Source organism: Sparus aurata, chromosome 12 (assembly GCF_900880675.1).
Source record: "Sparus aurata chromosome 12, fSpaAur1.1, whole genome shotgun sequence".
Taxonomy (NCBI): Eukaryota; Metazoa; Chordata; class Actinopteri; order Spariformes; family Sparidae; genus Sparus; species Sparus aurata.
In genome coordinates this window covers 9,289,538-9,355,915 of record NC_044198.1, presented here as the reverse complement: position 1 = coordinate 9,355,915, position 66,378 = coordinate 9,289,538, and the positions used below count along the sequence as shown (strand labels likewise).

The 66,378-nt window shown below is 42.2% G+C and overlaps 2 protein-coding genes across 14 annotated transcripts in view; one reads left to right on the top strand and one right to left on the bottom strand.

The window, feature by feature from the left end:
• Positions 1-1,388, top strand: part of LOC115592315 (phospholipase A2, minor isoenzyme) — a 1,549-nt gene extending 161 nt beyond the window's left edge. Inside the window, exons 2-4 of the mRNA XM_030434921.1 lie at positions 78-225; positions 318-451; positions 1,029-1,388. Coding sequence (XP_030290781.1) covers positions 78-225; positions 318-451; positions 1,029-1,144 — 398 coding nt within the window. The 3' untranslated portion in view covers positions 1,145-1,388. The remainder of the gene's footprint in view (positions 1-77; positions 226-317; positions 452-1,028) is intronic.
• Positions 1,389-7,401: 6,013 nt separating this feature from the next.
• ppp1r3c2a (protein phosphatase 1 regulatory subunit 3C2, duplicate a) lies at positions 7,402-58,630 on the bottom strand. 13 transcript variants are annotated; one of them, XM_030434959.1, is made up of 6 exons: positions 58,592-58,630; positions 54,348-54,518; positions 39,439-39,547; positions 36,381-36,496; positions 8,761-8,844; positions 7,402-8,648 (listed from the first exon to the last, which is right to left on the bottom strand). In XM_030434959.1, the coding sequence occupies exons 5-6, from the start codon at positions 8,772-8,774 to the stop codon at positions 7,613-7,615; spliced, it is 1,050 nt and encodes a 349-aa protein (XP_030290819.1). In that variant the 5' UTR covers positions 8,775-8,844; positions 36,381-36,496; positions 39,439-39,547; positions 54,348-54,518; positions 58,592-58,630; the 3' UTR covers positions 7,402-7,612. The 13 variants fall into 13 exon arrangements, 12 of the variants coding, with proteins under 12 accessions (XP_030290819.1, XP_030290816.1, XP_030290817.1 ...); XM_030434956.1 differs by having other exon boundaries at positions 54,352-54,518; XM_030434957.1 differs by lacking the exon at positions 58,592-58,630 and adding an exon at positions 58,456-58,474 and having other exon boundaries at positions 54,352-54,518.
• Between the last annotated feature and the right edge of the window lie 7,748 nt (positions 58,631-66,378).

Sequence of the window (66,378 nt, the reverse complement as noted above, 5' to 3'; positions counted from 1 at the left end):
GGAAGCCCGTTCATCTGCACTCGCAGAGGTGATGAAAACATTGAATTGTGATTGTGTGTCTGTTTGTTGTGCTTCAGCCCAGTCTTTGGACTACAAGGCACTCAACCAGTTCAGACAGATGATCCTGTGCGTGATGCCTGACAGCAGTCCAATTTTTGACTACGCTGACTACGGCTGCTATTGCGGATATGGAGGCGCGGGGACACCAGTGGATGATCTGGACAGGTCGCGATTCATTCAGCCTCATAGCCCCCCTAAAAATCAAACTTGTCCAGACTCTTTTTAAAATGTGCTTTGCTCGACTTTCTGACCCGCAGGTGCTGCCAAGTGCACGACGCATGTTACAGTGATGCTATGCAGCATTCTGAGTGCTGGCCCATCCTGGACAACCCTTACACCGAGTTCTATGCCTACAGCTGTGACGAGTCGAGCAGCACGGTCACCTGCGGCAGTGAGTACAGCAAAATGACCCGATCCTGCGGGGGGGCTCGTACTTACCATCATATTACTCGGCTTGCTGACTTGCCGAAATGCCTTTTTTTTTTCTTTTTAACAACACATTTACTCAGTGCCGGCCCAAGCCTTTTGGGGGCCCTAAGCAGAATTTAATTTGGGGCCCCCCTCCCACCACCGCGGAGTCACCTGCGCTTGACATTTATTGACACAAATGTCACACTATAATGTTACATTATTAATTGTATGAATACAGTGACAGATTATGAGCTACTGTCAGGGGGCACAGATGCATAAGGACTGGCAGACACAGCAGTTGTAGGCAGGTATATTGATCATGAAATCAGAATCATCTTGTCTTGAATTATTCATTAATTCATGATACTTGTTTAATGTCTTTAATATATAAAAAAATATATATATATATTTTTATTTATGTATTTTTTTCCTTCGCGGCCGCTTAGTTCGCTTATGCCTCGGGCCAGCTCTGCATTTACTGATTTGAGACTTCTAAGACAAGATAGAGGAACTGTTACTGTTACCCATCACTCTCCCTCTTCTTCCGTCTCCTCCAGGCAGCAACAATGCATGCGAGATGTTCATCTGCGAGTGCGACAGGAAGGCTGCCGAGTGCTTCGGCAGATCACCCTGGAATCCCGAGCACGAGCACCTGCCCAGCGACAAGTGTTAATAAAGACTGGACGACCGCCTCAAATCAGGAATCAATGTTTCAAATCAAATATCCGTTTTTCTTTAGTTTTCAGAAGTGACACCTTGCTCAGGATCCGTGGCATATTAAAAAAATATTCACGAAGACCTGACGAATTGTCATTTTGGTGACATATAGCCATCCGTCATTCCCTACTAGAGCTAGTTCCACTTGGTGTGTTTGTAATTGTGACGTAATCCTGACAATAAACACAGACGTGAACACACAGATCTGCATCTCTCATTTTACCTGACATGCTGTTCACTGACGGCTGCTTATTTAATAAAGGTGTGATCTTCACTGGAGCCGCCACAGAGGGCACCGTGGTCCCCCTTTTGCTTTTCCTAGTTTGCAGGATGAAGTCAGTAGTATGATATAAAGTAGACTCTCCCAATAGATACTTTGTCCGTGTCAGCTGCCTCAGTGTGCTTCGTATACATGTATAATATGTAATATTTGCCCATGAAATAATGAAAAAAATGTACATATATAGTAATAAAAAAACAACATGTTTTGGATGATCGGCTTTTGTTTCACTGCTGTTTTATTTTTTACCGCCTATTCATTTGGATTTTATGGTGTTTAACGCTGTTTAATGAACTTCTATTAAATTTTTTTTTTAACATATAATCCACATGGAGTCACCAAACATGGTGCAATCCCCCAACAAAGTGACGTCCTCAGCAGTGGTTGAAAGAGCGCTGAAAATATGTGCTCGAGCAAGAGCACAGTTACAGTACTAAGTATTCCTTTCAAATGAGTATTAGTTACTTTCTAACCGCTGATGTTTAATGCATTATCAATATCTCCTGTTCTGTTCTGCTCAGCGGTCAGAGTTTTGTGTCTTTTGTCCGTATGTCAGGGTTCTCAATGACCGTTTGTGATCGGACAATCTTATCGGCGACAAGGATTAGATATAACTTAAAATCGTACTCAGTATTCAATCATTATTTTAAAGTAATCAAGTCGAATACATGGCGTAATGCATTTACTTACAGTAATTCACACATACATTCATACACTGACGGTGGTGGCTGCCATGCAAAGTGCCGACCAGCACATCGGGAGCAGTTTGGGGTTCAGTATCTTGCCCAAGGACACTAGGACATGCAGACAAGGGGAATTGAACCAGCGACCTTCCAATAACGAGACGCTGGACATACCCCTGTAATTTGAGTGGCTGTAATCAGTTACTTCCACCCCTGGTTCTTAGTTTGTAGTATCACAGTTTATAATATTACTATTAATGTAATCTATTATAATAACTTGTATATAGAAGCTGGCATGTAGTTGACTTTTAATTCATTTTCTATGTCTATGTCACATATAGTGTGTAGTGTACAGATATACTTTTGTATATATATTTGTTTACAATATGCAAGAAAATGGTCACTTTTTAATGCGGTTTTATTTTTTCAAATTAAAATACTTTTTAAGTATGCAGGATGCCTAATTCAGCTCAACTCAAAGGTGCAACACACAAACATTCTGTACAACATCTAGCAGCTTCACCATCTGCAAAACAAATTCATACTATCATGAACAGCTTATTCGCCATCATACCCTGTAAAGTTATGCGCCCATCAGTCTAATAGCACGTCAAGAAGAGGAGAAACCAGCTCATTGCCAAGTCGGAGCGTTTTAGCAGCTTCCAAACAAAGAAGACTTGGATGACAACACGTTACTGTATATGGGAAGTGTTGCTTCATCCGCTGGTCAGGATGCTTCATCGCTACACACAGCTCTCAGGGCACCAGATGGTTGGAAGCCAAAGTTTGGTTGCTTTCGGGACTATTTGGCACCAGAAGAAAACAAACCCGGTGACAGCAGCCTGGTGTATTGGCTCCGGCTAACCACCACTGTTAGCACCCGTCAGCTCACTCTGTGTGATCACAGCTGTGGCTGCAGCCCACTGGATCAGTCTTCGGGCTATTGTTCAGACAACACTAAACATCAGCACTGCAAGCACCAGCAGCTGGAAGCTGGCTGCATGCCATCAGCCAGCTGTGGCTGCTGCTGGCTCAGAGATAAAATGAGGGAAACAGTAAATCAAGGAAACAAAATATTATGCGGATACTGACCACAAAAAAAAAAAGCCTTTCTCTGTTCTTCTCTTGCTGTTGTTAGGGCTGCTGAAAGGGGCTGGTGCACCTGGTTGTGCCCCACATCAACCAGGAGTTGTATTGTCTGATGAACATAAATAACAACTTGGTATAGAGGAGGATTACTAATATCACTGTGTAACACATTACAAGATGCCAGGAGTGATCCGAAGAAATATATCGAAGTCAATGTCTTCCTACAGTAAATGACTTACATGAGACTCATATTCTGATCTGGCTATGACTGCTTTGAGTGACTGAGCTCTTGATTGTATGATGATGTATACAGCTAGATGTAACTTTGGTAACAATATATAATAGAGAACACAAGTTTGCATGCATATTATCAGCATACTGGCTCATTATTAGTCATTATAAAATGTATTAATGATTTATTCCGTGGGACCATATTTCACAACTACATGGTTGGTATAGCCAGCACCAAACTACGAGTGAATTAGTTATTGCGTGGCCTGATCAAAAAGAGTCATTTTGACACAATTAACACTTGTTACATCAGAACAGACCATATTAATGAAGTGTTATTAAGGGAGATCACTTTTCTTGTCAACTAAAACTCACTGTGACATTGTTTTTTTTTTTTTTTAATGGAGCCAATAGTGACCATATCTGGATGAAGGCATGGAGCTTGAGTGGCTATCTTGATTGGATTGGACCGAGAGCCGGAGGGGCACGCCGTGGTAGCAACTTGTAAATCACAGGGTCGGCCAAACTGGCAACCGCCATTCAAGTCTGTGGGGACTTTACCAGCAACCAAAACTGGCAGCTGATATCAAGTTGCAAAACTTTTCTAAGAATCATTTTGGAACCTTAATATTATTCTCAGTTTTATGATTCTGTTTGCGCTCATCACTCATAGAATGGGAAAGATCCAACACCTGACAACCACAGAATATTGATAACAGTCGTTAATAAGGAAGTTACAGCTTTTGGCAACAAGGCGTGTAAACCGCTGCACGTGCACACGGCTCACGTGCGCACGGCTCACATGCGCACGGCTCACGTGCAACATTCCAGATGGTATATATGAGGTTTCCCTTACACTAACCGGGCCATAAGCACAGCGTTATGAAGAGAGACAAATGGAAAATTGTACCTAAACAGACATAACGTTGCCAAATGGTCGACCACAGTTTGAGTCCGTTGGTTTATTTTCCAGCAACTAAAACTGGCGGCTGATATCAAGTTGCGAAACATTTCTAAGAATAATTTTGGAGTAGTGCCTCTCTATGTTATTCTGTTTACGTTCATCCCTCATAGGATGTCAGAAGGGAGACTGGGCTTACCGTACAGCCCAGTCACAGGATACAATATCTTTTTAGCAGTTAACATGTCTTCCAAATCACAGATATGGCCGAGGTTGACATTTGTACCAGACATGCTAATCTTGGTTCTCCATTTTATGCCATGGAGGTGGAGGGGAAGGAGGTGGCATTACTACAGGCTACAAGGCTGCAAAACAGACAACCGCCATTTCAGTCTGTGGGGATGATGCCAGCAACCAAAACTGGCAGTTGATATCAAGTTGCGAAACATTTCTAAGGATCATTTTGGAACCTTAATATTATTCTCAGTTTTATGATTTTGTTCATGCTCATCACTCATAGGATGGGAGAGATCCAACACCTGACAACCACCGATCATGGATAACAGTCTTTAATAAGAAAGTTACAGCTTTTGGCAACAAGGTGCTGCATGTGCAGAGGGCTCATGTGCGACTCTCCGGGTGGTATATGAGGGTTCCATTACCCTAACCAGATCACAAGCACAGCGTTATAAATAGAGACAAATGGAAAATTGTACCTAAACAGATGTAACGTCGCCAACCAGGCGACCACAGTTCGAGTCCGTTGGGATATTTTCCAGCAACCAAAACTGGCGGCCCATATCAAGTTGTGAAAAATTTCGAAGAATCATTTTGGAACCTCACACTACTCTCAGTGCCTCTTTATTTGTTAAGGCTCATTACTCATAGGACGTCAGGAAGGGAGAGATCCAGTATCTGACAACATGAGAACATGGGTCACGCTCATTATTAAGCACGTTACAGCTTTGGGCAACAAGGTGTGTAAGCCCGAAGCACGTGCGGACGGCTCATGTGCGACATTTCGGATATGAGGTTTCCCTTACCCTAACCAGAGCTCGAGCACGGCGTTATGAAGAGAATTGTACCTAAACAGACTTAACGTTGCGGCGCAGGGAAGCGTTTTTAACCTCTCTGTTGTTTTGAAGCAGCGTACTTAGCTATTACTACATGCTACGAGACAGCCAAACAGGTGACCGCAGTTCGAGCGTCTGGAGACACTGACCGCAACCAAAAACTGGCAGCTGATAACAAGTTGCGAAACATAACCAGCTGCACGTGACGGACGGCTCACGGGTGACATTTCGGATGGTATATATGAGGCTGAAACCCTAAAACCTGATCGTAAGCACGGCGTTGTGAGGTGAGATAAATGGAGAATTGAACCTGAACACATTGCAGTTGCAGCACAAGGAAGCGTTTTGAACTTCTCTGTGGTTTTGCAGCAACGTCCTCAGATAACATTTATCCTGCCGATTGGCTTGTATTGTAACTTATTGCAGGTCTCTGTTCGGATCTTGTCCCAATAAAAAGCTGGTGATAAATAAAGTTTACCTAACACTGGAATAACAGGCCTTTAAACGTGTGAATGGCAACATTTTTATACTTCAGATTATGCACTCTGTTACCTCTGTTGGTAAAGCATTGGTTACAGCTTGGCTGGCAGCTGATATAAAGTTGCAAAATATATCCATAAAGAGTGTCTCTGTGTTGCTTTATGGTTCTGTTCACGCACGTCACTCACAGGACGTCAGGAGGGGGAGACATCCAATACCTGACAATCACAGAGTACTGATGACGCCCGTTAACAGGTAAGTTACAGTTTTTGCCATCAAGGTGTGTAAACCTGCTACATGTGGGGACGGCTCACATGCTACATTCCGGATGCTATCACTCAGCGCTGGCAACTCTCAGAGGCGGTGGTCCTGGCAGGAGGCCAGCCTGCGAGAAAAGGCAGAAACGAGTCGAACAGAGAGGTGACTAAGAAGGCGGGGAACAAGAGCAGAGGAGGGAGAGACTCTCTTGTTGTGGAGGGTGACTCCACCCTGATGCTGCCATGGTTACCACTGCTATTTGCCATACCAATCACATACAACACAAGGCGCGATAGTTCCCAGAGTGCTGTTCCACTTTTCACTGCAGGTAGGGGAGTGTCTAGAACAGGCAGTCACACGCAAACCATGTACGGCAGTTTGCCCGGAAGATCTTTTACTTTGTTGACTCCTTCTTTCTTGTGTGCGTGACATACCACATGAAAAGACACACCAGAAATCTGAGCCCAAGCCAAGAGTAATAAAAACAAAAGTAACGGACACAGGTCATTAATTTGTTCTTTCCAGTGCTTGGAGAAAATGGGTTAGTGGCTCAACATTACAAGTTCAGATGATTCTTGGAATAAAAGGGTGTCTTGTCTCTTTGTGTCCTGATACTTTCTCTCAGACAAACACAGGTTTCAAGTTTTCACTTTCCCTCCAGGGACCCTGTATCAGGGCTTATATGTCATGCTAGGACACACAAGGACACATTGTAGTGCAGTAAACTTTAAAGGTGCAACATGTAGTCCTAGAGAAGGACAAAGGACAAAACTATTTTAATACTTTTTTGCTTTGTTTTCGTTAAAAAAAACTAAAGGTTAAAGGTGCATTATGTAGTTTTGGGGAAGACATTTTAATGATTTCATGCCTAAACAACTGAATAAACAAACCGTCTTCACTTTAATTACTAGATAAACCAAATAAACAACCTGTCCTTAAAGGACAACATAGTTAGTACTGTTGTATGTGGCAGAACCTGCCATCGTTCTAGCTTCAAACAGTGTTCTGGGAACCTTATTCCCCTCAAGGACAGCTTGATCATTTAGAAATTTAAAAATAACTATCTCTGAGATTTTATTATTATCTTATTAATGTTGTCTATATTAGCTTTCTGAGGAATTTCTATTACTCTTCTGTATGGTGCACCTTTAAGATGTATTTGTAAAATCACCTCTACAGAAAGAACAGAAAAAGAAGGACACAGAAAAGTTTTTTTTTTTTTTCTTAAAAAACAGATTTAATCAGAGCATAAATGCAGTATGTTTCATTCACATTGCAGCTGGGTAGTTGTGTTCAGACAGGTTAGCTGGACATTAGTCCATAGTCCATAATCCCTGAAAGCACATCATATCAAATAAATACTGGACAGTTAAGAATCTCACATTATTTCTATTCACATATAGCTCTGGTAAGCAGTCTTGGGTTGAATTCACTGTTCTGTACACAGTGCTTTCCACTCTGCTGTCACTCTGCTTGACAAACTCCTCTGAAGATACTGAAGCTCAGCAGAGTTCTGCACATTGAGGGACACATGTGAAGGCCAAGACGTTGAAGGCCATGATGGTGGCCGATTTTGTGAAAGTTTTTGGTAAGAATAGTGAGCATCACCTTGGTTAGCATTCAGTCCATCTTTTTCAATGCACACCCTGTAATTCAACCCCCTGTTGTCGTCCCAGTGTGGCGTTATGCCAGGTCCGGGCTTGAGGTACACACAAAACTCAACTCTCTCCTTTGGATCAATTTTCTTCAGTAGGCTAAGTTCAAAGGCAAACACATCCATATCAGAACCTCCAAAGCGCTGCTGCTGCAGGAATGTGCAAGGAATGTCATGATAGCTCCGCCAAGAGTTGAAGGTCACCCTGATGTTCACAGCCTTTTCAACCGAGGCATGGGAGACACAAACTTTGCCACGCAATGTGTGCTCTAAAATGCTGCAGCTTTCCAGCTGTACACGTGTCTCTCGCAGACGAGCAAGGAAGGCTTTCAAGTCAAGAGTCGGCTGAGGGAAACCCAGCCGCAACTTGTAGCGCTGCTGTTTGTTCGAGATCGGCTGTTGGCCTTGCAGTTTGGCTGGCGGGGGTTTCATCAGCAGTGTAGAAACAGAGGATGGCTCAGGGATAAACAGATGCACAGCAGTGAGCGCCAATCCCTTGGCATCCGCGAACACCACTCGCTTCTTGTTCGGACTTGTGCTGTCTTTGCGGAAGCAGCTCCGAGGCCCTGAGGGCGCAGTGGAGGACGGCAGTGATGAGGATGTAGGGTAGGGGGAAGAGACTGAGTGATGGGGAGAGCGATGGCTGGTCCTCTGTGGACAGTCGGTCTGCTGATAATGGTGCTGCTTGGGTTTCAGGGGAGCCATGGACAGCAGTTGATAAAGAGGCTGACGCTGGCTGAGGCTCAGACACATGGCCAGGTCAACTGGCATCACCGCTGGCTGGTGGTGACTACCCAAAGCTTGGAGAACTCTGGGGAGCAAGACATGATGAGTTAAGATCTATCATTACACGGGATCTCTGTTTTACCAAACTTCTGCTTTGTCACGTAATGACAGATTTCATTGAAAGTATTGAATCTTACCTTGTACAATTCATTTTCCAGCTGTAGATGTTACACTGTCACTTTGTTGTCTTTGCCAGAGGGCTGCACCAGATTCAGTGTTATCTATAAGCAGAAAAACGTTTTAATTAAACATCAATCAATCCAGAAATAAGCCATCTACATGACCGAAAAACAGCTCTAAAATTACAAATCAAAAATGTAGTCTTAAAATTATACTTACAGATTGAAATTCACCATGGGGTTGAGCAAGTTATTGCCAGATGTGAAGAATAAAAAAGGATTGCGAGTCTGTGGTGCCTCCGCACTCTCCGGAGCTTATGTATTGAGTTTAGAAATGAGGCTGTACCCTCTGCGTGTGGGTGGAGTTTAGCCAAAGAAGGGAAGTACTTTTGTTTACATCCGGCCCCTTGAAAGAACTGTCACACACAGACGAACTAATGTTGTCGTTATGCAGGTCTGACTCACATAAACAGTTTATGGTAGAAGAAGAAGATGAAGAATAAGGCTAAGCATACAGACACATGGACTTTACACATGTGCTGTTGGCACAAGCCTCTTGGGAAAAAATAAACACATAAATGGGTAGCCTTTTAAAATGACAGGCTACTACTTTAAGTAGTTTCAGATGAAGAGAGGCTGAAAGCGTAACATCCAATTAAAAACCATAATTCAAAAATTACAATATACTTTTTTTTTTCCATTATATGTGTGTAATTGCGGTGTTGAAATCAAACTGTGGGGCGTGCAACCTTTTAAATTCTGTCTTCTTACACATTTTAATTCGGCACAGAGCTGCCATCCCGGGATCAGGAGAGGCATGTACCTCCAGAGAATACTGATATGCATAAAAAGCAATGACCCAACATTTAGCTTTGATGTTGCTGAAGAAAAGAAAGACATTGCCATTCATGGTGAAGTTAAATACAGAAGAATTTTAGTTTAAAGCATTAAAAAATGAACTGACGTCATCAACAGTGTGTGAAGAAACAACAGTCTCAAATCTCATAGATGCCTATCTACTGTGTTGCAGGTTTATTTACTGAAGTTAGCATGGTAACGGGCTAGCTCCTTGCCACTTTGAACCTCAAGAGGACAGTCAACACCAGCACCCCCATAATTGGACAGGGGCGGCTGTAGCTCAGGGGGTAGAGCAGGTCGGATAGTGATTGGAAGGTCGCTGGTGCAAATCCCGGCTCCGGGCTGCGCTGAGCTGCATGTAGAGGTGTCCTTGAGCAAAATATTGAGCCCCAAATTGCTCCATATGTGCGGTCGGCACCTTGCGTCGCAGCCTCTGCCATCAGTAAGGGCCTTGCTATGAGCTTGTGACTTGTCCCGGGTGTACCCTGCCCTCGCCCAGAGACAGCTGGGATTGGCTCCAGCAAAAAAAAAGTGCAACCCCATAAAAGGGATAAAGCGGTTATAGACAATGGATGGATGGATGGATTAATTGGACAGGTTGCCAATCCTTATACTGCATCTTCAAAATTAAAATATTGATATTCAAAAATAGTCCATCTAGTAAAATGCTGTGTATGAACTGGAAATTTCACAATCACACTGTTAAGTTTACAGTATTATTTACATTATTTTAGCACAAGAAATTCAACTGCAGTATTGTGTGTATAACAACCTTGAATGCAGAATAGTATAGTTTGGCAATTTGGGAAATACACTTTCTTGCTTTCTTGTTAAGAGTTAATAATAGTGCTATGCTTGTATGCTAAATAGGAAGCTACTGCAGAGGCCAGTTGGCTGAGCTCATCTTATCCAAATGAATGAACGCCATAATGTCCATGTAGCATAAGAAACGGACATCTGCATTCAGTGCCTTGTAGAAAAGTAGACGGACGCAAAGACAGTGAGATTATGATTTGCACATAATATGAAAAGAAGACTATACAGTATGATTACTGCTACAGAACAATATATAGTTGTTGCTCAAGGAAAAAGTATAACATGTCTTGATCAAATTTATCAAAACGCGCATTTCCTAAACAGCAAGTAGTCTAAACAATTACATAACATGTGTAAAATAACACTGGAGCCAAGAGCTGGCAAGGCTGTGTTTGAGGGTGGGGCGCTCAATAGAATTTGAACATTCCAGCCTATAGTTCATGAACCAGTTTGTGTAACCAACTCTTGGCCATGCCAAGAAACTCTGTGTTCTGTAACAGTTTCTTGGGGCAGGACTATGAAAAGACTGGTAAGCCTGAACTTGCATTAAGCAATTGAAGTCATGTCAATTTAATTTAAATGGTATTCAAACACAAAAGATATTATCTCATAAGTTACTGAGAGCAGGTCCAGACTGACACCGCTGCCTCTGTGGGTTTCTTCATGGAATTATGTTGGATCTATGTAGGCCAGCTCTAAATAAAGAGTTAGATAACTTCTGTTGTGATTTGGCGCTTGAATTGATGAAAACCAGCCAAGACCAGTCCACGTGTTTTCACAATGATGCCTCATGTAACAATGACACAGTGTCCCCTTTGATTGAACACTGGAGGAAGACCATCATCCAACTGACACAAAAACTCCAGGCACTGCCCGGTTTGATTACATAAACTGTTGAATTTGTGACAGGTGAATAGAAAAGCCACTGACTGACATTACTTAAGGCTGCAGACAGTCAACGGACAGGCATCACGGCAGGTCTGTGTATGTCAGGTGCCTGAGTTTGAATGAGCGGGCGGGCGGGTAAAGCAACTTTGGCAACAAATGTTTCAGTCCTTGTATGAGCTCAGTTTCTGTGGCTAGTGAAAAAATCAACTTAACCATAGAAACTTAAACCAACTGAACTCCCACTGAAGGCTGCAAGTGAGGGAGAGGCTGCTTAGCTAGCCAGCTACATTAATACACCACCGTTGACTTATGTGAAATAAGAGCTTATTTATATAAGTATTATGAAAAGAACACTCATAGCATCACTAAACCACTGTAGACAAGCGCTTGCTCATGGAGGTATGTTGCATCTCTGAAGGCCTACTCTAATTAAAAAGTTAGATAACTTCTGTTGTGATTTGGCACTTTTATTGGTGAAAACAGCTTTAGGCCAAGACCATTCCTTCAGTTTTCACAATGCTGCCCTGTGTAACAATGACACAATACCCCATTGTTTTAACACTGGATAAAGTCCACCACCCAACTGACACAGAAACTATTGGCAATGCACAGGTTTGATGACATAAACTGGGGATTTTATGACATGCCTGAAGAATGATGATGTTTTCTTTGAGCCACACATTGAACAATCATGTTGTGGTCTGAGAACTCGTGATGTAATCATAAAGACTTCTTCTAGAATAACTTGTGCAAATCACCAATCCATATACCATAGCTGGTATGTGAAACTGGCGATATACACGTTTTGTGCTCTAACTTATCACTATGAAGTTGATGTCGACTGCACAATACAATGCAAATAGCAATATGACACCATCAACGTTTAGATTTGTTCCCTATAAACCTTGCTTTCACTGTCCCATCTTGTGTGCCATGGGCACAACATAACCCATAGTACTAACGGAGACTAACGGAGAAAGTCAGGGGAAGTGGTATTAAGAGTGACAAGTCTGTATATTGAGGAGGAGGTCTAGACGGATGGTTGGGTTGAACACGCACAGGACTTTTCACCTAGGAGACTGCCGTTCGTGTGAAAGCAAAAGTCAGCAGTGATTGATTTTAACTTACCAACGTAGTTAAGCTACGTAACATTGTAACACCTGTTGCTGGTCTTGGTATTGGCTGTCACTGGCAATCGACCTATTTAAATGAGTCTTTTAGGCCTTTCTAGAAGCCTTAAGTAGAGCAAGTTTATTCACAACTAAGAGTCATGAAGACTGCATACTATGTATGTAGACTGTATTTGCTTGGATGCCGACAATCCAATGTGCCCTGCATGCAGACTTTCACCTGTTGGGTGAGCCCGAATAGTAAAACAATGACATCAATTTATGACATCAATCGTCAGTCAAACTGCCTAGCTAATGGAGAAAGTTCTCAGACAAACGGCTTGAGGACAAGGCGTTTAAACCATGACTAAGGCTTGTCTCTTTAAATAATGGTGAGACATACTTGTCTGTCTGCTCTCTGAGACGTACCGCTCTGTTGTCCAAGGGGTAATCACAAACTAAGACTGTTAAGTTGTGCAAAATTGTGTAATGAATTTAACTTCCTGCATACACCCTGCTTTAACACATTACTTGAAACAGATTGAATATACTTAACATAAACATAGTACACCAAAAAGAAAATCATCCAGCATTTTCCACAGAGTTTAGAATTTCTTTAAGGAATTTCTTATCATGCAACTAATCATAAGACATCATAACCTTGTTTTTTTGTATGGTTTTTGAATAGTGCTACGTGACGTATCACAAATTAACATCACAGACCCTGTGATATATTGCAGTATGTTGTATGCATGTATAGCAAATACTAATATAAAGGTGTTTTCTTCAGGTCCATTGTTAGTTTTACTTTAACAAAGTGAACATTTCTAAAAAGAACTCGGCTCTCGTTCATGAGGGGAATGTCTGGTCCCTGTAGTAGGCTCTCCTCTTAATGGAAAAAAACATTGTTAGATAAATTCTGTCACGATTACGTGAATAAATTATTGCCTTGACCTAAATGGTTAAAAAATGGGTTCAGGCAATGAGCAGTCTTGGAATCTTTACCATGCTACCCCAGGCACCAAGTACAAAACACACGAGTGTTTGCATATTGTATGAAGTTCACCGTCCAACTGACACAGAAGATCTGGGTGCTGGCACAGGTTTGGTTACGTAAACTGGCTCATTCATGACAAGCTCAAACAATCATACGTAATTAAATAACGACTTAGAGGTGTGAGGTTCCACTGTCACACCGGGGCTCTGCCAGTTCTTGGCTTAAGTACTCCATTTTATATGTAATCAGGTTAGCACACCTGCTGTTTAAGGAGGAAATGCTGCTTTAGACATTATCTTTTCTTCTTTCCGTATTATTTGTCCCCTATCGATATACTCTAGCCAAGATGTTAAAATGACAGCTAGAAATGATGATCAAGGTTCTCAGTCATCCAGGTCATAGTTCTATTACTGCTTATCGTAGGCAACTGGACGTGTCTACAATTAGAAATACATATATTTTACGTGCATCTTTTTCCATGTAAGCCTTAAGCAGAGCATGTCTTCTTTATACAGTCTGTACTGGGATGATGACAATCCAATATGCCCTGCATGCAGACTTTCACGTGTGGGGTGAGCCCGAATAGTAAAACAATGAGTAAGGCCGTACACAATCACATATCTTCCCATGCCGTCACCATATCTTTCTTCAGCCTCTGATTATCAGTCTGTCTTAAGCAACTCTAGAGGTAGACCATGCCAACCAGCTTGCGATGATGCATAGATGATGCGAAAATAAATAGCAATAGGCAACAACAGAGGCAGGTTGCTATGTCTGTGATTGTTTGTGAACATGATGGTTTCTCCTTTTTGGCCATTGTTTAGTCTCACTACTCGCTCTCAGGGGGTTTGTATTGTTAATTCATTCCACAGATCTAATGTAAAAATGTAGATTTCTAAGTTTATGGGTTTACCGTATGTTCAAAAAAGATTGTCCTCACTGCAAAGTTGTTAAAGGGAAAAAACATGATGAGATGTAGGCAGTGCTAATTGATCGTACCACACACAAAATATGCTGGAAATGTTAAAGTACAGCATTCATGTCAGTTTATTAAATGTTTTGGGGTCATGTTGTTTCACCCTTTTCACCGCAGTTAAAACTGGTTGACTTAGAGCAATGAGAAACTTGAGCCAAACCACCAACATAAGCTTTGCCTCCACAAAGAGCTTCAACTGCATGGCTCATTTCACTTTGTCAGATCAGATCATATTGGAGCAACACATATTTGAACTGTAACCTCAGCATTGGCTGTGAACAGTTTTTTTTCTACTCCAGCATGATGAAGCCACAAAAGCCTAGAAGGTAAAATGATTAGTTTTCTTGTTTATGTTATGGTTGATAACTGACCAGTTTAATCAGGGTAGGTTTGTGTCACAAGAGCACAAATGGGATTTCTTTTTTGAAACACCTCCTAAATGCAAGTAATACATGCGTGCAAAGCAGCTTGAGAAAATGTATTAAAATGCTGATCGTTTTTAATTAAAAAATGTGTGAAGAATCAATTAGCTTCAGAATGTCTCTGTGGGCGTCAATCTCTCGATCTCCTTAAATTAAATATTTCACACTGTAGCCTTGCATCACATTAAAGCAAGGAATGGTAACTTATACCAGAAGCATTTTTGTTATATTTGTAGAACATGTCAATGGTAAATAACATCCTGAGAGCAATCAATAAATCAAATCCACTGACATATACAATAATACAATGCACTTACTGTGGCTGTTGCAGGCCTCTAATAAACCACAGTAAGGCCTGGTAGCCTTTTCAGAACGAGGTATGATTGTGACGGCTAGTTTACTTGTGGTTACATGATTTTGTCATTTCAGCATTTAAAAGAGTTGTGTAGTACATTCTTTTTTGAATGAAGCAAACTAGCCACTAACACATCTCTTTTTTTTTCTAATCCAACACCAAAGAACAGAGAACCACAGTGCTGGGCACATACTCAGTATTCATTCATCCGTAGTATGCGGGCTTCAAGGCACATGTGACATCTTGTCTTATTTCCTCTTATCTTATCTTCCTTACTGACTGTAGTTTACTCACACATTACTCATCAGTCGGTAAAGCACAAAATAAAATAGCTCCCATCCCCCTTAAAGTCAGCGAGGAAGTGTTGGCAAAAATCACGATGACTGGTGTCTTCAGTGTGCAGATGTTCACTGAGATGGCGTCTGTCCATTTAAGGTCTGTCTGTGTAACCAGCCAATTCTGCTGACATATGTCATTCATGTGGACTCAAATGGATTCAAAGAGATTTCCACCACTGATCAATAGTTCTGTAAGCACAAATACAGTAAAGTACCGTCTCTCTCACTATTTAATACAGCTCCTGTCACTAATTGCCTCCAATGTCTATGTAAGACAGTAGGAGTACATGTTGGCTGAGCTGTTTGTTCTAAAAAGACAGGGAGCCATGTGAGGATAGCTGTTTCTACTTGTGACAAAATCAATTAAGAGACATATTTGCTTGCACTGAAAGACATCAGGGTTATTCCAAGACAAAAAAAAAAAGTTGCTTATACAAAGATTTAAGTGGGGCTAATTAGCTGCACTGGTGGGTACACTACCAGTCAAAAGTTTAGACACACCTCCTCATTCAATGGTTTTTCTTTATTTTCATGACTATTTCCATTGTAGATTCTCACTGAAGGAATCAAAATTTGTCATCAAGCCTTTTAACAGAGTACTGGATTCCCCTAAATCCTCATCTTTGAATACTTTTATTCAAGCATGCTTCTGTGTGTTTGCTTTTCATTTCTCTTTACATGCAGTAACAGGTCATTCATATCTATTTACCAGAGCTGCCACTTTCTTTCTCTTTCCTTCTTTCTTTCTGTTTTTCTTAAGCATACACTACCAGTCAAAAGTTTGGACACACCTTATCATTTAATGTTTTTTCTTTATTTTCATGACTATTTACATTGTAGATTCTTACTGAAGGCATCAAAATGGTGAATGAACACATATGGAATTAAGTAGTAAACAAAAAAGTGTGAAATAACTCTAAATATGTTTCATATTTTAGATTCCTGAAAGTAGCCACCCTTTGCTTTGTTGACAGCGCTGCAAACCCTTGGCCTTCTCTCAATGAGCTTCATGATGTAGTCACCTGAAATGGTTTTCACTTCACAGGTGTATCTTGTCAGGGTTCATTTGTGGAATTTCTTGCCTTCTTGATGGCGTTGGGACCATCAGTTGTGCTGTGCAGAAGTCAGGTTGGTATACAGCTGACAGCCCTATTTGACAGCTGTTAGAATTCATATTACGGCAAGAACCATCAGCTAAGTAAAGAGAAACGACAGACCATCATTACTTTAAGAACTGAAGGTCAGTCAGTCCGGAAAATTGCAAAAACTTTGAATGTGTCCCCAAGTGCAGTCGCAAGACCATCAAGGGCTATGACGAAACTGGCTCGCATGAGGACCGCCCCAGGACAGGAAGACCAAGAGTCACCTCTGCTGCTGAGGATAAGTTCATCCAAGTCACCAGCCTCAGAAATCGCAAGTTAACAGCACCTCAGTTTAAATGAATGCCACACAGAGTTCTAGTAGCAGACACATCTCTACATCAACTGTTTAAAGGAGACCGCGTGAATCAGGCCTTGATGGTCAAATAGCTGCTAAAAAAACACTATTAAGGAAAAGCAACAAGCAGAAGAGGTTTGTTTGGGCCAAGAAACACAAGGGATGGACATTAGACCAGTGGAAATCTGTGCTCTGGTCTGATGAGTCCAAATTTGAGATCTTTGGTTCCACCCGGCATCTTTTTGTGCGACGCAGGAAAGGTGAAAGAATGGTCTCTACATGCATGGTTCCCACTGTGAAGCATGGAGGAGGAGGTATGATGATGTGGGGGTGCTTAGCTGGTGACACTGTTGGGGTTTTATTCAAAACTGAAGGCACACTGAACCAGCATGGCTACCACAGCATCCTGCCGCGACATGTCATCCCATCTGGTTTGTGTTTAGTTGGACTATCATTTATTTTTTCCACAGGACAATGACCACAAACACACCTCCAGGCTGTGTAAGGGCTATTTGACCAAAAAGGACAGTTATGAGTGCTGCGCCTCCACAATCACCTGACCTAAACCCAATGGAGATGGTTTGGGATGAGATGGACCGCAGAGTGAAGGTAAAAGGGCCAACAAGTGCTCAGCATCTCTGGGAACTCCTTCAAGACTGTTGGAAAACCATTTCAGGTGACTACCTCATGAAGCTCATCGAGAGAATGCCGTAAGTGTGCTATATGGGCTCTTTTGAAGAATCTACATTATAAAACATGTTTTGAGTTATTTCACACTTTTTTGCTTACTACATAATTCCATATGTGTTCATTCACCGTTTGATGCCTTCAGTGAGAATCTAGAATGTAAATAGTCATGAAAATAAAGAAAAAACATTAAATGAGAAGGTGTGTCCAAACTTTTGACTGGTAGTGTATGCTTAAGAAAAAAAGAATGAAAGAAGGAAGGAGAAAGAAAGTGGCAGCTCTGGTTATAGATATGAATGACCTGCATGTAAAGAGAAACGAAAAGAAAACACACAGAAGCATGCTTGAATAAAATTATTCAGAGATGAGGATTTAGGGGAATCCAGCACTCTGTTAAGACTTGATGACAAATTTTCCCCGTACCTTCCACTGAGTCCACATCAGTTATCCTTTCGATTGTTGTAGAGGTGCAATATGTGCAAGAATTCTAGCCTAAAACATTCAAAAATAAACCTTAAATTCTCAACAGAATGTGAAGACAGAATAGTGCTGACATTATGTCAAGGACATCTTTGCAACACGGTACAAAGCCATCTACTGAAGTTAGCATGCCAACCAGCTAACCCGTATCCAATTTGTAGCTCAGGAAGTGACAGTCAGATAGTAATCGAAATCAACACACCCTGCTGGTGCCCTGAGCTCCCAGTCTGGGCTGAATCAGTTTGTTTGAACGCTAACTGCTTGATTAACTGAACTCAATAGCTGACAGCAGCTGAAGTCAGAGGCAGTCAGCAGTTACTCTGGTTATATGCTGCCCCGTATTTCTTTGGAGTATGAATTAGACAGCTGGCCAAATCTCAGATATTGCGCCTTTAAATGACATTAAAGAAAACCTTTAGAGACTAACTTCAGCTCCAAAGATCACTTGGCAGTATGTCTCAGCTAAAATGGTGTTTTGTTAATGTCTAATTTGCAACCAGAGTTGAAAGTCTGAAAAAGTGTCTCCTACGAGGTCGACTACGTGTGGGAACCAATACCATAAGCTCTCCTGCGACAATATTTTGAAAATAACTGGACCCGAAATCAAGCTAAGCAAGCGAGCCTGGCTCGTTTTAGCTGGGAACTAGCACTTAGCTCCTCTGTAAGACGGATAGCGAGGCGTTCAGGTGCCATTCACCATCAGTTACTTTGTATAGTATTTCTATAGCAATGAACAACATAGACAACCCCCTCATGAGATTCTGCTGTAGCCCTAAGCTGACTATCATCATTTGCTGTAGCATGTCGTCTTCACTGTCTCAAACAAGTGGCTCAAAGGGGTAATCCTGCCGGTAACACCAGTGAGCTCACTGCAGTTTCACCAACAACAAGGATTCAACACGTCTGACTGTCTGTTTTCGTCATTCCTCGTGTGGTTCACCTTGTCTGCCCCGTGCTAGTTTTGATTGATGACCTGGGACAACCCACTGTGCCTTCCATGTCTTGACATGAATGTGAAAAGCTGATGATGTAATAGCATAATTACAGGTTCATGTGTCAAAACCTCCACATTAATTTGGGCATTCCCGAAATTGTATTATAGAACAGATCATACCGCAAGCAATGAAGGAAAAAAACACTGTTTCCGTATTTGGTAAGTCTGAAATATGACGTTATGTTAATTAGAAACTTGCCAATAAACCATTTGGTGGAGCAGCAGAAAAAGGGTTTCTGGTACATCTCCACCTAAACGGTCAAAACATCAGCAAAACTTGTCGGATAGTCTTGTCTTGTCTTCATTATTAGACGCATTTCCAATGATTTTTCCAATGTATTTTTTTAAAAAATGCATTGCTTTCATTTCAATGCTCAGAGTACATCATTTAACACTATGGGATTTGATAACTATCACCTGAATTTCATGTATTGGTCCCGATCTGTGCATCCTTTCACATAATATCAGTTACCTCACCTCATTCTACAGGGTCTGTAATGTGTTTGCCTGCCCTCAGCCCGATCACATGTTTACATCCATCTTCAGTGTGTGCCAGAGAACAGAAGAAGATGAAGGTTGACATTTGAGGAATGCTGATGGTGTCTTTGACTCTTGTTGCCATGTGGATTCACACTCTGAGAATGTACAGTGACAGATAACAAACCCAACCTGAACATATTTATTTGAAGAAGGTTCAGTCTGGAGGTTCTGGATCAGGAGAGTGGACTGGACCATTTTAGCTGGCGGGTTGACTGAAGATTCCTGGATAAACATCCTGGACTCACAGGATCTACGGGGTTCTCATAACACAGTAAAAAACACTCCATCGTTTGTGCCTGGCTGGCCTGCTTGAGCTCTTCCAGAAGATCTCAAAAAACAAGATATTTACCTTATAGTTGTCTTTCGTCATGTCAGTGAAATGCTCTGATTCTTAAACATGGAAATAAAGTTCAGAAAGTCACCATCAAATCAGTGAGCGGTAGAAAGAGGTGAGTGTGACCCTGCCATAATGCGCCCAAACATTAATGCCTGTGGAATATAATCACATGAATAACATGTGTACATGATCAAAAGTATTAGTGTGAGTTATTTTATTTAAATTACGCTATTCATTTTATTTCACAATTTATTTCACTCATTCATGCATTGCACATGCATGAATCATAACCGGTTACACAGGAGGATTCAAACGGTGGCCCTTTAGGGTCATAGCACTACAGTCAACAACTACAGTCTACAGCAGGTATTTCAAACCAAAACATGATCTTCCCCCTAACCCCTTACCAAGGTTTTTTTGTGCTTTAACCTAACTAGACCAAAAACCCAAGAAAAAACCCAAAAAGTATAACAATGTAAAATTGAAAACTGACCAGAAATATACATAAAATTGAATCATAAAGACATGTAAAGTTTCAACATGTGTGTGGTTTACAGAAATGTACATTGCCAGCATTTATTCTGATGATGAGGTTACTATGCGCTACTGTAGGCGCTGTAAAAGGCTGTGACGCCCCAAAATTTCTTTAGGAAAACAGTTAATAGGTTTACAATAAAGGATTTCAAAAATGTAATATTAAAATGTTCTCCCTTTGGATCCAGTCACTGCAAAAAGACATAGGTCCCTGGTAATGATTAAGTATGTATTAATGTTAATAAAGGGAAGAAAAAAAAAGTATATACAGAGGTTAACAGGTGAGTTGGTTAAGAACAATACAATTGCCTGTAATGCTATTATAAACAATCATAATAAACACATAGGCCAGCGGTCCTCAATAGGCGGCCCCCGGGCCGCATCCGGCCCGCCGGCCTCCTGTTTGTGGCCCCCGAACTGTTATTCCTTCGTCATGTGTTTTGGTTGGGTCAGCACGTGTACACCGGGACTTGTCTCCATGCCAACGATACACATACAGCTGGGTCACTCACCGCTGCGACCGCAACTTTTAACTTTCACTTTCGCTTTCGGAGCAGTTCGCGTATTCACATTTCGCCGGTTGTAAGAGATTGAAATGGCGTTTTCCAAGTATACTGCTATAACAAAGTGGACAATGAGAATCAGCCACTCATAGAAGTGGGAACTTTGCATTCATTCATCCTCCAGCCAGGACAAAACCCATGGATCTGACGGTGCTGCAATAACACACACTTACGTTGTTTAACAGGTATTATATTAGCAAGTCTCATCATGTATTTTCATAAGAATTGTAACGGACGGGGAATTTCTCCCGGCAAACACCCTTTTACTCACGGTGCCAAAATTTTTATCATCCTTGTTAAAACTCAACTCCATTTAATCACAGAACAAATGACGTGAATTAACCCACAACCATCTTACATATCATCTTATTCACCAACACATTCACAAACCATAATTACACCAACACCAACAGAATACCCAAGAGTCATTGCGCCACAGTCCACAAGGGGCGTTACAATATGCCAAGGGAAGCTGTGATGAAGATTTCCAATTTGAAACGGCATTATGAGACGAAGCATAGGAATTTTGAAGAGACATTTCCTCAAAATTCAGAGATGAGCACAACACAAATAAATGCACTGAAATCGTCATATCAAGCTGCAAGCAGGATGCTTGTCACATCTATGTCACAATGAAATAAAATAATGCATGACTGAAGTGATGGACACAATGTTTGAAGGCAAACAAAAAGAGGAAATATTCAACTATGTATTTTAATTTATGTTAAAATGGAAATTACATTTTATTTTAGTTCGTATTTTGTTGTTTAGAATGAAAAGGACATTTTGTTTTGAATATTATAGTATTATTGCATGTGGCCTGATCGACCTCAACACATGGACCTTTGAGTCATTGAAAAAAATCTTTGTGGCCCTTCAAGATTTGTATTTGAGTACCCCTGACATAGGCTATCGTTCCTAATCAGTCTTGTTAACAAGTTATTTATAACTGTTGATAAATGTCTTAAAATCAAATGATTTGATGAATTTATGATGCTATTACGAACACTTTCAAAGCTTCATTAACACATAATGTGAATGAGCATCTTAGGATAAAAGGGACTTATTATCCTTTGACACATATTACTTATTATTAAGTGTTATTAAAAAAGATAGAGAAACAGAAATACATAATAAATACAAGTGGAAATAATCAACTTTGAGACTTCTTATAAAGTCCCTTTCTTTCTTGAGCGTTCCATTAATGAATTACTAGACAGATGATGAAATACTAGAAAGGCACGACTGATCTCTTTGTGGTTTAAATCATTCGATGACCATTTAAATACACCACCAAACAATCTGTCAGAACCGCTGCTTTAAACACTTTTGAAGTGTTTAATTTGAAATGTAAAAATGCCTCAGACACTTCTTAAGACTCAAGTTCATTCTGGGAGAGATGAAAATAAATAAATAAATAAATATAGCTATAATAATAGTATCTTCAAAGCCAAAACTTTATTTCTTTTTTTTTGGGGGGGGGGGGGGGGGGGGGACAACATCTTCAAAGCCAAAACTGTATTTCTGCTGGCAGACCGATTAGGATTCTGCTCTTAAGAAGAATGATGAGAGAGGCTGATGTATGCTTGCAGGGGTAGAGCAGCAAATTGCACAGTGTAACCCCATTACCACCCTTGGCTGACTGAAGATAGCACCCTACAGGACCTCCATCATCATTTGTGCTGACTGCACTGTGAAGCCAGAAGGGACAAGGGAGGAGCACCCTCCAGTGGGAAGAGAAGGGAGGCAGCGCTCGGTGTTGTGTTTATGTAACAGGGTGAGGAAAATGCCTTGATTTAAAGCCTTCCTTGAGATGTCTGTGGGGCAAAAAGGAACGCATAATCGCTATGAGAGGTCCTGTTATATTTGCTTAAATACAATCATTCTCTGATCTCTGTATGAAGTGATGTATATGTGACGTTCATCCAGTTCTTATGTCTATGTTATGTCCGTTTTAAAGTCAGTGTTTCAGTGTCTACTACAAAAAGAACATGTGACAGTAATTCAAATAAAGCTTCAGCTTTCACTGACTGACAAGGGTGAACTTGCTGCAACGTTTTTTAAATGATATTGAGCAGCGTCTAGCCGCTTTTTCCCGATATTTGAATATCTCTACCTTGAATAAATTGAGAGTAAATGGATTATGTCTGGATGTACTCTTTGCTATTCTCACTTTTATAATCCTATCACAAGAGTGGCTCTGTAATTTACTTTGCAATGTGTCCTTATCTGCCAGCTTCGAAACGACTGATATTGCGGGATAGTCTATATCCTGTCTGTGTGCGTCGGCTCTTGCACAGTGATTTTCTAAAGCTCTGAATTTCATAGCATCCGTCTACGCATCAGTGTCTGGCCTCTGATGCCTTGTGTGCTGTGGTCCCATCAGCCACCTGTGCATTTCACACAAATGTAGCCCTATACAGACTGATGGGATTGATTTGTTCTGTTAGTTACACAGGTGACCCAAAAAGTCATACTTGAGTTAAAGTCAAAAATACCTTGTTAAAATAGGACTAAGTATGAGATGCATTATACTATTGGTGATACAGATGATTTTCTGCCCTGGTAACTACCAGATCTGATATCCATGATTTGAGTACCGGAATCAGTTGCAGATTAAATTAGATTAAATAAAAAAAGAAGCTAAAGTAGGCTAACTAGTAATGAAAATTAAAGGTAGTTGAGTAAAAATTACATTTGCCCCCACGTAATGTACTTATGGGTGGAAAATGGAAGTACTCGGGAAACATTCAAGAAGCTCAAAATTGGCTTTAAGGTAAACTCAGATTCTACAGATTAAAGTGTGTTTACAGGTCTTGGGGAGTACTACTGCAGTACCACTGTAGTATAAAGCCTTTTTCGTGGCTCCAGAGGAAGCTGCATGGAATCTGATATATTGCCTCCAGCGATGTCGCTCGGTGGCTGAGTTGCATTGTGGGTAACGTAGGTGCCAGGTTTTGAAAAGCAGTCCACTGGCCTGCATTGCACAAATGAACACGACTGATATTGCAGAACCAGAGATATCGCCTCTACTCCACACATTCTCCCTCCATTTCAAAAACCTACGTTACCCACGATGCAGTTTAGCCACTGAGTATTTTCAGCAGTTTCCATGCAGCTTCCACTGAAACCACAAAAGGCTTTGTACTACTTTTTTTCACAACTGCAACAGTACTCCCCAAGACATGTAAACACACTTTAATGTGTACCCTTTAAGAACACTACTTGAGTAAATGTACTAAGTTGCACTCCATTACTGCACACATCCTTCTCTTTTGTCCAAACGCACTGCTGCCACACTCAGGGAACACAGAACCGGACCTGAATGCAGACAGAGGTAGGTGACAAGTAGATCTCAGTCAAAGGCTTACATGCAGGCAGACTTTTGACAGGCAAGGGTCAGGGTCACAGGTCAGGGTAATTATGGATGAAACAGAAGCTCGACAACAAAAGTGCAAGGCAAGAAGAAAGCAGACAAAGCATCGCAGATGAACTGACAGAGGTACAAAGGATTTGCGCTGGGATATGAATGGATGATTGAGGGTAATGAGGTGCAGGTGTGGAGATGGGTGGGGAAGCACAGGCGCGTTGACAGGGGTGATCTCAGGACAGGTGGGAGTGGCAGGAATAGGAATGGGAGAAGAAAGGGTTTGGGGACACCTGGTGGACAGGTAAGGAGAAACGCTGAAGGAGTCGAGATGTGGTTGAAGACGAGAACACAGAAGCGGCTGTCATCTTACGATAGCGTGTGCTAGCTTTCTTCCTTCAGGCTTTTGGAAATGGGCTTTGTTTCATTTAATTATCTCCTGTTTTCCTCCTGAGCGATGACAGCAAAAAAAATAAAATAATTATGGTTGTTATTATATTTATCTTGTTATGTCTTTCGTTGTTTTTTCTTTCTTTTCTTCTCTTTGGTCTTCCTCCGGAGCGCTTTTTTTTTTCAGTTCTTCATGAACACGATGTACAGTGTTTAATGTAAGCGTGGCACATCAGGTTTTAAAAGGCAATCTCTGTGATTAGTTTCCCCGCGAGCACTTGAACGCAAAAAACAAAGAGAATCTCAGATCATCCCTGAAATGCTCACTGTGATGCATTACACGTCAAGCGAGCGTTGGAGCCTTTGGAGCGATGGTTTCCACATCATACTGACATGAGATGTAATCACTGCCTCCCTGGAGGTGAGGAAATCTAAAAGATCTCGTGTGGTGATTCTATCAAAAAACATGAAGCTCGGTGGCGATCATTAAAATCTGACACATGGTATGTGCCCGGCAGGTTTACACCTATGAAGCGGTGGATGCCAGCACACCATTTTTTAGCTGCGTGAGCTAAGGGGACTCAAGATTACAACTGGGGAGGTGTGCACTGCTGCCTCACCGCAATAGCTGAGTGGCTTGTTCTTAGCTATTAGTGGAATCAAGATCTGGGGGTATTAAACGTGTTTTTGCAGCTGGCGTCACAGGGTTGTGCCTCGCTGCCGTGTTTACCCTCGCAGGCTGCGGTCCAAGGCTTAGGGAAGGAGTGCAGTGGAGATAAGCACAGCTGTGGGTTTAGCTCCCAGCTTTTGCCAGGGGTCCTCAGCATGGGTCGAGGCGGCAGCTGGGACACTCGAGCCTCACTCCGCAGTTAGAGAAGTCGCAGCAGGATGTAATAGCGGGAGCAGAGTGTCAAGCGGCTCGTCCTCCTTAATCTGATGCGGTCGTTTTTTCCCATCTAGCTCTTTGATTATCGCCGGGATGCATGCAGGGACATAGTCAAACCCCGACTGCTGCAGTGGCCCATCTATCACTATAATAACGCCAATGGTCATTCTTTATTGGAGAGGACACTAATAAGGCTTAATCTGCCGCACTGTGTGTCAAACAAGGCAAATACTAGAAATAATATGTTCTGTATCAGACAATTAATAACACAGTTATACCCTAAGTAAAGTAATATGATGTAACGAGACAAATTTTATATCAAGTTAGAGAGATAGTAGAATAAGAGTTAAAAAAAAAAACAGTTAAACCCTAATACATATGTCTAAACCTGTTCTAATTAGAAACTGCATAATATTTCTTAATAGGCTTAAAATATGCTATACTTCATACTAAAATTCTAAATAGAAACCAGATAGATCCTGATGCACTATTCCAAATTGTTTTACAAGATCATGCTTCCTTGATAGTTTTCTTGTAATGTGTCGCTAATCAGCCTCTGAGAAGGCCCAACAGACCCTTTTCACGGCGGATGTTTTTGACCCATCAAAACAGGAAATGCACAGGTTGGAATTTGAAACGTTAACGATGGCTGCATTCCATTCAGGTGTGTAAGTGACAGCGTGACCTTTTCCACGGCAGCCATTTTGACATCAAACAGGAGGGTAAACACAGGCGTGAGCGAGGACACCTGCTAAGATTCTGTTCCATTCAGGTCAGAGTCGAGGGGGCGGCCATTGTGCACATTGGCTCCCTTGAAAGTCTCCGCTCAGTGAATGCAACGGAACCTTCCTTAACTGTCATCAATTAAACCTGCGTTTAAATTCTATTTCATGTCAATAGGGCTGCCGTGAAAAAGGTTTAATCAATGGAACGGAGCCATCGTCAACTTCTTCGGTCACACCTGTGCTTTTGACTGATAGTGAAAAGCGTCTAACGAGTAGGAAATCAACATGTTTTTTTTTCTTTTTGCTTTACTTTGCAGCACAGTTTGATTGATATGTGAAGCAAATTACCATCTATGAAAGTCTACTGAGGTGCTGACAAGGAAGCATGTGGCTATCTACATACTAGTAGCCTACCTACAAACTCCACAGGACTCTGGACTACAACCATGTCATTTGACTTTAGTTTACAGTACAGTTCTGTTGTAATGAGCAACAAATCACCCTGTTATTAACCTTCTGTTTACACTTATTTCTAGGTTTGTCTAGTTTGATATAAATTTGGCTTGTTACATCTTACTCAATGTATGGTATAAGTGTTATTTATTTTCATTATTTCTTTCTTTAGTTTTTTGCCCAATTTGACAAACTTATTTGACTTATTACGTCTCAAATAAAGTGCGACCCAGCACTGTATGCCAAGAGCATGTTGAAACGGACAGGTTTGCAGAAAATTTAAAACACCACACAGAAAAACCCAACACCACCACCGCTTCTGTCTGTGTTTGCCTTGAATCAATTTGTGCAACTCAAACACACAGTGTCTGAAATTTGAAAAAAGAAAAAAGAAGTCCGCCGCTATGCTTGGGCTACCCTCTCACATCATCATCTTATATTGTTTGTGACCTTTCTCGCAGGAAGGGCTCTTTATTTGCACGGAAAAGAGCAAACAGCCCCGTGTTGAAGTATTGGCAGAAATGGGTTTTGAATTAGACTAAAAGCATCGGTCATGCGGCAGTCATGCCAGATATTTTTTGACACAAGTCAGAATGCTGTCACCGCTGAGAGATTCATAGCCATTGAAATGCGATGTGCATATATAAATAAAGGCAGTGGAGCACAAAGGAGGGAAAGCTGATGGATCGTTTGACAGCTGCGTTCTCACTAAAATGCTCTGATGTTTCTCCTTTTGAAACCGATAATGAATTCTAAACTATGAAGACACAGATACTATAGGTAAGGCGCATAATCACGATGTTAGGATATGAAACAAGATATAAGATACATGTAAGACTTGCAGAGGCGCTCATTAAACACTAATGCACCTCAGAAACAGGCTTTCATATGTTAATGAGCTTCCGTGGCGTGTAACCATCGGTGCACTGGTTGCATTCTACGACACATCGACTCCCTGTATACGCTGGTACACAGCGCATAAGTAGAACAGTGCGTGTGTGTGCTGCATGAACTAAAATCCTCATGGGGTTCAACAGTGTACTAACGTGTGATGTATAATGTATAATGTAGCGTTGTAATGTACCCCGAGCAGCATGGGAAACCTCCTTTACCCCAACATACAGAATCACAGTGAGGGGCATGGCTGAATGTGGTACAATCAAACTAATACAGTGCAATACATGAATTCAGTGGCTTTTCAGTATGTTTCTATCTATCTATCTATCTATCTATCTATCTATCTATCTATCTATCTATCTATCTATCTATCGTTCATTTTAAAATATTACTCAAAAGGCAAAGTGAAAGTGACCCTTTCGAAAAGTACTTGAGTAAAATTCTTCAAATATCTGATATGACATATACATATTGAAGTATTACATGTACTTACAGTAAGTTATAATTGTTTTGTATTTTCATTATTATCATTTTAATCAGACTGCAGGTAAATAAATAATTTCAAATGTGTGCTGCTTTGGCTCTGGTGCAGCCTGCAGTCTGCAAAGTAACTAAAGTAATCAAATACACGTGGTAGCATACAACTGAAATACTCAGAGTAAAGCACAAGCACCCTGAAGTTGTAGTTTAAGTACAGTACTCGAGTTAATGTACGCAGTTCCACTCACGTCACATTATGCTTTTTTTCCTGACACGAGCACACGCGCGTGTATCTGGCTTCAGTTGGGGCACGCCGGTTCAAAAGCAGACTTCCTTCTTGACACCGTGACAAAGGTGTCGCCTGAAGCTAAGTCTCAGGATTGGTTAAAAACTTCAGAGACTGACACCTAGAGAAAGAGAAGTGACACCACTGTCATGTTCCAGATAGAGACAATGGTGCATTATTCTACTGTACGTACACAACTGTCACAAAGGGAGTTGGCCTTGAAGGAACGCATACGTTTTATGTAAATGATGCTCCACTGGTAATATAAAAAAAATATGTAAATGTGTTACAAAAAAAAAAAAACATCTCTCCTCGGCTTGCACCATTTTCAGCAACAACACCTGCCTCCTGGCTGACACAAGCCTGGACAGAACCATGGATTTACTCTGCTGCTGCCTCATCCTCACCTTGCTACCAGGGTGTCAGACTGGGATTTGTCAGGACAGGTGGCTTACTGTATGTCCGAGAAAAAAAATTCTGCAATTTCTGCCGATTATGTGACCACTTGCTCCTTCCGAGTGACCTCGTTATTATCTGAGGGAACTGAAATCCAGCGCGGGCCCCTAACTGCTGCTCATCTGGTTCAAGGTTTGACGAGGTCGGCTGTTGAGGTGACCTTTTGCTTATCGCTGCGATGTTGCTTAGGACCATGTGGCTACCCTCTTACACCTCACAAGATTGATAGTTTTCTCTCTTTATTTGCTGATTTTTTTTCATGGTAAATCCAACAAGAACCCAGCAACCATTTGAAAGCTGACAGTGTGTCTGTGGCCTAATACCACACTCTCGGTCACTGAAACAATGTTTTGCCCGTTCTAAACGCAGTGTTCCTAAGTCAAACAGTAACAGTTGTTCATTTTTGAGAACTTGTGTGCTTTTTCAGAGGTCAGTGATATTCCCTAAAAACAGATGTGTCCTAATTTGCAGACTGCGGGAGCATTTTACTCGACAGCTGCGAGGAGAGACGCATTTTCTATTGGGTGTACTTTCACAGCTGGGGAGGAAATGGAGCGGTCAGGTGAATCCAGGTGAAAGTTACCAACCTTTTCGGGTTTCATCCATAAAATCCAAATGAATCATGATGGGAGACATTTGAAAGAACAGGGAAGGGCAGATCAGGTTTTACAGAGGAAGAGTAGATTGCACAAAATTGAGTCCACGAGACCAAAGTGGTCGTGAATTTGCTTGATTAAAGAAAATAACTTCATGTATGTTTATATGTGTACATAGTCTTTATGTGATATGTCTGTTTCAGTTCAAATGTATGCAATCCAGTGTCATCTGGTAACATTTCATAATACCCATCATTAACAAATGGTTAATTTATAGTTTGTTAAACATTAGTTAATGGTTAATTAACTGTTAACAAACAATGAAATGTTTATTCAAGACATCAGTTGCAGGTTTAAAATGACCATCCAAATAATGTTCATAGATATTATATACATCAGCTAAGTGGTTTGTGAAGCACTTAATTGTTTGTTGACAGTGAAATAATTATTAACCAACTATGAATCAACCCTTTATCACTGATGGTTAAAGGGTTCACTTGTGTCAGAGGAGTAAAGCTCCTCTCCATGCGCTCACTCCCATGCTGTCTCTCGCAGCTCCACTTGAGGGCAGTGGAGCATCAGTCATGGCCGTCACAATAGCCTCCCTTTTCCCATTCTGCATCATTAAGTTCCTGCACAAAACATAAGCACAATAAAAGTTGCACTGTACCTTCTTCATTAAGAACAGCACAACCACACACTGGCCTCCGGCCCACAGGTGTGTTGTGTTTGTGGCTTTGGCTCCGGCTCAATCAGCCTGATAGAGCCTCATGAAATGCTTTTTCCACAAACGCAAGCACTTCTGTAACCTTGGACGGAATATCAGCAAATGATGTATGTTGTTGAGAACTTTAACAACTGGAGTAGGTCCTCTGCCAGGCACTTACTGCACTTTGGGCCGAAGTCTGGCACCTCGGCCGCTCACAAGCATGGTTATATTCTCAGGAAATTCTGCAGGTTTAAAAAAGGTTTTTTTTTTTTTTTTTTTTTTTTTTTCCTTTTCATTGGTGATGGCCTATAAATGTTCCTGTGCTGGCTGGCTGGCTGGGCCACGGCAGAAAAAAACATTCATTTAGTAAACGTTAATTCGTTATGCAAATTATGCATCCCAGAGCACGTCTCATATATGCTAGCGGAGGTAGCATGAGACATTGCCCCTGGTGCTGGAGCAGAACACACAGTCTCCAGCGCATTAGCATCACACTGCACTGCTGCATAGGTGCACAGTTTACAATGCGCATGCAGTATTTATTGCACAAAAGAGAGTTCCCATGCGGGACATGCGTTTTGCAAGTAAATAATGAATTCTCATCCCAAGGAGCACAGGGAGGAACGCAGGGAGTCTCAAGCGCCATCGCTCATTTCGACCCATTTTTTTGCAATTGTGGCGTGTTGACCTTGGAGAGGGAAAATTGGGAGAGCTTATTTCCTATAATGCATGTCATGATCCCATAGGCATTGCGTGCCTGGCGTCTTGTAGCGATCCAGCGGATTTCTGCATTATTGAAAAGCCTTACATCACCCGAGTCCTCGGTGTGAGGGAAAGTGAACGCTGTTAATTAAACACGGTATTAACTCAGAGGTTGGCATGCAAAAAGAGCTGTGATGAAAGTAAACACCAATGTTTTAATCTAGCGTCAAATATGTTTATCTATAATTAGGCGATGATTCTTCATTGCCTTAAAAGTAAAAAAAAATGCTGGCGATCACGTCTATCAATCTTGTAACATATCCTCAGTCGGAGGGTCGGGGTGCTGCAGAATGAGGCAAGCAGCTGGGCACAAGTATGTTCTGAGCGGCAATGCAATCTGTTGAACTAACATGTCTGATGTTACTGTTCTCCGTGTCAGAGTGAGTAAGTCATCCTTCGCCCCCGAAAAAAAAAAAAAAAAAAAAAAAAAAGACAGAGTCAGATCCGACCTGCTTTCAACTGCGAGAGATGGTTGAGAGGATTAGCCACGCAGTAGGCAGAAGTGCATTAAAAATTCTTCTTCACTTCCTCATTCCCTGTGATGGCGTTTGATCTCGCCTTTTTATTCTTTGTACCCCCGGTTCATCACCTCGATCATTTTCCCTTTTAAAAAAAAAAAAAAAAAAATCTCGAAACCCCGCACAATTATTTCTGCACTCCCAGGGTTCTCAAATGGACTTTAATCAAGCGAGGATCACACCTCAGATGTGAATTCCAGTCTTATCCAGACTCCTTTTGTTTGGTAATGAACAGGTAATTTATTCCTTGGATGAGGAGAGAAAAAAAAAACTGTAATTGCGTTCTTGTCTGCCCTTCAAAAAATTCAGGGGGAATGGTGGATATGCAGATATATGCTTGGAGCAGGAGCACAGTATTTAATTGATTTAAAGAAAGTTAAAAAGCTTTTAAAAAAGCGTATAAAAGCTTTTGATTATACAATGAGAAGAGAAGAGCAACATGAGCTCTGACACTTGGGAGGGTTATATGAAAAGACCGACGCGTTGTCTTATTTATATCAAATTCTTCTAAAAATGAGAAATCATTTCCTGTGCAAACTTCAGTCCTTGGTGAAAAGATTTTTCTAATATTAAATGATGTGCCGCAGACTGTGTTTTTCTCGCCTGGAGGTATGGTGTTTTTATAAGATAACACTGTTATTTTCTAAAAAAGCCTTTGTTGTGCCGGCCGCCGTGCCCGCTCAGTCCAAACAAATTAACTGTGAACATCTGCACTTATTGCCATCAAAGGATAAAGTCATACTGAAACCACCTCTGTGTCTGAGCGCAGACGACGCACACATGCGCCGATAAGGAAGAGCTGAAAACTAATGCAAAGGCAAGTTTAACTTCCTGGCCTATGTGTCTTCACAAAAAGTCTTCACCCTGGGAACAGAGGTTTGAGATAGTAATCTGACACCTCAAGGTCTTACCAGCTTTTTCTGCACTTTCGACTGCGTCCCATGGCCTTCTTCGGCGAATGGAGTTTGCTCAGTTTCCGTGGAGTTGAGTTATTATTCATTCATTGTTGTTTTTGCATTACGCTCTGGCTACATTGAAACTGGTAACGTAGGTGAAGTGTTTGCTGAGCTGAGGTGCAGACGAACAGAAGTGGAAGCCAGCTAGAGTAATGTAGCTTTCAGTAACCTGAAAATAGAGGGAAGGGTCATTACGCCGCCGAAACCGCTGTGGCGCCAGACGGTGATGGTGACGTGTGTACTGAAGCCGATGGGGGAACCACACTAAGACCCGACATATCTACATCGCATGATTTCCAAAGAAGAAACGCCTCCAGAAAATGAAAGAAAACACTTCAGAGGCTTTAACACACAGTTCGTGTTTTTTTGATTTTATTTCGTTTGGACACGCAGACCAGGGGAATCAGACCATCAACCTTCCAACAAGAAGACAGTGAATCTGCCCCTGGGCCACAGCCGCCGGAAAATGAACAAAAGCCCTTTTAATTTTTTGCGCTTGTAGAGCCGATCTCTGGAGCGCATACGCACAACTTGCGCACTGCTGCAAAATGATATGATACATGTGGTTAAAAAAAACATGAGAACATGAAAGGGAAATAAAGATGAGTAGAATGAGAAGATGAATACCACTCCATGTTATCTGGTCAGTGGCTATCTAATAACAAATACACATATTTCCAGAAATGTAAAAGTGTTCCCCAAAGAGCCAGAGATAGCAAACTCTATTTAATATTCTAATTGCATAAATGTGTTTACCCGAGAGCAGCTTTGGTGTACAGTACAACTCTGGTCTAAAAGGAAAATCACCCAATCAGCTACTATACTCTAGTATCATAGAAGTCTGTTTACATTTGTGAGAAAAAAAAATAAAAAAAAATCAGTATGAAGCGTTTTGTGAATGGTGTGTGTAATCTGATAAATCGCCTCCGGTGAGTTACCGGGATTTGAAAAGCAGTCCACTGGTACGGCCTCGCATCGCACTCCCGTAACACCGTTAGACCCATCATGGACGGTTTTAAATGGAGTTATCAAAAATGTATACGGCAGAACAAGAAATATCCCCCTTTTGATTCCATGCGTCCTCCTATTGCTGGTGTCTGCATTACCCACGATGCAACTCAGCCACTTAAATGTGAATTCAGAATTGATAAGATGACGTGCAGCCCCCTCTGGGGCCACAAAAGGGCTTTGTACTACTTATTTCAGGTATGTCGCAGTGCTCCCCGAGACTTGTAGCTGGAGTTGAAGTTGGAAGAGTTGAGCTTTGAGTCAATTTTCAGAACGCTCTGACGCGTATTTTGTTTGAAAAAATAAAAAAAACCTTGGGGATTGGTTACAGATAAAATAAGTGTGTGCTGAATTTTTCGGGGTAAATATTATGAGGGAGCAAAGTTGATGTTGTTAAATAGATTCTGGTTTATGATGCGATGGTGAGATTCTTCACCCTGAACTTTCCTGAAAACTTTTTAAAAAGCCAATTGCAAACCACTGAAACACAAGCCAAACGGGCATGTTTCTCATTTCTAATAAGTCTTCTAGTAAAGTACGTCTTCATTTGAATATAGCCTATTGATACCCAACCTATTAACCTACAGGCTGTGCTGAATTATGTAAAAAGTTCAGAGTTGCAAGTGGTTCAGTCATGGAGTTGGTGTCATGGTGGGGTTATCCTGAGGTCGGGGGATATAAACATTGTAATAAACTGGACTTGCTGCTTGCACTTGTAATTTCCAACATTGTGTTTCACAGCAATTCATTCCGCTTGTCTCTCTTAATAAGGATTCATTATAAATAAAAAGTCCAGGTTTGACGCACATGCTCCTTATATTGTGCTACGCTCTGCAGCAAATTGGCTTGATACGGCAGAAAAGGGCAAGCCCTCCATCTGAGGGCTTTTCCTGGGATCATAGAATCGAGTCTGAAAATCTTATCTCACTTTCAATTTTTTCCGTGGCATATTGGCGTAAGTTAATTCCATGCCTCCCTTCTTTTCTCCATCTGAATTTCATTGTGTCTGCCTAATCAGCCAGAAGCAGAAATGATCTGCTAACATTTCATTTCTCCATGAATATTTGATTGTCAAAAAATTGCCCCGGGGGAATGAACTGGGCCCAAGGTTCGGTTTTGATTTGCGATTAAACTATCAAGAAATCAATTTCATCTGCTTTGAATAATTCAGGGTTTAATGGAATGAGAAATAGCAAAAAGGGGCATGGGTTATGAGTTGGTATGAGGGGTGTGCGTAAGTATGTGTGCATGTGTGTGTGTGTACCGGGGGGGGGGGGGGGGGGGGGGGGTCCTGGTGGATGATGTGTGAGTGCTGGGGGGGGGGAATTACGCCTTTCAAAATGAAAGCAGGGTCCTGCAGAGTGGTGTAAAGTGGCTGGGGAGCTCCACTGTCATTTCACCTGTACCGCTGGTGCAGCATGCCAATAAGGTGTCTGTGTCAGAAATCCGATTATTTACTTGGTCGGAGCAATACAATGCTCCTGATCATCGGCTTCTCTTCAAGGAATCGGAACGAATCGTGTGCAAAACACAGAGGGAACATTTGATGTTAAATTTGTGCCGTAATTGGTCTCAGAAAAGCTTTCATGTTCTGCAGTCAACCAGTCCACTGATCATTTCTTTGCTCCCCCTTGATGAATCTTAACTGCTGATATTAGCCCCGAGTTAAGACTCTAATAAGGAAAACAAGAATGAGAGAAATGAGGGAGCAACAGACGGTGAGATAGGCGAAAGGAGTTACTTCAGGAATTGAAAGAGTTTCTTCATCGAGAAAAGGTTTGCTCATCTCCAAAATGAGCACCTAATGGCGACGGTTCAGAGAGACCTTTTGAAAATTCCCAGAACTGCCCCACAGCCATGTGCGAGAAAACACCTCACCGTCTGCTCTTGTCACTGTAAAAAGAATGGCGGCGCTGGCGTCTCTTGACAAGACACAAATAAGTGGAGCTGCACTGACTGTATGCAGCCCGTGTGACAGTTGTTGAATTAAAGAGGTGGCTGTGTTGTCAAAGGGCTAAGACGGCTGGTACCGAAGTGGAGCCAGCAACCTTGTCAAAATGCTCTGTGTTATATGAAAAAAGTTAGCAAGCTAACTTCAGCAAGCTAACTTCTACTTCTGTTTGTCACTCGTCTTTACATTCGACTGAACTCTTCCTCATCTTTATTTCAGGATCTTACCTCCTGGATCTTTTTTTCATTTATTTTTTTTCATTTGTCAGAGGACCGGTGGGTTATGCGATGTTGGGAAAAGGAGGACGCTTTGAGAGCAAAATCCCCAAAGCATCCTATTTTGGGCCTAATCACTTTTATAGCTAGATAGCATGTCAACAGAAGGTGACATAGCCTGATGAAATATTTTGGAAACATCATCATTAGTGGGTTTCACTTGATGCTCGGGAGGCAGAGGAGTCAAGCTACGGCTGACTAGACCAGGTTGTCGGCAGAAAGCAGGTCGCAGTCAACACGTGGCTTTTGTGATGCGGAGAGGTGGTGGCCGCGCGGCGTTGAGTGGTGCTTATAGGAGCACTCGGGTCAATGCAGATGACGCCAAGTTGTATGAACGTCATCAAAGGTGGCTGGAGCAGTGGACACAAGTAGAGCATTGAGTGACCATCGACAGGAAAAATATACTATACCGCGTTCAAGAGGCCAGCGTGAAAAGCGAACCATTCTCACTGAGAGCACACCGTCATTAATATTTTACTATTTGAACAGCGTTTTAGATGCATATAAATATAGACTGAGCCTAGAGACACTGTCTGTGAAGCTGTATAGACACAGCAGGCTTTGAGCTATAGGTCATGGGTGGGACACTTACCCTGCCTGTGCAGCGTGTGATGGCTATGCTTTGCTGCTGCCAGCTCTGACTCTCCACATGGGGCTGGCCTTGATAATTATCGGCAACAATGATGATGTGATTTTCCTTTATCCTCACTGAAAGACAGAGAGAGAAAAGGAGATTGCACCAGAAAAGTACTGCCCCACACCCATTGTGTGTATTCTCTTCATGCCTGTGACATATTCCGCAGATGCAGACATTTAGACCGCAGCGAAAGGTTGACATGATGTTGACATGTTGAAAGTCCACAGGTTGTTTTCAGATCTATTTTGCCGGAGAACTGCGCATGTGTCGCGGAACAAAAATTGGCCAGGCTCCAAATGTCGAGATAACACGTCCTTGAGCCGCGCTAATGCTCAAACATGTTGACACAGGCGCCAGAGTGAGAGGCAAGACGTTCCATCGTGCACAAATTAACACCATATTAGTTTAGCAAGTTAGCATGAAAAATAATAACCGCTAAAAGCAGTAGAAGTGTGGCCTAGGCTCATCTGAATGTTATTCGATTTTTAATTTCTTTTGGTTCCATTGGTAAGTCTTTGTAGGATACCCAAAGTCTTAAGGATTCATTGTATGGCATCCAAATTTTGTCCCAGTTCATCCAGTACATGCAGACCCAAGTAAAACGTTGACATGCTTATCGCGCTACATGAAAACTCAAGGGGTCACCAAACTCTTCAGGATCCATCCTCTGGTGCAATATTCATGCCAACCCATCCGGTAGGTTTCGAAACATTAGGATTCAACCTCTGGGAACCATGGACAATCCTTAAGATAGTTTATCATATACTCCAGCCTGTGTTGGACCTACTGACAGATTGACATGACTATCCACAGAAGAATGAAATTACAAGGATGCGCATGCTCAATAAAGTATTTTCCTATTAAACTTTCTTTTTATGGCAGAGTCCATTTCTAAAGTGTCCTTGAGCGGGACAATGGATCCTTATCTGTTGACAGTTCTTGCCGCTCTATAGCTGACCTCCAACCTCAATGCTGGAGAGACAGGCGAAGAGAAAAAGCATTTCTTTCTCCATCAATAAAGTATCAAGAAAGCTCATAACCCAGGTATTAACCCACATATTGCTTTTCTCTCTTTAGGTGTATACTTTTCAAAGGATTTTTGAGGGTCTTAACTCATATCATTGTTTGTTTGTACTGTATATGTTAAGGGTTGGTGGAAAACTTGACAAACAACCCCCTATAGTTGATGCTCTCGCGGGTCACAGAGACACTGTTGCAGTGGAGACATTTGGAATATTCAGTCCTTATAGGCAAACAGGAATGACGTCATACTATCTTCAGTAATGATAGCACCTTAGATACGTAAAGATTAACAAATAAAGATCTCTACCAAGCCCTATAAGTAATAAGTTGACATACTGTTCATGCTCGATGCATGGGTTTTCTTCCCAACACCAGCGTTCTGTTCAGAAAATAATTTTCCTGGCTGACATGTGCATGTGTATCACCTGCAGACTATTTCTTTCTTCCGAGGTCTGAGGTCTATTTCGGTCTCGAGAAAATTTCCGCCCTGCTCTGCCTCCTCATGAGTTGTGATAAGCTGGCACTGTGCATTTAAGTAGTCCATTTTGGGCATTTGCTGTGGGAGGATAACTAGCAGAGTGTCTCATTTAAATTCACACTTTTGTAATATTTCATAACTCGACTTCTGACCCCTTGTCAACAGCTTCGCCACTCTTGATTGCCGGGACTACAATCGAGGAGAGAGTGCAAGGTTTTATGGATGCCGAGTATAAATACAAAATTAGTGATGCAGCTCAAGAACAGTTTGGGAAATAGGACTGACAAGGAGTGTTGACACATCATCAAACTGAGACTGATTGCTTGAATAATTGGTTTGTACCTAATTATATTAGAGTGCCCTCTTGGGTGTGCGTATGATGAGGTGTGCAGAGCGTTCTGTGTTCCTTTGCTGCCCGTTCACCGGGATAGGGGGGTTGCACGGGGGGTGGCTTTGCTCCAAGGAAACGGGCGGATTTGCTTTCTAGCGGGGGCTTCGATCAAATTCACGGAGCCATTCCCCAGAACCGCAATTACATTTGAAAAGTTTACAATCACGTTAGGGAGCTGTAGAGAAGGGAGGGAAGCGCTGAAAGGGCGACCTGGTGTTTTTGTTCTGAGCCTGTGATAAGAAGGCAGCCTCTAAGTGAGTTAAATGAGAAATAGCGTCGGCACAGCTGTTGTTCCATTAAACGCCCCCTGAGGAGGCTTTAGAGGGGGTCCGAGAGGACTCGGTACAGGCAGTGTGCCAGCAGGCCTCTGCTACTGGCATCTGTTACTGATTCTTCCTTTGGTGACGGACTGACTCATTCGCTGTGTGACCATGACCTACACATCCCGAGGTCATTTACGTTTATATGATCATTGTTGATTCCTGAATGAAAAAGAGCGTTCATTCATTTGATTGACTGCCCTGGTTTCTCATTTCGACACCTTTGTCGATGCTCCTTGCGTCTCACCACACATAATACCTGCACAAGTAAGCAAGCAAAGCAGTGGAACTTGTGGAGGAGGGAAAAAGGGAAGAAGTCTCTGTGAGATTTCTATCTGGCAGCGCAGGTGGATCTTGTTTTCTAGCCTGCATGGAACTGTTGATCCTATATAAGAGGAGAAGCTCCTGCAGGAAAACGGGGAGCTCTGCATTGCTTGGGCGAGAGAGACTACACCGCAGAATGTGACCCGAATGAGAGTCATGGCCATTTTCACCACTTCTAATGTTGAATACTTAAATGGTGATAATCAATGTTATTTACAGCCCTGCATCTAATAACTGTATGTACTGTGAAATAGATTGCTCAAATTAGTCAAATTAAGATAATTATCACCATCACTTTTGTTCCCCTCAGTGCTACAGAGCAGTTTTCCCACTCATTTTTCTGGCTTTTTTTTTGCAAAAGCATACAACTGTTTTCAGCGGAAAGGCTCTAAGAACTGACTAACAGAAAGTGGATAAAATTTTGATCTTGTGTTAGTCATACACATTTTCTCTGCTGGACAGTTTGTGTTCACTCACCCCAATTTTGGAACCCCGCTGGCTCTTGTGTGACGATGCTTAACGAGCAACAGCAGCCGGCGTAGCCAGGGTATATTCGTGAAACACATGTTCAGGCTTGGAGTCTGACCTGAGATAAGAATGGAGTCTGAGTTGAGAGACTGATATTGCATCTGTAAGGATTAGAATGAGGGGTGGGAACCAAAGAGTAGCTAACGATGCATACGATCCCAATACGTCACCCACAATAACTTTAGTATCATGATACAGGGATTCTGCAACAATCCAAACATTGCACAACAATCGCTGAATACACACATACCAACATGTCTGCCTAATTGAAGAATACAAGATACCCCTAAACAGGCAGAAAGGAGGAATTATATTCTAATTCACTGCATAATGGTTTCTTCCAAAAAAATAAAATAATCAATAGCTAAATTGTCATCAAACTATAATGAGTTCCAAGATTGCATTTCAGCAAAAGTTTTCGACCTCTCAAACCCACTGGAAGATCAGTCGTCGATACTACACAGATTACAAATCAACTTAAAATACAAAGCTGAACACTTCAAACACACAAAATCGATTTTTGGATTCATCAAGTGGCTATGAACATGGCTAAAATTGAATGATAATTTTGCTCGTCATCCAAATCAGTTGCAGCAGCTTTGAAATGACAACTTCCGCTATTCTAAAATCCCCCAAAAGTGGATGCTACGTTGAAAATCACTTTCTCGCATTTCAAGCCCCAAATGAAGTCTGTGAGAGGGAACATGTCTTTAAAAATATAGGGTACTGAAGAGAAAAATGAACAAGATTTTGTATTTTTGAAAATAAAAATTAGAGGAGAAGTTACTGCGTCTACTTCAGCTCTGCGTTCAGGCACGGCTTCCTCCCCTGGGGTCAACTGCACGGAGAAAAAGCCTTAAATCCAGCTCTTAGTCAGACTGCTAAAGATATCTATGTCAGAAGACGCATTTATTTTTTCCGTCTCGAGCCCCTGTGACCATAAAACTGTTCCGGCATGTAACAGGAGTCTCTCCACATGAGTAATATCTTCGTGGGCTACTTATCTTGATTTCCTCCCATGTCTGAATAAAACATGGAAGCCTAGCATACCCTAATTGTAGAAATTACATCTGACTTTTCTGCCTGAACTCCACTCCCTCTCTTTATCCCGGAGCCTATTTCTCAAAGTGATAAAAATAAAGTTCGGCTCTCTCACCCCCATTTGCGGCTCGCTTTCATTATTGCAATTGTTTCATTGGATTCAACAGCGTTGCCTCGTTGTGCCAAGCAAGACAGTTCACAGCCTAAAACTGCAGTTTATTTGCCCATCTTGTTTTGCAATGGCAATTTGTTTCTCAGCTTTGGCATTGCTTTTGACAACTCAATAGCATTCTTTTCAAAAAAAAAAAAAAAAAAAAATCCTTCCTTTCGTCTACAGACTTGTTTTTCAGCCTCAACAAGTCATTTTTTGTGTGTTTTTGGTTACTTGTCATGTCATGCATATTGTATTTCTTCTTTCTTTTTTTTATGACGCCGAGGGAAGATCCATTTGGACATATCTGGCAGAAATTAGCCGGACCGTCCCCAAAGGTACTTTCTACCATCATTCACTCTTTATTTCTTTCCTTTTTTTCTCTCAGCTGAAGACAGAATCGCTTTCTCCGCCGCAAGAATATCATGTTCTCATTACAGTGTTTGTTCCCCGCCGCCGTCACTCCTGCTCAGAATAGCACATGGCGCCACGTGTAGCATCCTGCTGTTCCATAAAACCCAGGAAAACAAGCAAAAACAAGCTTGTCTGTGACGGGAACGGTAATCTGAGGCAACATGCAAGATAAAAAAAAACGGAGAACGACGACAAATTGTGCGATTGGAAGATGTTTTGACACGAGGAATATTTGCATAGGTTCAGCGGAAATGAAATTACTCAGACTAACCATAATGCATCCCCGAGCGGAGACAGCGTGGAGTGTGCGCGGCTGGGGATTAGCGTCTGTAATGGGGTATTGAGGATAGTCGGGATTGCAGATCTGGAGCGATATGGTGCCAGGGGTAAACACCAGGCAGCAGACTAGAGGATTTAGCCGGCGAAGGCTTCCCCGTCCACGTGGAACGCGTATCACTGTGTTCTAAAGTACACCCATTTCCCACGGTCATTTACTCAAGCGTCTCCAGTGAGGATTTGGTTATCCTCTCTGAAAGGGCACTGTAGTCTTATAATACTGCCCCTGCACAGGCTGGGGAGAGAGGCAGGGAGATAGATAATGATTCATTGGGAGAGAGACATGAACTGAGAGTCAGTGAGAGAGCCAAATAGAAAGGAAAAAAAAAAAAAAACAGGAAAGAAAGAGATTGAGTCCTCACGTGGCTATCGTGTCGAGGCCTTTTAAAACCAGAGGGTGCGTCTACACAACTTCGATTTAAGGCAGTTGCTAATTTTATTCTACTTTATCCTCGTGCTCCATTACAAATTCGTGGGGCGGAGGGAAGTATTGTGCACGTTTTTCATGATTTATTATGGCACTTCCATAAACCTGAGAGCCTCGCAAGAGACAGATTGTAAATTCGGCCAAAATCAATCGGGGCAGAGGCCGAGATAGTTCCTGCACGGGTCAAGCTTCAAATATGCAGGACCCTACATTTCCCATGATGCCTCCTAAACACCCACTTTCTTCAAACTCCACAACTTTAGCGTATGAAACAGGTTAAGTGTTAACATTTAGTCTAATGCTGCTCCTCGGGTGGTACCACTTGGATGTTTTGCATTTTATCACTCAGAGCTTTTGAATAACACATTGACAGCTGTTTACGGCATTTGAGTGACAAGGAAGAGCAGCGGAATTGGATCGTGTAATAACTATATTTCACAAGACGCAATGTTTACTCAAATTTTCTCAGATTTTCCGGGTTGTTGCTCTGACTTGAGGAGGCCTTCACATTAATTTTGGTAGGAAATACATTTGTCTGATTGTTCAATCAGTACACTAACACACCCTAAAGCCAGAGCCAAGATGACCTTGATGACATCATCTGGGTCTTTAGAAACCTTACTCCAAAGCAACAGAGGACATTTGTCTTACTATTTTTTCTTTCACAAGCAGCTATAATTCATCTTAGAAATCAGTGGAATGCTCCTTTAACAACTCTACTTACTTGCCATTTTTCTTATAGGATGGATAGGATAGGATGCATTGTTACGGATTAAACTGTAATTTGACTGTAAGTGCAGCATCAAAATGCACCTGATACTGTTGTTAATGAATGGATAACAATATTGTAGTATCATTTACAATTTATAACACTGTCATATTTCATTTACAGCCTTATACATCTGAAATTTAAAGTTTTGAATGCAGGGATTTAACTTGTAACTTTTACATTGGGGGTGTACTACTTCAGATGCTCCTTAAAATCTCCCACTATGACGCACAACAACATTTCTGACTGCTATTTCTTGGTAGTTTTTGTTATTTTACCAGTATTTGTTCATGCGATTATGGCTTATGGTAATGCATAGTTGTGGGTGTGCATACATTTTGTCTATATATTCATGAACATACTCTTCCCACGTAGCAACGGTGGCCTGGTCCAGTGATGGGTAACACAGCCGTGTACACTTGGCCCACATGCAGCAATGGTTCAGCAATCTGTATGACTGTAGCTGGCGCTATTGTGACCCACATCCAGGCTTTTGTCATGAGCTTAGCTGTATGTGGGCCGAGTGGATAGGGCTGGGTGGTCCTTCCTTGGAGACATGTTGTCTCCATCCATGTTTGTGGCAACCAAAACAGTAATTTTCAGCCAGAACAAAATGTTTTCCTAACGCTAACCCAGTGGTTTCTGTGCCTGAACCCAACCAGAGCACAAACACAGTCTTGAGATTAAATCAAACTGAAAACTGAACATAATGAAATGCGAAGTCTGAACATATGTGTCTATCAGCCTAACACGTAGTCACGTCGCTGCCTTTTTTTTGATGGTTGATGGTCTATTTTAATTTTACAAACTAATATGAGACAGTTACATGGTCATACACACAGATTGTTCAGCTCGACATATTTTTCCCACTGTGTGACCGTTTGTACACGAACTAAACTAAGTTGAGTTGACTGCAAACCCCTCCACATTGTTTACTTTTACTCAAGAGCCCTGAGTACTTCCTCCACCGCTTGTTTGGCGCAACTCTTACAACACTGATCACTTTAGCTTCCTCAGCAGGGGGCACCCTCCCACCCCTCGCCCCCCCCCGGAGGGGCCGACGCTGCTGTGTTTCATCCTCTGATTGGCTCAAGCTCGCTAGAAAACAACTCGCTCCCGCCCGCCGCACTACAGCGGCTCACCGAGCAGACATGTTTGGAGACAGATGGAGTCAGAGAGCGTGTCGGGACCGCCTGAGATGAGCCTCACATCTGCCGCTCACAAGGAATCGGGCCACAGACGGTCGGGGGATTACACGGTGGAAAAGAGGGAGTCAGTACGAAGGCGAGTTCAACTTTAACCTCGCCGACCCGAGGTAAAAACGAGAGCCGAGCGGCAGGCCAGAAAAGCCGGAGAGACAGGTCGGGTTTTGAAGTGAATGAACGTACCCATGCAAGAGGGGCAGGATGGAGCTTGTGCAGTCCGACCTAGATGCAGAGCGCGCGGTTTGGTTAACCCAACCGCTGTAAATGACACACATCTACCGTAATTACATCAAATGAACGCACTTCACTTGATTAACCGGAGAGTGTGGGGGTTTTCGTAAAGCATTGCTTCAGTGTTCATCAGCATAACAGAGGGAAACAACACACTCTTTCAGTGTCTCAGACTTTGATGCAGCATAAATGTGTCACCCACACACGGCCGTGACACGTGGGACGAGTTCGGCGAGCAGCAGTTATTTTTGTCACTCATATCGATGGCGTGGTAAATAACACAGCCGATAAGCTGTCACTTCAAGTCATCACCACAGACGGAGCACCTACATAATCAGAGCGTGAATATTCATATTCATTGATGTGATTCTGGAGGTTTTTTAGGGACCAAAGTGTGTTTAAGCAGCAAACGGGAGCACTTGCCTGCACTTGAATGCAGGAGCCCAGGGGAGGAAGTCTGATGGCTGCTGAAGCGTCTTCAGTGGAGCAGAGACAAAAAGTGTCAGACATCCTTTAGGTGATATTGTTATGATCACTGCAGCTTTGCCTGTTTTTTTCCCCAGCTAAAGTAACAACCACTCACTGTCTGGATGTTGCTTCTTGTTGTTAACAATATGGTACATAATGACTCTTTCGACTGATGACCAAACAGAAACATAGCATTTTACTTTTTTTTTTCTTTTGTGCGTTGGTCAAAACAATCAGTGTGAAAACATTTGATTCCCTTTTTATAGAAGGGTATAGGAAGCAAAGTGCTTTCAGGCTGTATGTCGTGTTGCACATTTCATGATATTTTTTAATTTGAAAAACTTTTACTCAAATTTTAGGCTTGATCCCCTGAATAAGAGGCAGAGGCTTTAGTGTAACATCACCGTTTCATAAGTAGAGCATCTGCTCCTCAGAAGCCACATTACAAAACAGTAGTCTTTGCTTACCTTGTTTCTGCAGTTGTTAGAAGAATAATTAAACATTTGCAGCTTACTCAGAGCAAGTAAAAAGACGCTTTGTGGCTGTACCTTTTATTTCTCCTAACTTTCTTAGTCTAGAACTGTTTACCTTCACTGCCAAAGCTGACACTTCACTGTGAACCACAGGCCAAAAGAAAGCAACTGTTGTTATGGTTACTAAATAGTGAGGACACAGATGCAGACACAGTGAGGCATGCAGGTTAAGAACAAAAAGTGAGCTTCCTTTACAAAAAAACCACAGCCAAAAATGGCTGCCGACAAAAAGGCAGCGAAAAAGAAGCCAAGAGAAAAAGGTAAGAATCCAAAAACTAAGACCAAATGAGAAAATAATGCCAAACAAAACATGGAGCACAGAGGACATACAAGGAGCAGACACCAGGAGGGAGACAGACTGACTGACAGGGAGTGAAAGGAGTTAAAGGGGCTGATTAACAAATGAAACACAGGTGAACAGGAAAAAAGACGGGGAAAGGGACAAAGACAGGAAGTGTTAACCAAAACATGACACATGAGGAGAGTAAAATAAGACGGGAAACTAACTAAAACAGGGAACCAAACCGTGACATGTACTGTGTCAGGAAGCAAAACGGTGCAATAAGAGGCAAGTTAGAAATAAACTAATTCTGGCGTTCCATTCTCAAAATCTAAATTATGGCGGGCCGAACTCGATCCACGGGCCCCACTTTAGGCTGCTCTGGTCCATTTACTCGATCTCACAGCACATCTGTTGACTGCTGTTCAACAAATTGTGAGCAACGATCGCATCGCAAACTTGTTCAGATGTCAGACAACAGAAAACAGATGATAAAGGACAACATGAATCACACGGATATTATCACATGACCACTGTCTTTGGCGAAAATAACATGCAAAGGAATTTTTACTCTCCAAATGGCAGATTCTCATGGGATTACAGATGTCTTCAGCAATTATTACAAATTACCAGAGGTCCCCAGGTAATAGGGCTTCAGATACATAACAGAGAAAGACAGATAGCATATAGTCAAAAATGTGTGTTTATATCCACTTTTGACAAAGAGCTCATACGATCCTCTGTTTCAATGTGCAATGTGGAAATGTTAGCACATGAACATGAAGCTGAGTTATGGAGTCATATTTGGGGCACCTGTGATCACAAAATGAAAAAGAATGAATCTTTCTCCTCCGCTTTTGTGAAAAACGCCGCTCTCCCAGCGTTCAGCAGAACGCGACTCATTTCACTTTGAATTTGAAATTGCGCCACATGCAGAGCTTCTTCCTCAAAGCTATTTATGGTAAACAACTGAAGCGGGGTGGCAAAAGTAGTTGTTTGAAGAAGCAACACAACGCCACCCCGCAGACAGTCACGCCAAATCACACACCTGGTCAATCGCCGCAGAGTGTAGGCGAGGAAGAGAGAAATGTTCAGACACATCCAACCTCTGACGGCAAATTTGTGTTGCTTCCCAACACGCAGCTGTTCGATCTATCGCTCTAATCTGATGAGCTAGTGGTCTGGGCTTGTGCAGTGGTGTGATGTGCTCCCACTGTGCATTTAAGTGATAGATGGTGACAGCATTGCATCGCAGGAGAAAAGCGATGGCGACACAGAAACACAGATGGAGGAGACAAGACGGAGCAGTTTCAGGTCGAATGAAGAGGCCTCCTGACATCAGGATGGTATGATCAGATCTCAGAAGTCAAATCGAAATGACACACTACTCCACAGTCCACTGTAGAGCTCGAGGCCGAAATGCGGCTTTCATGCTATAGTGAACGCTTGAATGGAAGCGTGAATCTGAAATTTTTTTTTTTTCATTTATCGCTCATGCTGTCCACCCACTGACTGTGGTTTGACTGTGTGTTTGAATAATTAGATTTTTTTTTTTTCACCTCAAATTTTTTAACTTAATGGTTCTAACCTTTAGAACATGAATCCTTTTTCCTTTAATAGCCAGAAAAATATGATTTTAGGTTTGAAGTTTTTTTTTTACAAAGTGCTCCTAACCTTTGGAAATGAATCAAATTTCCTTGTAATATTATATGCACTGAAGCCCTGAGAGAGCTCAAAGACAGGTTTAAATAATAGCAGGAAATAAATACGGGATCACGTTACTTTTTGTCACCCTTGAAAAGAAGTCAAAATACTGGCCAGGTGAATATCTGTTCTTTGTCAGGTTCATTTTTTATTTTATTTTATTTTATTTTATTTTTTCATTTTTTATTTTTTCATCCATTAAGACATTAAGATTTGTGTCATAAACGCGCAGACAAGAAAACAATTTAGATACAACTCCAAAACTGTATTAAAGGATTTCTTTTTGCCTCTGGGGGCTTACACATATACTGAAAAAAACCTCCTCCAATTCAGTTTGTAGGTTTGCAGTGGTTGACTACCACACTGAAACTGAAAGTCCAGTTGCCTAAGATACAGCACTTTAGAATTACCATGATCCTGAACACTGAGAACTTTCATCAGCACCACCACATTCCTTTCAAAAGGACCCCTTTCATTCATTATATATTTCATTTGTATATATTTTTCCTTCTGGGCACATTCACACAAGTCAAAGGCAGGTACATTTTGCTCCAGCCTCCCTCAGGTTTCACATTTTGAGGTGCTAAACATTTTCTTGGTATTTTTTTTCAGTCTGTATGCTTGGAATTGGAAAAAAAAGGTAATTCAGACTGTGTATCTCTTGAGAAGACTGAACTCCATTAAGCCTTTAAACAGATCTTGGTCTGAAGGGAGTTTAATACATGGCCAAGCAGACTGAAGGTCACCTCTGAATATCCCACCAGTGGCAGAAATAAGCAGAATTAGCAGCCAGCGCAGCCAGCCGCGAAACACGTCCGAGCTCCCTATCCATATATCTTAACCCTTGGACAAACACCCTCATTACTGGATTTGAGAGATCCTGATGGTTCATTAACAACAGCATTAATAAGTAGTCTGTAGGTCAAGCGTTTGATGCACTTCATCCTCTTAGAACGGACCTTTGATTTGCCGCGTCACGCCCAGGATTTTTTGCGTCCGGCGCGGCTCATGTGGATTGGTTCGCCGCCAGAAGAGCAAGCTCGGGACAACGAGCTACACTGTGACCCCTCACCCCCCGAGCTCTCAGACCAGAGCTCCCTAATTGGCTGCCCCCCCCCCCCCTCCTCAGACTGTGTTACCCATTCCAATTACGGCCCCAGTGTTTGCGTGCTGCTGAGCACAGTGGAGAGCTGCAGACAGATCAGGCAGGAAAGGGGGGGGGGGGGGAAGATCAGACACTGGAGCGAAGACATGAGTGTGGAGTGAATTTACTCAAGAGGTCTACTTAACTATCATACTTTTTTAATGCCGCTTCAAACTCCCGCTGCATCGAGTGTTAACCCTTGATAGCCAACATGTTCTCACTTATATGGCGAAGTTTCAGGAGCAGGACCACACCTCAACAGCGCCAACTTCTGATATTCCTATAAATAACCACCTGACCCTCTCCTCGTCTTCGCTCTCGTATTCTGCGCCCCTCCCCCCCACCCAATTTCTCTCTCCGTTTCTTCTTTTCTTTCCTCTCCTTCGTAGGACCACGAGGGGGTCCGTCGCTGCCCGAGTGCGGCGGCGGATTCTCTACAGAACTTCCCCACAACGCACTCGAAGAGCTCGAAGAACTAAGATCTTCAATGTTTTGTTTTCTCTTTCTTTCATAATAAATCATTTAAACGTATCTTGTTGAAGGTGTAGTCCTTGCTAGTGAAACATGACAATATAGGCAGCTCTGGAGTCAGCGTTGTGCAAGAAGGACTCTGCGGTCACATTAACAGGATAAACATTTCGTCGAACGTCTGGTTGAACTTTCACTATAAAGGCTTGGCGGTCAAGCTAGCAACAATATGTAATATGCAACATGTGGTTAAGACTTTCAAAGTAACAGTTCACATAGTATGATATAGTAAGACTTTAGGGACATTGCAAGCTGTTGTTGGTTTGGTTAGGTTTAGGCAAAAACACCGCCAGGCTAAGGTTAGGCTAAATGAACTGTTCGGTTGCTTGTTTGCACTGTGCGTGCACCGATTTAGTGTCTGCTACCTGTGAAAACAATAAAAATGAGCGCACAGCAATTAAGTTAACAATAACAGATACTGCGTCTACATAATGACTATCCATGAACACAAACCCGACCATGTCAGTAGACTACTTTTGGTTAGCCTTGCTAGCTTGTCCCCAAAAATGTACCCAAGCAAAATCACGATAAAGCTTGTTCATTAACATAGTCTTGCTATTTTCTTTTAAACTGACTACGAGGAACTTTTAAGTGTTTATGAAATAGTCTTATGATTCCGTTGATGATTATAAATGACCTTTAACAGCAAACAAGACCGTCAGCGAGAAGACTGCCTTTTTAATAGTTATTATTAATGACTGTGCTCAGCTCCAATCACATGTATCACGTATAAAATCCAATACAAGTACGTGACCTCATCGCGATTCATCCTGTGGTCTGTCTGTCACTCGCTTGAGACATCAGGCTTATTTCCCATCTCTGTTGGGAGTTTTAAATGCAAAGGACCAATCAGGCAGCCAACAAGACTCAGTGAAGTGGAATCCACGAATTAGAGTTATGTTTTTTTTCATATCTTTTACTTTAGTCTCTCTTTGTTTGTTTCTATTACCTCCACGCAGTGATTGCAAGAAATACGATTACAGTAATATGTATCAATTAAATTAAGAGTAGGTAAAAGACTTGACAACAGTTCTTCCCATAAGCACCTGCCACTCACACCAGTATAATGAATCAGACGAGGTCACACTCACGGACATCGATTTGTTAATGGAGTACGCACAAACACTATCGTCATCAGTCTAAGAACATACTCTCGTGCGGTATGATTTAAAGATTACCTGAGACAAGAAAGATAAAAGAGAGAAAAAAAACACTCAAATCATTACACAAAAGGAAACAAACAATTTTCATAAATCTTTCAAACTAGAGATGTTTGAGTGCTTCTCGAACACAGATCGATGACTAAGTATGAACAAGCCAGCGTCCTAAGCTTCGACGTACGTAACTGCGTCCCACCTGACAACAAGGTGGTTTTTTTTTCCATCACAGCTCGCCACAGCTGGAGCTGAAATACATCTGGGACCACTGCAGAGTCGTTTGATGCATGAGTGAGATTGTACTTATTCACACTGGGTTTAGTGGGTTTTTGTCTAGTGTGAAAGGGGTACAGCAAGGACAATACATCCTTCCAACAAAATAAATCCCCCTGAATGTTCGTGAAGGAGGCCCCTTTCATACCCAATCATGAAACTATCATGCGTAAAAGAAACTTTTTCACCTGTGGAATGTTCCAAACAGGTGATTTTGTAAATATACCACCGCTTTTCCAGTCTTTTGTTGCCCCTATCCAAACTGGTTTCAAGCACGTTTCTGGCATAAAGTTCGGATTTAGGAGGATTAACCAAACCGTTTTGCTTTTGCACTGTTATCAAGTATGTCATGGAGGCTAAGCGATATATCACATTCTGCTAATGCTTATTTTACACAGCGTCCCAACCAACATTGTCCAACCTACAGCAACGTGAGCGGCTTTTCTTATTTACTTTTAAAAATTATTTTCATTTTGATTTACAATTAACAAAACTAGTACCTTAATAGTTCTTAAAAATGTCAGATACAAGCACATTGTGCAACTCTTAAAGGGAGAAGGGGACCATGGACCCCCGATCCCCCCTTGGGAAAGCGCCACTGCGAGAGGAAACACACATTTACACCTTTTTAAACATTTAGCCATCATTTTTCTTGAATTAGATCTGATCTAATCTACCTCACGTGAAGTCACTCAATACGTAGGAGTTTTACTTTTGTCAGTGCATATCACTCACATACTTTATTCCTCTTTCCTTTTTAAGCAGGACTTGTGTTTGCGATGCTGTACATGTTTCTGTTTTTACTGCGGCAAAAGATCTGGTACCTCTCACACCGCTGGGAGAGGGAGATAGGCGACGCATGAGGGAATGAAATGAAACAGAGAAGGACCAGCGGGGTCCAAAAACCATTCAGGAGCTGGGCAACATCTGTCCCCCCCTGAAAAAAAAAAGAAATTGGGCTACGAGAGAAATGAAGGACAAAGGTGGACGGGAGGGAAACAGAGAGAGAGAGAGAGAGAGAGAGAGAGAGAGAGAGAGAGAGAGAGAGAGAGAGAGAGAGAGAGAGGCGGGCGGAGGGAGGGGGGAGAGTGCAAATAAGAAATCTTAACACAGAGAGGGGAAGATGGAAGCTGAAATGAATAAGTGCGGGCAGTCAGTGAGTCGTCTGATCAGCAGGACGGGCCCCTATCACACACATGCTGTCAGTGCGGTGAGCAGACAGGCCTGATGGATTTGTATGATAGATGTGTGGATGCATGGAGCCACGGCCCCAGCTGCTGGGCTTAATGAAATGTGTCCCACTACAAGATAGAGCGCCCTGATTTAAACACATCCTGCCACGCTATTCCTCTTCTCCCTAATACAGCCAGAAAAAAGAGCCCGCGCCGCCATCGGGCCCCCGCACTCTGTTTGTCTTCCGATTTGAAAGTCAGCTTTTTCATTTGGAAGCCGATCTGCTGTCTCTCGTCTCGGGGCCCCCCGAAATGAATCACGCTTCTAATTCTGTGCACCTGTAGATCATCGGCGAGTCAAACTTGATCTGAAATGTGCTTTGTTTGTTTTTTTTTGTTTTGTTTAAAGGCCGAGGCTCATCTTCTGCTCCGGTGCACCCTCAGCATGTGTTATTCTAAATCAACGTTTAACATAAATATGTGGAGGGAAAAAAGTGTATGAAATAGAATACTGCACTAGTGTTGGATTCATTTTGCGAAATGGAGTTGTAGACAAAAAAAAGAGAAAAGCCGAGAGGATTTTCTTCTACATTTATCTTTGGCTCTCATTTCTTTTCCCCTGTGGCATCCATCTTTTCCCTATTGCCTCCTCTCCCTCCCTGCTCATGTCCCTTTTTGTCACTTCGCCCTCAACTCCTCCTGCCTCTCTTTCTCTCAGTGTATCTTGTCCCCGGGGGCTGAGCAGTCCTGTTTTTCTGCAGGAGTTCAGGGCGCAAGGCCAAGGAGAGTCCTCGTCAGCCAAGTGTTTATAAAGCTTTCTGCCATGTCAACAAGGACAAACCGCTCCTCTCTCTTACCTCCCTCATCCCAAATTCCAGCATCGCCGTGCACCCTGTTTTTACTTGATGGCCGGCCCTGCGTCCCCGCGATCGCCTCATCTGTGTGCACACGTCTGCGTGCGTGCGTGTCTGCGCGGATGGGCTCGCCTGAAGCCCTGCTTCTTCCCCCGGAATAATTGATTTAACAAATTGCCGGCCATGTTTCATTCTGAGGAAGTGACAGGAGCAAAGCGGGGAGACGGAGCCAGGAGATTAATTAGGAAACAAAGTCATCTTTATGGAAATTAAATGCATCCTCTGATGATAGCCTTCCTTTTCCCATCAGTCCCTTGTGCATGATAAAGGACTGGGAGGCCTCCAAAACATCACAGAGATGACTGTCGGCGCCAGAGCCCAGCGCCTACACAGCACCCTTTAGCAATGCCAACTCCAGCTCCCACTTTCATGGGTGATGTGTTTCGGGCTACATCATTGGAAAGCAGTGAACCCAGAGAAAGCAGCTGCTCCTGAAAACGATGCAGTATCCTCTTCCGGGGAGAAAAAAAAAAACAACAACACAGAAGTGTGCATACAAAATCAAGCTCATATCTTGCAGAGCCAGTCCCTGCATATGTGCCCGGCTCTCCACACAGCGTTTGATATAACAAGCTCCCGAGAGACGGCACATCAACTGCATGAGTGCAAATGGTAAAACTAGTGTCCATTAAGTTTAGTGCATATTTTCATGTGACACGGTGCCCTTTTGATTGTAGGTGTGGGATTAGCTCCGCTCAGCTCTTCAACAACCAGTCCTCCTGCTCGCCGGCTCGCAGCTGCACATGTGCTCGGCTGAGAGGACCCCCGACTGTGCATAACAATCCAGACGGCACCGGCTGATCACAGTGTCAGTTCTGGGGCACATTTAATTAATTCATCAGACTCATGCCACAACAGCACCAAGAGAAAGCCCAGGAGCAGCAGTATGGATCCGTCTGAATTGATCCGCGGTATCTTCTGTTTTTTCCTTTTTCTTCGGTTTGATAACAGCAGTCATCCACCTCCTCTCAGATTTCAAAATAGATGACTCGCGGAAGGCCATTACCAGAGACAAAATCAATAGACAATAGGGTGCATTCAGGCTTGCCTGCAAGTGTGTCATCAAGCTATATTTGATAGGTGGACCAGTGGGCACAGTGGAGCGAATGCAAGGCACACAGCATCCCAAATTGAGCAGGAGATTACAGTTACAGCGACGCCTCATCCTGATACTCTGAGTCATAATCAGGGCCGACAAATCAAACATTATTTTGATTGGTTGGAAATGATTGTCAGAAGCTGCATGGAGCATTCAACAGCGTGTCCATGGCAAAGAATTTGGCAAATCAAATGTTCTCTGAATGAATATCACTACAGTTAGGTAAGTCTAGAGGATGACTCTGGGAAGCTGGTTGTGATTTTTTTCCAATTTATCTATTCATCCATCCATCCATTATCTGTCACTGCTCACCCTTTTCAGGGTCATGGGAAGCTGACATTGGGCGACAGAGGGGACACCCTGGATAAGTCGCCAGTTCATCGCAGGGCTGACAAACAACCACACACACTCACATTGCAGACCATTCACACCTATGGACAATTTAGAGCAGTGGTGTCAAAGTGATCCAGTAAAGGGCCGTGTGGCTGCAGGTTTTCATTCCAACCAAGCAAGAACACACCTGATCCAAATCAAATGTGTTTCATTCCAACCAAGCAAGAACACACCTGATTTGGATCAGGTGTGTTCTTGCTTGGTTGGAATGAAAACCTGCAGCCACACGGCCCTTTACTGGATCACTTTGACACCACTGATTTAGAGTAACAGCTTAACCAAACTTTTTGGCTTGTCATTGGATTGTGGGAGAACTTCAGAGAGAACCCACACAGACACAGGAGGAGCTGCTGCCCCTTATCTATTCCATTTGATCTAGTTAAATTGGGATTCTGATGCAGTTAATGCAATATATATAGGCTATATACACAATATTGTAGCACAGTACTGTACTGTACAGTATTGCAACAGTCTTTACACCATATCTTAAATTATTGCAACATGTTTTGGGACAAAAATGTTAAAAATTAATTGTATGATAACACAAATTTGCTACAGTATGCTCCCATAACGTACGCAAATTTGCGACATGGGTATATCATCACATTAAGAATGATACCTACAACAGGCCAGGCAGGACAGGGACTGGCAGAAAAATGGCGGCAGCTTGCAGAGCTCTGAGAGGCCCCCGGGGGTCTCTGGGGTCGAACTGCAGCACTGACCGACTCGCTGACATGAAGAAGATAGGTCCCGTTCACCAGGTTCATCTCAGCTGCCTGTCTGGTTCAATCTGTTAAGACACGTCAAAACATGGAAATTACGTAGAAACTAACTGATCGGTAAAATTAATGTTTTAAAAGAGCCATGCTCATGCACATCATTATTTTACTTTGGGTTACAATTAGTTAGTATAATCAGTTACTGATTCTGTTTGAACTCCTGTCTCTTTAAGGACCCCTTTGCGTATACCCATTGTCCTCTGATTGGTCAGCTCACACATGCCCGAGCAAGCACAGCTAAAAACAACAGATTTGCTCATTTCTTCCGTGCAAACTAGCCGCTAGCCATACATTATGCAAATGAGTGACTCTGTGATGTAGTGTGATGTCACTAAGTCACAGAATTAAAGCAGGGACTACTGACAAGGCATTTTAGGAGCAGTGTTTCCGGAAAGGAAACCAGTGAAAAAGTAACATAGGTCTTCTTTAATTAAGGTAGTCTTATTTCAAGAGAGCGCAGATGGATCTAACTGCTTCAGTTCCTGGTAAATGCCACATATACTGTGTAGCAGTCTGTCCAGAGAACAATCAAGGCTACTCATCCCAAATTACCTTTGTTACATCTTTTTTATAATTTTTGTGTCCACCATTGTCATGGACTGTGGCCTGGCCTTCGGTTCGCACAAAACATGATCATTTAATGCCCTCATTCGTGGTGCTCGTGACAAAAACTCATGACCAAAAACAACGCACAACAAACCTAAAAAGAACACACAATTTCCAAGCATGAAATTATGTTTATGATGAGAAACTGATCTCTCCCTAATCCCTGACCAAGTGTTGTTGTGGCTAAACCTAACCAGATCACAAGCACAGCGCTGCTGGGATATAAAACCGAAAAACTGAAATGAGAGAGAAATACTTTGCCGACATTTATTCCGGCGAATGGCTTGAAAATGCTTTTTGGTCTGAACCGCTTCAGACATTTTCACAGCCAGGTAGTGATTTTGGATATTTTGCCTAGCTAGAAGGAGGAAAAAAAATCACCGGCAAGATTGCTCTGACCTGGTAGAAATGTTTTGTGGGACAGAAAATAACTATAATACTTGCAATTACTGGAACTCCAAGCAATGTGTTGCTTATTAAAAGTTTTCTTCACATGTTTCATGACCCTTACTTCCTCTGAGTGGTTTTCACAGACGCTGAATCTTTTTTTTTTTTTTACAATTTCCAGCAAAGAAAAATTCCAGATTGCCGCGACAAACATTTTCCTATCCACGAACACAATACGCGACATCTTGACCTAGACGTTGTGTGTGTGTTTGCCCGAGGATTATTCTGGCAAAGCGTACTTTTGTGGGGTGTATGTGAACGTTCTTGGCGGCTCATGTGATCATGCGAAACAGGCAGAAGCAAAGGGCCAATTAGTATAACCATCATTACGCCCTAATCATCTGGGGTTGCACACCGAGAAATGAAAATTAGGATGGTGCCGAGTTTGCCCATCCCTTGGGGTCCTGGAGCATCTCCGCTGCACTGCCTCCCAAGCTGTTTTTGTGTCTCACTGTGCCATTTCTGCTCCTGCCTCCTCCTTCTCCTCCTCCACCCCCCTCCTGCCCCTTCTCTCTGTATTTATTCCATTTTTTCCTCCTCCTTTTTATTGTCCCCGGCCACCCGTGAGCTCTTTCGTGGTTTCATTTTTTTTTAAGATATCTTTCAGGTGCAATTTCTCCCTGGGAAGTAAGTGTTGTGACAGGAGACAGGTTGGAGAGATGCTGGAGCCAGATTATAGGAGAGAAGCACCTTGGAATTCCTCCTGTAGCAGCGGCGGTGTCCCAAGGCTTCTATTCCTCTGTGCCTCAGTCTGTCTGCCTCTCTCTGTGTATATCACTGTGTGTGTGTGTGTGTGTGTGTGTTTCATTGTTTGTTTAACACACAAGTAGCAGAGTGCAGAAAATTAATTTAACGGGAGTAATCACTTTAAAATAATTAAACAAATCTAATAGACAGCGGTTGTGGTTATAACTCTCACATTGTGAGATAGTGAAAGCAGGGAGCACAGGTCAGAGGAGGATTTTAAGCCCTCACACAATGGACACAAGGACAAATCTATATATTTAGAAATCAGTTATAAGGTATAATTGCTCTTGCTGCTCTTACGTCAACTATCCACAGTCAGAAAGAACAGCTCAAATCATGAATAGATGTTTAAGTCTGTTTGTAGCAGCTCAGCTCAGACACAACATACAGACACATGTACTTCACATGGTCACAACACATGGTACATATTAAAGATTTGACTAAATTATACTGAATTTCACTTAAACGTAAATAAACTCGGTATGCTTTCACAAAAATGATTGACTTGTGTCTTTAGAATGTGTTATTTTTGACCTACAGTGTAAAATGATGTATAAATGAAATATAAAAAAATGCAATTTAGAGTAAACTTACTGACACTTTACTACACCATTTTTTATTTCACACATGATGTATAAAATATTTTTTCCTTTACTTTTTGGGCGATTCTGTAAAAACACTAATGGAAAGCATTACAAATTGGGATCTGATTTTAAAAACATATGTTCATTAAATACATTTAATTCAAACTCAGTGGTTAGAATAGCATAATCAAGTGCACTAAGTCAGTAGTAGGGCTGCACAAAAAATCGTTAAAAAATCGCGATCACGATTCACACATACACTTGATCTCATTTCTACACATAGCGATTCTGAAGCATTTTATATCTCGAGCTGAATCACAAACAAATGCTCCTATTTCCTCCCGGATTTTTTGAAGCGCCCCCAAACGCAGCACTGGCGCTGCCTCCTCCCTCAACCTGTGGTAAAGCGTCTTTACAACACGTGATTCAGTGGAGGAAGCCCGCCTGCAGTTGAGTGTTTGGAAGGAGTGAGTGAGAAGCCGTATTTAGACAGGGCAGCAAGCCGCCAATCTGCCTGTCCTATTGACGGCTAGGTCTGCGGTTTTAGACAGAGGGCGGCAAACTGGGGGTCTGTTTTGGTCCGCCGATTTGCCGCCTCGGAGGGTACACTTATTTCCGCCTCGCCTGCTAGATGAGCAACGGGAGATCCGGAAGATGCTAGCTCTCCTGGATCACCAGCTGTATGGTTGTGTTAGCTTGTTGTTGTAGCGACAAGCTAGGAACGGTCGCTACTTTCAAATTAAAAGCCCCCCGCAAAGAACCCAGTTCTAAACTCCAATGGAGTGCAATGTAAAGCTCTTATTTTGAAGACAAATTCGTTGTCAAGTGTTCACAGCCCAACTCGGGCTTCACGTAAGTCACATGTTTACGCCTACCTCAGAGGCGGCTTTTGGAAAAGGAGGAATATTACGCCTCCATTTTAGAAAGCCGATCACAGCAGCTATCACATATCACCTAGCTTAAGATACGGCCCCAATAAACACTGTACAACATGAGGTATTAAAGGATACATTGGATTTCTCATCCAATGATAGAACTTGAACAAAACAAAAAAAAAAACGTTGCTTACTATGCCTCTGCCATACTATGATGGGTTTTTTTTTGTTTTGTTCAAGTTCATCAGTGCAATAAACATTTTGTGAAAAAAATCGTGCAAGAGAATCGTGATCTCAATTCTAAGCAAAAAAATCGTGATTCACATTTTTTCCAGAATCGTGCAGCCCTAGTCAGTAGTATACACTACGACTACCCACTTAAGTACACTTGTGGCAGGTTAGTACTCCATCTTGCGCTGTGTAGTTAACATAATGGCGCGCACACAGCTAATGTCCAGCTCGACCCACATTTAATGCTGCTGAGAAACAGAAAAATATAGTTCTTCACAGCCAGCTCTCAGCACAGTTCAATACAGCAACACTGAACATTAACGATGTGAAATAAATTCATCTTGCAGCTCAAACAGTTACACCACGAAGATTAGCCACGACGACATTAAGCTACCAAAGTTGTCGACTACATCAAGCTAACAGAGTTACCAACATGTACAGCAACTTGCTCTACATACATTTCAATCATCCAACATCATCACAAACACAAGTTGGTGTCCTCGGGAACTTATCTCTACATGTACAGCTAATAAAACACACTTTTGTCCGTAAAATTAATAGTATTTTGGCGGAGCTCTGTACAACACTACTTACCATGGGGTCGGTAACAGCAGACAGTTGACAGCAGAGGGGGTGCACGTGTGAAGTCTGGGGGGTGGCGTTCAAATACCATAGTAAATTTCAGTGGCATGATTCTTAAAATATCCAGTGGTTTCACACTTACAAATGTTGGAACTCTGGCTTGAGCAAGCGTTATATGTCAAAAGTACACGTAAAATACCTTTGTCATAAACTAACACTAGATTTTAATAAAACACCTGAAAATTAGTTATACAAGCTTAATTTCCTGTTTATATAATGTGCAACAAGGAAAACACACAATAACAACTTGATTGTGTGTAGACCCAGAACAGCATTCCTTTAAATACATTGAAGATGTATACTGTGTCAGTTTAAATTGTAACTTGTATGGATTTGTGGTAAACTCAAGGCATTAACATAAATACAGTCACATAATGTTGCTGTTCTCGTCAAACAATTGAACCATATTAAACTTTTTCATCAACAACAATTACAAGTCAGAATGGATTATTTTACTATGTTCAGCATTTGTTTAAGGCAGAAACCACCAGTGTTCGTTCTATAAAAAGTTCAAACCCCCATGACACACATTAAATTCAAACTTTATTATGTTGTTATTTTTCAACTTGACATTAAAAGTCTAAATGTGATACAGTGTAATCAACCACGTACATTGATGTTAATTAAGACAAACAGACAAACTGACGTTTGAATCTCCCTGAATCCATCTTTCCATCTGAATCCACGGGCTCTTCAGGTACCACTGCTTCATCAGCGTGGGTGCTGACCGATGTCCTTGGTCAGCACCTCTCAGGTCCCTTTCGCTGACAGTGAGTAAGCCAACACCCTCTCCAATAACAGCCTCCAAAACACATGATAACGCTGCTTCTTTTGTAGTTCCCGAGACCCAGTTACTGACCTAGATTCTCATCTTTCTGCCGTTGCAGGTACTGACCATTTTCGCTGCGGCTGATGGATGATCTGATACCATCACATCAATCTCCATGTTGACTAAGTAGTCTGACATTATCCGGCTCTGTTAAAAAAAAGGACACTGCTGCCAGCGTCTTCCGTCGCAGGTTCAAATATATTTTGATGCCAGCTCAGCCCTGTTAGCAAGTTAGGTTGTGAAATCCTTGCTGGAACGACCAAAACTTTGGAGTCAAACAGGAAGGTCTCGCCGGGGAGAGAGAGAGACGAGCATGTGGACAACAATGAGTTTCCAGAACAAGACAGGCATAGAATAAAAAAACAAAACAAAAAGGACACTGAATGAAAGAGTGAATAAAAGCTGCTCCGATGCACACGCTCAAACTGGCGGGCACACCCGAGGAGAGGGATGCAGAAGACAGGGGGAGATGGGCAGATGCTGAACTAGAAACCAGCTAAATAAGTCATGAAATGGTCTGCTCTCAGAAAAAAGATGAAATGGAAAATGTGTACAGCAGCAGCAGCAGCAGCAGAGTCTGGACTACACACAGTGTACAAAAACAATGTCCCGGTCAATAATGTCCTTTTTCATCTACAGCCAAATGTCACTGAAAGCTAATGCAGTCCTCTGCTGGTTAGCGTCTGCACACAGTGTGCATACTGTCTGTTACTCCATGGCCGACAAATGATCTTAATATCAGGCGCTTTTTCTCTTTCCGTCAAAGTTACGATCACATTACCATCTTCAGCGCTCTCTGAAAACTCTGCAAAGATCAACACACATTTTCAGCTCGAAGTGATTGAGTTGCTTGTGTTACTTAACAACAGCAACAAGGACGAAACGGCGGCTAAATGTCATCCTTCTGTCTATGACGAGCGTCTTCGTCCTTTCTTAATCTTACACTAATGCCCCGTGAATTGTGTTTTTGCTCACGCTGACAGCAATTAGCCTGAAATGCCCCTCGTGGTATCAAACAGCATCAGTGGCGCCCGCTCGTTCACACGGCGAGTTGCGAAGGCCCTCTCGGCGGCGCTATGCAGAAACATGCGGCGTATGAAATGTCAATGCACTTGGTCAAATTGAAGAGAGTGAAGAAAAATACTAACACTGGCTAAAGGTCACGACAATTATGGCACATTACTTTAGAGCTTGATTCCTCAACCATGTTTACCAGAGATTATGTTTAAATACCACTAAGTGCCAATTAAGGTTGATGGTAAATATAATTGCTGCCTGGATAATGGTCGCTGACAACCATAAGCACCACACTTATGTACCACATACAAGATTTAGGATGGTTGGATCGTTGGTGGGTGTACAAAGCACACGACTTTGAGTCCCGTGTGCGGTTACATAAGGTCACACTGAGATTTGTGCTATAAGCTGCTTTTAAAGGAGCCATGTCATGCTTATTTTTATAATTTTATTTTGGGTTACTACTACAAAAGGTTTAAAAATCCCCCCCCCCCCCCCCCCCCCCCCGTCTGAAACGCTTCTGTCTCTTTAAGGACCTCCCAGTCTCCTCTGATTGGTCAGCTCACACACGCCTGACTCCGCTCCGCTAACAACAACAACAAAGGAGCAGCTGTCTGAAATCTATTCTCACCTGCCAAAGTAAGCACAGAAAATAAGCACAGAATCAAAAGGCGAAAAAGTGGGAAAGAGGAGCTTATGTTGAGTTTGACGTAGCTTTCAAGATCTTTTACATGCGCAAGAAGTTCTATAAAACACTGAAAGAAAGAAAAAAGACCAAAACAAAAGCATCAGAGGTCTCCTTAAACTTTTCCTATATTATAACCAAGACCACAATCTTTGTCAAACTTTAGAGTTCAAATCGTTTCATGAAATCCACCCACGTTTTGACATTTTGCATTGTGTTTTCAAGTCTGTCAGTCCTGCACTGCTTTCAAAACAGCCCCGAACAGGAAGCTCACATCATCATTAACCACCTGGTGACCCCTGGAAATTAACTCGAGTGCCCCCGACCCCCAAATCGTTGAGAACCAATGACACACACCTGTTAGGTTGTTATAATTTACTAATAATGCAAAGTGAATGTGTTGATACATCTTAATGTGAAGCAGTCTCAGGGAGCACATTTTGTTTGTCACAAAGGTTGGTGCTGACAGCAGCTGCTCATGGAAAATGTGTCTGCTAAAAATAAGATAACAGTCATTTTTCACTTTTCTTTCATCCGCTGATTATTTAACAATTTCTGAAAGGGAGCAACAGAACAATGAGGAGCGGCCACAATGAGATTTTAGATGAAGAGCTGCATGCAGAGGGGCTGCACGCCTCCAATCCTTCATCAAGGTAACCGACTTCCCGGGGCCCTGCACTGCTGGTGCTGTGTGCAGCGTGAAAACAGATCGCTGGCTGCAATTACTGTCAGCTGACTTCTTTATTGAAGTGCAAAGAGTTTGTTTGGCCTGTTGCTCCTCTTTGTGCTTTGGACAAAGTAGCTGCTTAAGGAGTTTGCTGTAGTTTTACACAGTTACCATGGTAACCATACGTGCCGCCAAGTCAACCTGACTGAAAACCTTCGCGAGTGCATGGCAGGAAAGTTCAATAATGATACACTTGCTATAAGACGGTATTGAATTCTAGGAACGGCTATTGTAGGAAAACAAATTAAATTAAAACCCAGAGGGAAAACTTGAGGCCACGAGGTGTGAAAAAACAACGTATTCATGATTAAAAGAAGCCAACCTGAACAGTTCTTAGATCTTGACATCCTTCCATCCTCCAGCCCTTTTCTGTCTAAGCGTGATTCTTTCATTTTTTTCTGGCGATGGCAGCCTCAACGCTTAGTTAAAGAGCTGAGAAACTCAGGTTTCGTAATAAACTGAGCAGCACAAATCCACGATCACCACGTGACAAACGTAAGCTAGTCCTGCTCTCTTTGGCTGACAATCCTGCTTCAGAGTTCGGTCTGTAATACACTGGGACCTTAGATGACATGGCTCGCTATGACACCAATCACCTAGCCATGTAAATATCATGCAACAGTGAGAGTCAGGTAAAGCAACTGCAAGATTCAGAAGAACATCCAGAAAAAAATAAACTAGAACGACGCGCACTCCCATTATGGTGAAAAAAACACCTTTTTTTTCCTCAGCCTCTCCGCTGCTAATGAAAACCCTCTCGGACGTATCTGGGAGAGAGAATCTCCTCTATTAATTTCATCCCGCTCCCCCTTTTTATTGGTCCACCCACGGAACCCCAATGAAATAACCCTGTCAGATCTAATTCAAGGAAGACATCGCTCACCGCGCTCAAAGGACACATGCACCCGTATGTCACGGAGGTGCACCTCACCGGAAAAAAACCCCACGTGGGATTTGTGCCATAATCCATAACCTCTATGACCATAATCTCTGTGAAAAAACGTGCAATCTAAACACGTAAGAGGTAGGTATGTATTTATGTATGTATGCATGTATGTATGTACGCCCAGAGAGTTCAGGCTACCCTGTGATCTGTTTCTGAATGCATCCACTGTAGGCCTCAAGTGCACTTGTTATTCCGTTTACCGCATATACTTGTTTACCTCAGTCCATAAACGCAACATGTGGTATTATTGATGCTTGCTTTGCCGTGGTGTTTAGGGTTCCCGCGGGGGCCTGTATGTGAGCATCCGTAGAATTCAATTCAGTTGCTTTCAACAGGCTTTACTGGCCTGACGTTCTGTATGTGCTGCCAAAGCTCAGTTAGATTGTGTAAAAAAAAAATAAGGAAGGAAATTACTTACATAATGTTAATGATAGCACGGGTTCACAGAAAAGAATAGATAGTGAAATCAACAGTGGTAAGAGATAATGATGATCATGAGAGGCCGCCAGGATAAAATGTTGACAGCTCATGTTTTCGATGTGTTAACATTCGTACGTGTCAATGGACGTGTCATATCATATTCACTTTACATGTTTATGGCCGGACTTTCATATCAGGATGATGGAGGTGTCACGCTTTGGGTTTTTGGTTTCATTATGTCCTGTTTTATCTCGTAGCTCTCTCCTCATGTGTCATGTTTTGCTTCTCCCCTTCCTATCTTTGGCCTTTCCTGCCTTTTTTCGTGTGCACCTGTATTTCATTTGTCAAAGGAGCAATGTGTAGTTTTGGAGAAGAAATTAAAACATTTACAATATTGATGAGGGAATGATACAAACCCAGAAATACGTGGGGGTTTTTCTATAACTGAATAAACAAGTTGTTCTCAGAGGAAAATAAGGTACCCAGAACACTGTTTGAAGCTGGGGAGGTGGCAGGGCATTAGCACGCGTCACGACATAAAAATAGAAAATGAAACCTTAAACGTAACCTAAAGTTGCAGTGTGATCAAATGTAAAGTTCCAGCATATCTGTGGTTTGCAGGAACATTGCTCATGTGGCGGATGGATTTCTACACCTGTCTGTTTCCTCGCGTGTGCAGACGGGCATTGATTCTCCGCTCTCACGTGGCTCTCCCTGTGCATCCATGGCGGGGAGGTGTGCAGGTGACTGGTGGGCTTCACTGTAATACCGTGGTGCGATTAGCGTCACAATTACCAGACGATTGTAGCAGGCAATATCCTCTTCCCCTCGCCTCCTGAGTGTGGAGACTGGAATGAGGGCAATCCTTGTTATTGTGAGGAGAGGGGCCACCTCCTTCTGTTGAAGCCCAGGGGTGGGTGCAAATCTCCTTTAGGCAGCTCTCGTGTGCCAGTGTGGCAGGACAGGCAGGAAGGTAAGTAGCGAGGGAAACTGGGTCAGATTGGTGACGGGAAATGTTTCTCTTTCAGGGGGTTGGTATCAGTGTTAGGCCATTAGCACCCTTCCAGAGTAAGGTTTTATGCTTCTGATTTTCTGTAAATAAATTTCCTTTATTTTTATATTTACAAATGTGTAAATTAAAAGAGTCACCCCCAGTGTGAACCCACAGAGAGTCAACACCCAGCTCTGCAGCTCTTTGCTGTTTTTAGCTCATTGTTTCGCTCCACCGGTCTGTGTTTACTGTACGGCTGCCTCCCAGAGGCTCCAGCCTACCTCCTCATATAAACTCTCAACAGATGTTTTCTTTCCAACTTTCAAGTTCAGACAAACTGACACAGAGTGTCCTGCTGCACTACCTGCTCAGCATGAAATGACAGAGAACGTCCGTAAACAAGCGGCTGGTGGAGTTAACCGTTTAAAGCAAGGCGAAGAGTTAGGAGAGCAAACAAAGCAAAGCGATTGTTGGATATTCCTTTCTCAGATGAGCGGAGAGGGCGCCACTTGGGTCTAACATATTTCTTTTGTCATCATAGATGCCACACACCTTTATTGCCCAGTACTTTACACTGTGTAGAGGTATGGGTGCAATGTCTCTGGGCTTTTCAATGCTGCAGTCCCTAATTTGTTGTGGTCATTTTCTTTAGCATTTTTTCTACAGTATTTTATTGCATAAGGATGATGCAACAACATTTTATGTAAGTGAAAAGAGAAGAAAAATATACAGCGACAAAACAAAAGCAAAAACAAAAGTATATATATATATATATATATATATATATATATATATATATATATATATATATATATATATATATATGAAAGACAAGGGGCTTTCCTGCTATAGTTTCAACACCTTTATTGATTTCAGGACAATGCATTACTCTATGTTGTGGTGTGGATGCAATGTTTCTGGGCTTTTCAATGCTCCCAAGACAGTTCAAGACAACAATTTAGGAAAGAGAAAAGAGAAGGAAAAAAATACAAAGAGGCAGTACAACAACCAAAAATGCTGAGCAGGAATTATGTTTTTTTTTAATAGGTCGAAAGGATTTATCCAAGAGAAAAGAGACAAAATACAAAGACAAAACAAAACAAAACAAAAAAACAACAAATTTAAAAAAAAAACCTTGATTTTCAGACAATGCTTTACTTTGTATTGTGGTACCAATGCAATGTTTCTGGGCTTTTTAGTTCAGTAATCCTTAATTTGTTCTGTTAATGTTTTTGAAGCACTTTAATCATTATTACATAAGGTGAAAGGCGTACATCCTGGTACATCTACAGACACCAAAGACATAACAAGACAAATTTGGGAACGAGAAAAGAACAAAAACAGAGACAAAACTACCACAATGAAATACAAATAGAATAAAAATAGGATAAACAAACACAGTAAAAAATGGTTTCTTCTTGTTGGAGTTTAAACACCTTTGTTGTGCAGTGTACAGAGGATCTTTGGACAATGCTTCACACTACGTTGTGGTATGGATGCAATGTTTCTGAGCCTCTCCATGCAGTATCCTCTCTTTTTTTTCCCCTTGGTGTTTGTCATTCTCCTCTTCTTTAACTCTCTTCTGGTCTTCTTTGCATGTTCAGACTCTCTGTTTGAGCTGGGAGCTCCCTGGAGGGAGTGGCTGTGTTTGCACAGCAGCCAGGAGCTGGCTGCCCTTGGAGTGCCTTCCCCAGAGTCTTGTGTTTCTGGGGGATTCAACTTGGGTTTTTTTTTTCTGCATTGCATTACTTATGAACTCTGCTGCTTGCCGCTGTGAGATTGGGAGCTGTGACTTGTGAGCACAGAGCACTCGGGTGGTTACTTTGTGGCCGCCCAAAGTAACAGTGAGTGCCGGCGGAAGCTGTTCCGGGCTCTAACACTTGCGAGTGGGGATGAAATGACTTTCCTTTAAAGACGCTTAGTACGGACACCGTGAAATGGCAAAACCAGAGTCAACGCAAAAACATCTCAATGTCCCAACCTTTCAGCTGGATCCTGCGCAGGCCCTCAAAGGCCAAGCAAACCACTGCACTTCCTTCCCAGCCTGGATGCAGAGGTTGAACTAATGTTGCTGTAGGACACTCCGTGTCAACTCATGAAAGATTTACAAGTCAATGACCTCAA